The following is a 72,089-nucleotide window of genomic DNA, read 5'->3' as shown; positions in this document are numbered from 1 at the left end:
TCCCGCTGTTAATATTATTATTTTCACTACATCCCCTGTTAATACTATTACGTTCACTATTTCTTCGGTTACTGTTGTTAGTATAACTACTCATGCTATTTTTACGGTTAACCTGTTAGTTTTATCAAACTCATATATTTAAATAAATTAATATTTTCTTAAAATCGAATTGTTAGTTAATTTTCATACTCTCTCCGTTATTCCTACTGTTACTTTTATTACATGTGTTGTCACTACTATTACTTTCACTTCTCCCGCCGACATTATTTTTTCTTTCACTACTCCCGCATTTATTATTGTTAATTTTGCTACTCCCGTTGCTCCTAGTATGACTTTCACTACTCTCGTTGCTATTATTGTTCCTTTTACTATTCATATGGGTGGTTACTATCATAGTAGTTGATTATCTAATTGTATTAGAATTATATATCAATACTATATATTAATTCCAGGAACCAAGGGACTTCCATGTGATTAAATAAATCTATACAAATTAATTATACTATATAGTTTAAAATTAATAGCACTGTGCGATGGACCTGAGCAAGGGACTTCAATGTAAATATTATATAGTTTTGGTTGAGATATAAATTTAGAAAACACCGGAATATGGTGATTTTCCTTAAAATAAACATGTCTCACTTATGGTATTAATTAGTATAAAGATAATTATTTTAACATAAACAAATATGATATAAGTATATTATATTTTAGAAACTATTAAAAAGTAAATAAATCAAGCTAGATTTCCAAAAAATATAATATTCCATAATTATTTCGACTTAATTAATTTAATGCATAACAGAAGTAACAACGGGGGTAGTGAAATTATCAATATTAATGTACAAGTAGTGAAAGTAACAATAATTACGACGGGAGTAGTGAAAGTAAAAGTAATAATAACAAATGTAATAAGAGTTAAAAATTCTAAGAACAAAAGGAAGTATATATGAAAAATTAGCTAAGTAATTGATTTAAGTAAAATATTAATAGCGGGAGTAGTGAATTTGTCTCATAATTTATTTCATTGTAATTTTAAGATATACTTCGTATCATAGAAAAATATATTAATGATAATTTATAAGTTATGCAACTTTAAAATAGTTTTAGTTAATTCAAAATATATTTTAATGCTAAATAGAGGTAGCCCGGGCGAAGCCGGGCACCCATACTAGTTTAAATAAATCTGAAATATTATATTAGAATGTTATTTAAGAGTAATAATTATTATTTACTATTTAAATTACAAATCTAATGAATTATGGAATATTATATTTTTTGGAAATCTGGATTGATTTAGTTACCTTTTAATAGTTTCCAAAATATAACATATACTTATTATATTATATTTGTGTATGTTAAATAATTAATATCTTTATACTAATTAATATCATAAGTAGGACCCGTTATTTTAAGGAAACTCGCCATATTCTAGTATTCTCTAAATTTATACTTTTAACCAAAACTATATAATATTTACATTGAAGTTCCTTGTTCAGGTCCATCACACAACGCTAGTGATTAAAAACTATATATTATAATTAATTTGTATAAATTTATTTAATTATATAGAAGTCCCTTTATTTCTGAAATTAATATATAGTATTGATTTCTCAATAAAACAACGGTAGAGTCAAGATAAAAGAAAAGTCATACTATATGGCCAATATGAATCTCGTCCTCTCACTATCTGTCTATCTAAGTTTCAATAAAAAATTTTCATTCGTACTACTACAAGAGTACTAGATGATGGCATTCGGATTTATTGACCGACTTATTTAATATAGCACCTGAAATAAATCACCTCCTTTACGGTGGGAATAATACAAAAAAAAGCTCACATACACAATATGAGTTACTTTTTTTCATACATAACAACCAATTACAACGTGACATAAAATAACAAGAACTATTTATGTTCTTTGTATATAAATCATGGACACAGGACACCAAACCGGAAGAACTATCGAGTATAAATGAATTACATGTGTTAGGGATAAAAATGGAATTTTATCATCCGTGACATGGCAGTGTTTTACTGGCAAAAAGGACAACAATCAAGGGACAACGTGGCACGCTATAGTTGGTAGAGGGGAGGAGAGAGGGATAGCTGAGGTGGCGCATTCAAGACCACAAGATCAAAGTAAAAACAAACACAAGTTGGGCCAAGGTGAAAACCCACGTACAAAAGGAAGGAGATATTGGGCTTGGACTTTTTCAACAACTGCTGCCTATCTTCATGGTAAGTAGATCCGAGATTCCAGTGAGCGGATGATGTAGGGAGAAGTCCAGCAACCCTAGACCCAATTCTAGCAGCTATATAAGGATAAGAAGACCATCACACAAAGGGCATTCAACAATTATCTCAAGCAACACTTTACTCCTAAACATCCCACCTACGATTGGCAATATCTCTCTTGCAACATAACACTTGTGTAACACCCCCATACTCCGAGTGCCTTACCAGGACCACTCAGGTATGGAGACATCACCATCTCGGTTGCCCGAGGTATGATAATCAAATAGACAAAACAGAAACAACATTTATTATAAGTACTTTAATGAATAAATACAATCCTTGAAACCGAGCTGAAAGTACGATACATTATTCCAAACTATCTGTTCTCAACTGAAATATAAATAAATACTAAACTACAAAGCGGAAGACTCTATCGTCATGTCGTGGCCATCCCAAACTATCTCGACTCATCTCTTTACCTGTTCAATATCTCGCTCACCATCCCCGAATGGATCACCGCAGTTTCACAAAACAACACCGGTCAAGATTAATCACACAATCAAAATAGATAACAACAATAAGACAAACAGACAAATTGAATCACACACACACAAACACCACCAACTCCCATCATCTCAATACCGATCGTCCACCGGACCGCCCGCGCTGGGGGACCGCAGCCGTTCCCACCTAAGCCCCGCTCATCGTACGAGCGATAACCCCGTCCATTAATGTGCACATCCCCTTTCGTGGCGGGTTCCACGAAGGGCGAAACTAGGGCGTGAGATCACTCCCGCAAGTGACCCCACTCAGCCGAGAACGCATCTCGAGAACCATCACAAACACAACCACAATCACAATCACAATTACAATTACAATCATCATATCAATCAACTAACTACAAAGACATCACCAATATCCCATTATGGGACTAATACCGAGTAGGAAATCCTACCTGGAAAGCACAACACGCAGACGGTATCTACAAATTGCCTCAAAACGCCTCTTCTATGAACTCTCCTCCTACCATACAACACATAGATACTACTATTCAATTACTATTCATAAAAACCCCCAATTCCTAAATTAGGGTTTCACTAATCTTAACAAAACATTATATAAATTACATTAAAAGCTTACCCTCGACGCAAGGAATCCAACGACACAAACTATGATGCAAACCGACCGTCCGAACTCCGGAATTGTCAAGAACGCGATTAGGAAGAAGACAAGTTGCTTTCTCTCTTAAACAGGTTTTAGGTTTTGTAAAAAGTGATTTAGAACAAAGACGAATTGGTTTAAATACCTTAATCGCGTAATTAACAAAACCCGAGAAAACTCCCCGTAAAACGGGACACTCGATCGAGTACCCAAGGTACTCGATCGAGTATTCTACTCGATCGAGTGCCCCGGCCTACTCGATCGAGTGCCCAACAGTCGGAAACTATTTTATTCTGCAACATACCCTTACTCGACAGAGTAAGGGCTACTCGATAGAGTACCCCCAAGACCATAAATACGGAGTATTACAGTCTTCCCTCCTTAAAAGGAACTTCGTCCCCGAAGTTCAAACCGCTACCAAACAAAGGTACTCCCATAAGCTTCCCGACTCGAAGGTCAAAATAAACACAACGTAAAACATGCTACTAACCCAACTTATCCCGACAAACATACCGACACAACATATACAAGGGGTGTAAAAACTCTTAAAAACTCTCGCGATCGTCTCCTACCCCCCTAAAAGAAACAAGGTTACGTCCCCGTAACCATACATACCTGATCAAAAAGGAAAGGGTAACGCTCTTTCATGATATCCTCCGCCTCCCATGTAGCTTCCTCAGTCTCATGGTTAGACCAAAGGATCTTAAGCAAAACTGTCTCACCACTCCTGGTCTTTCTAACTTTTCGGTCTAGGATCTGCTTAGGCACCTCGAGGTACGATAAAGACTCATCCAGCTCTAAGCTCTCTGCCTCCAACACATGTGACGGGTCACTCACATACTTCCGTACCTGCGATACATGAAACACATTATGCACTCTCTCCAAAGCAGCTGGTAAAGCCAAACGATAAGCCACTTCCCCAACTCGCTCTACGATCTCATAAGGCCCTATAAACTTCTGACTTAGCTTGCCTTTCTTCCCAAATCTCATGACTCCACGCATAGGAGACACTTTCGAAGAACTGGTCCCCAACCCGAAACTCTATGTCCCGACGATGTAGATCTGCATAACTCTTCGTCGATCCCGAGCCGCTCTCATCCGTTCCCCGATCATCTTAACTGTTCCACCATCTCATGTACCATCTCTCGGTCCTAGAACCTTTGCCTCAAAGACTATCGTCCCAACAGATCGGACTCCTACATCTCCTTCCATACAAAGCCTCAAACGGTGCCATACCAATACTAGTGTGATAGCTGTTGTTGTAAGAAAACTCTATTAAGTCCAACCTCTCGCTCCCAGCCTACCACCAAAATCCATCACACAAGCTCGCAACATATCCTCAAGAGTCTTGATTGTTCTCTCATCCGCCCATCTGTCGCAGGATGAAATGTCGTACTCATCTTCAAAGTCGTTCCCAACGATTCCCGCAACTCCTTCCAAAACCTTGATATAAACCTCGCATCTCTGTCAGACACTATGTCCTTAGGGACTCCATGTAACTTAAGCACGTTCTTTCGATAGGCCATAGCCAGTTGTGCCTTAGTCCATGTATCTTTCATTGGAACAAAGTGAGCTGACTTGGTCAACCGATCCACTATCACCCAAATCATATTGTTACCTTGTTGACTCTTAGGTAAACCCACAATGAAATCCATGGAAATGGATTCCCACTTCCACTCAGGCACCTCCAAAGACTGAATCTTACCTTGTGGTCTTCTCTGTTCCCCTTTAACTCTCGGGCATGTCAAACAACGGACACAAACTCACTGTCTCTTTCTTCATCCTGTGCCACCAAAACGTTTTCTTCAAATCTTTGTAAAGCTTGTCTCCACCGGATGAACCGAATATGGTGTGCAATGCGCTTGTCATGATTGTCTTTTTCAACTCCTCGTCATTAGGAACACACCACCTACCATCAAACCTCAAGCTACCATCTGTATGAATGGAAAATCGGGACACTGTCCCTTTCTCTACTTCAGCTCTCCACTCCACTATCTTAGGATCCAAAGCCTACTTATCCCGAATGCCATCATAAAACTCAAGCTGTACTGTCATATCACTCATGGTATCTCCTTTCTGCATCATATGAATCCCAAAGCTCGCTACCTCATCCCTCAGCCTCATCAAAGATAGAGCTGTACACAAGGAATGTACACTCTTTCTACTCAAAGCATCAGCAACAACGTTGGCCTTTCCTTCATGGTAGATGATTTCCATGTCGTAATCACCAATCAGCTCCATCCACCTCCTCTGTCTCATGTTCAACTCCTTCTGCGTGAAGATGTACTTGAGACTCTTGTGATCAGAAAATACCTTAAAGATTGCTCCATAAAGGTAGTGCCTCCAAATCTTGAGAGCAAACACCACTGCACCCAACTCCAGGTCATGAGTAGGGTAGTTCTCCTCATAAGGCTTCAACTGCCTAGAAGCATAGGCGATCACTTTACCATTCTGCATCAACACACATCCCAACCCATTCTTCGAGGCATCTGTATAGACCTCGAAATTCTCGCTCCCTTCAGGTAATGCCAAGACAGAGCGTGGTCAAACGCTCCTTTAAGGTTTGGAACGCCTTCTCACAACTCTCATCCCAACGAAACCTGTTCTCTTTCCTCATCAACGCTGTCATCGGTCTAGCTATCTTGGAGAAATCCTTCACAAACCGCTTTGTAGTATCCAGCTAAACCCAAGAAACTCCTTACCTCAAGAACATTCTTCGGTGCTTCCCACTTTGTCACCGCCTCAATCTTCGCCGGATCCACTGACTACCCCATCTTTAGAGATTACATGCCCCTAAAAGCAACTTTCTCCAACAGAACTCACACTTGGACAGCTTAGCGTACAACTCATGATCTCTCAACGCCCCGCAACACGATCCTCGATGCTCCTCATGCTCCTCCTTAGTCTTAGAGTAGACTAGGATGTCATCGATAAACACTACTACGAACCGATCCAAGAACGTCTCAAGATCCTATTCATCAAATCCATAAACACCGCCGGCGCATTGGACAACCCAAATGGCATCACCACATACTCATAATGGCCATACCTCGACGTGAAAGTCTGTCTTCGGTATGTCCACATCTCTAATCTTCACCGATGGTATCCCGACCTCAAATCAATCTTAGAAAAGACTGTTGCACCACTCAACTGATCAAACAGGTCATCTATCCTTGGCAAAGGATACTTGTTCTTTATCGTTACACGGTTCAGCTCCCGGTAATCTATGCATAACCTCAAAGTTCCATCCTTCTTCTTCACGAAAAGAACTGGTGCTCCCCAAGGCGATACACTTGGTCTAATGTATCCCTTCTCTATCAAATCATCCAACTGCTTCCTAAGCTCCTCCATCTCCTTAGGACCCATACGGTACGGTGCCTTAGAGATTGGCCCCGTCCCCGGCTTCAACTCAACGGTGAAATCTATCTCCCTCTTCGGTGGCAACCCGGAATCTCTCTCGGAAAGACATCGCATACTCTCCCACCATGGTATCTCCTCAATCGCTAGGGCTCTCTATCCGGTCATCTCTCACATGGCACAAAATCAGAGGACATCCCTTCCTCAGATACGACTTCAAAGTGACAAATAATGCAATCAACTTAACTTTGGGTTTGACTAGAAACCCACGATAAGACACACTTACACCCTTAGGACCTCTAAGGGACACTCTCTTTTGATGACAGTCTATCTTAGCCTTATACTTTCCTAACCAATCCATCCCAACTATCATCTCAAAACCATTAAAAGGAAACTCTAGCAAGTCTACAGGGAAATCGACTTGCCCAACTATCAAAGATACATCTCTAAACAACCTCCCACACGATACAGACTCACCCGAAGGTATGAAAACTTGCTCCCTAACAGACTCATATACTCTCAAACCCAACTGTTTTACATGACTCGAAGACACAAACGATTGAGAAGCCCCCGAACCAAACAAAACAAACGTAGGAATACCATTAACAAGGAATGTACCGGTGATAACGTGCGCATCCTCCTCAGCTGCCTTCTTGTCCATCATGAACAACTTGCCACTGGTCTTCTGCCCATCTCCCTGGACAGTACTAGCTGATGCAGTCGGCTTAGCACCCGACCCTTGATTGTTGTTGTTGTTCATCGGTGTCTTCTGATAAGAATTACCGCCGTTGCGGTTGCCTCCACTCGATAGCTCGACCTCCCGGTTTGGCCATGATCCACCGGGTCCGTTGCTCGCAAAGCTCGTGCAGTCTCCGAAAAGATCCCGGTGCGCTCGTGCACTCATGTCTCTTGTGGCCTACGCCACCACAACCAAAGCAGTCACTCCCCAACTATTACTCACACTCCCACGACCTCGCCCAAAGGAAGTTCCAAAGACTAAACCCAGAAACTGTAAGAAAATCCCTTAGATTGATTGTGGTTGCCTTTCTTGAAATTAGATTGGCCACCACCCTCGCTCTCCGACTTCCTCTTCTCTCCACCCGACCTCTCCCGAGCCATCTCCACTAGCCTCTCTCGGCTCTCCCACCCTCTCATATGCTTCCTTCACATCGTAAGGACTCCCACGGGTAACTTATCCATAATCTTCGTGGTTAGCCCTCTCTCAAACCTCAAAGCCAGATTCTCCTCACTCAAACCCATGTCCTCAAAGATATCTGGATTTCTCATTGAACCGCCTGTAGTACTCACCCACGGACATCTCACCGTCATCTTAAACTTGTCGAACTCCTCCCTCAACTTACTCCTCACATGTTCGAATACGAACTCCTTCCTCACAAACCCTCTACGAAACTCCTCCCAAGGTATAGCAGGTAACCCCCGGTTGGTATATATCTCCTTGGCACTCACTTTTACGGAATCCCACCACTTGCCACCGCCTCCCTCGGATAGAATGCAGCCTGATCCACTCTCATCTCATCGGGACAGCGAACTAAATCCAAAGATGTTCTCCATCTCCCTCACCCAACTATCAAGGTGGTTAGGCTCCTCAACTCCCTTGTACTCCTTCGGGTTAAACCTCGCGATATAGAGACTGACTTTAGCATGGTCAACCTCCTTCTCCTTACTCTTATCCTTGTCCTCATTCACTCTCTTCTTGGTCTCTCAAGAAGAGCGCCCCGGTGCTCTAACATCTTGACGATGTCATCCGTGGTCATAAGCTCAGCTCTCGCGTACAAAGCATTTCTCTTGGGCGGCATCTTGAAGCTATATAAGAAAGGGATAAACATAAACACGCGTACTAAACCTCAAAACACGAACACGCGCTGCATAGGACCTACTCGATCGAGTATCCAAACCCACTCGATCGAGTAACGGGCTACTCGATCGAGTGCCCCCATGTACTCGATCGAGCACCCAAACTCCGAACCAAACGGACCTTCGATCTCTAACCCACTCGATCGAGTATCTAGGCTACTCGATCGAGTGATTTCTACTCGATCGAGTACCCCTAGTTACTCGATCGAGTGCCCCAAAACTCGATTCTGGACTCAGAATCACCAAAAACCTACCCGATCGAGTCAGCCTCACTCGATCAAGTACCCCCAATACGTAAGAGATACCCGCATATTACGTCACATACTAAGATGCTAAATTTATAAATCATATTATATCATCATAAACATGTTACGCATCCTTCTACTAACTACGAAATCATTTCATTACGCTATTAAAAGCCACATCGTAAATCATTCAACTTGTTATCACCCATTAACATGTTCAACATATAATCATTCTCTTTCACATGCTCAACCTCCTATTTCAACACCAAACAATCAACACACTTCATCACTTTGTTGCACAAGTTAAACAATCACACAGACGACTCAACAAACACGTTCCCATGTGACCGGTTCAAAGTTGTAGGGCGACCCCCGCGACTTTAGGACGTCTCCCAAGCCTTTGCACTAGCTCCTACAACTTTTACCCCGGGTTCATTTTAATTGACTCCCTATGTTCATTAAGTTCATTGGTTACAGGTTTCAGGATCGTCGCTCTGATACCATTTGTAACACCCTCATACTCCGAGTGCCTTACCAGGACCACTCAGGTATGGAGACATCACCATCTCGGTTGCCCGAGGTATGATAATCAAATAGACAAAACAGAAACAACATTTATTATAAGTACTTTAATGAATAAATACAATCCTTGAAACCGAAATTTGAAAGTACGATACATTATTCCAAACTATCATTTCTCAATCGAAATATAAATAAATACTAAACTACGGCGGAAGACTCTATCGTCATGTCGTGGCCATCCCAGCCTATCCCAAAGACTCATCTCTTTACTGTTCAATATCGCTCTCCATCCCCGAATGGATCACCGCAGTTTCACAAAACAACACGGGGTCGTACTAATCACACAATCAAAATAGATAACAACAATAAGACAAACAGACAAAGTGAACTGTCACACACACACAAACACCACCAACTCCCATCATCTCAATATCGACCGTCCTTTGGACCCACCGCCAGCTGGGGGACCGCAGCCTGTTCCCACCTAAGCCCCGCTCATCGTACGAGCGATAACCCCGTCCATTAATGTGCACATCCCCTTTCGTGGCGGGTTCCACGAAGGGCGAAACTAGGGCGTGAGATCACTCCCGCAAGTGACCCCACTCAACCGAGAACGCATCTCGAGAACCATCACAAACACAACCACAATCACAATCACAATTACAATTACAATCATCATATCAATCAACTAACTACAAAGACATCACCAATATCCCATTATGGGACTAATACCGAGTAGGAAATCCTACCTGGAAAGCACAACACGCAGACGGTATCTACATTTTGTCTCAAAACGCCTCTTCTATGAACTCTCCTCCTACCATACAACACATAGATACTACTATTCAATTACTATTCATAAAAACCCCCAATTCCTAAATTAGGGTTTCACTAATCTTAACAAAACATTATATAAATTACATTAAAAGCTTACCCTCGACGCAAGGAATCCAACGACACAAACTATGATGCAAACCGACCGTCTGAACTCCGGGAATTGTCAAGAACGCGATTAGGAAGAAGACAAGTTGCTTTCTCTCTTAAACAGGTTTTAGGTTTTGTAAAAAGTGATTTAGAACAAAGACGAATTGGTTTAAATACCTTAATCGCGTAATTAACAAAACCCGAGAAAACTCCCCCGTAAAACCGGACACTCGATCGAGTACCCAAGGTACTCGATCGAGTACCCCCCCTACTCGATCGAGTGCCCCAGCTACTCGATCGAGTGCCCAACAGGTCAGAAACTATTTTATTCTGCAACATACCCTTACTCGACAGAGTAAGGGCTACTCGATAGAGTACCCCCAAGACCATAAATACGGAGTATTACAACTTGTATTTCCTTACTTGCTTATTAAACCTCGACGATAGTGCAAATTTGGTGGGATTCCGACTCCCCCCGCGGTTGTTCCCACACCGGGTTTTCCGCGTCACCAAAAATCCTCCGCGTCATTCTTTTCATTCGTCTTTGTTTCGTTATTCCTATCGTTACATTTAAACCATAATTGGCATTAGATTAATCACTATCATCCACGTAATTAATTCATAACCGGTAAAAATTTACCAAAACAGTTTGGCGCCCACCGTGGGGCATAATGATCATTTTCTATAGCCAAGCCTCACCAAACCGAACCAGCCGTTACAATGTCTGGAACCAGCCGAGTAATCCTTCCAAGAGACGTGAGTATGTCACCCTATCCTCTGCAGCAGACTTACTCGCATCCGCGGATCTGTCGGTGCATCCTCAAAGATCCACCAGACGATCCCCACAAGATGTCGCCCGAGCCATACCCCGGCCTTCGTAAGCCACCACAGATTCGAAGGCGGCGCAGTGCACCCGGTCGATCCAAATCAGCAGGGAAGGCGGCCCCAAGAGAGAGGAGGCGATAAAGATCCGAAGCCCGACCAGAAAGCTCAGCGCGAAGTTCTCCGCGCAGGATCTCTAGCACTCGATCCGATGCAGGTGATGATTCAAGGGATGGACACTCTGCGTCGGGCCGTTGAGGATCTGAGGAAGGACAACCAGAACCTGATGGCTCAGATCGTTACAACAGTCCAATCCAAACCAGCATCAGCACCAGAGGCTCCAGCCAGAACCAGCAGTGGAGGATTGGGTCGACTAATCCCGTCGGAACTAGTTACTGTGTCGGATCTTGCGGGGGTAACACCAGCCGAACCAATCGAGCCAAGAGGATTGGGATGTCGTCATTCGATAATCCACCCGTCTGCAGCAGACAACAGTAACGCTTTGTTTAGCACCCTTCTCGGATCCGACCTTCCACCCTTTTCGGGTACCCCGCACACCGACACCAGGATGGCAATCAACATGTCCCCCAATGCAGCAATTCCATCCCCCGCAACCGGTTTACCAAAGTGGAGCCTGGATCGGAGGATTACAAGCAGAGACACCAGGATGGCAGCCTGGATCCATAATCGTGCAACACCAAGAACTGGTCACCCAAAGACCAGGCCAACTTTCTCGGAGCACCCTGGCTAGGAGGTACATCTCGCCGGTTCTTTTTCACTGTTTCTAACCCTCTTGCAGAGCGGGTAATTATTTGGAGCAAAGAATACCAGGAGTTGAGGGAACTAATGTATAGGATACCGGGCGTAGTCCGTTTGGAGAAAGCGACCAAAGATAGCTACGTGACTCACCTTTCGTGGATGATATAGCTCTAATCGGTGTTCCTAAAGGATGTGTGCCGCCAGCTATGACGCTCTACGACGGAACCACAGACCCACTTGACCATATCAACCACTACAAGCAGAAAATGATGGTGATAACCGCAACTGGATCTCTAAAGGAAGTTTGTATGTGCAAAGGTTTCGGGTCAACACTGTCAGGAGCAGCCCTGCAGTGGTTCGTTGGTATACCTAACAAAAGCATATCCAGCTTCTCCGACCTAGTCAATGCCTTCAACCAGCAGTTCGCCAGCAGCAGAAAGCCGGAGAAGCAGACCAGTGACCTCTACCGGATAGTACAAGGGTTTGAGGAATCTACCCGCGATTACCTGAACCGATTCAACAAAGAGAAGGTGTCAATTCCGAAGTGTGATATAGCAACCGCTATACAAGCCTTCCGCCGAGGGCTGCACCAGGATTCACAACTATACAAGGAACTAACCATGCATCCATGCACTGCCTTTGAGGAGGTGCAATCGAAGGCGATTGTTGTCATGAGGCTGGAAGAAGACTCTGCACCTGTAAGGGGCACCTATGATTCAGACCCAGTATCCAGGAAGGCTCCAGTAGAGAAGAAGAGCGAAAGATCCAAACCCTACAGCAGGAGCGTGAATAAAGTTTCTGGAAATTCTGAAGGAAAGTCCGAAGCAGACCTGCCTCCGAAAGTAAGTAAGTATGGTTTCACTACCAATCTTGCAGGACTATTCAAAGCCTTGAAGGAGCTGGGACGCAGAGTCAGATGGCCAAAACTTCCAGAAGGAAACCCCAGCAGCAGAGACACAGGCAAAAAGTGTGAGTTCCACGGCAGCAACACTCACAACACCGATGAATGCCACGCCCTCAGAAAGGAAGTCAAATTTCACTATGACCAAGGAAACCTGGATCATCTCCTACCCAGAAAAACAACCAGAGTAAATTCTGCGGATCAGGTTCTGCCCTCCCCTCCTCCTCATTGCTCTAGAACTGTGAATGTCATTACAGGTGGATCGGAGCTGTGTGGGCTGACCTACTCAGCAGCCAAGAGGCACGCAACTAGGACTAAGGGAGACTGAAGAGTCTATTGATCCAAAATACTCAAGAGGGGGGGGGTGAATTGAGGATTTAAAACTTTTGAAAGCTTTTTCGATTATGTATGTATAATTAATTATTTAAAGTTTATTGATTAAACTTTAACTAATTAACTAATTAACGAATTAAAAACAAAACAAATAAACGAAAGAAAGAGAGACACACGGATTTTTGAAGTGGTTCAGTTTCACAAGTCGAAACCTACGTCCACTATTCTCGATTAATAAATTTAGTACCTTTCTCCGGATTACAAATTTACTAACCCAACTCGTACAACTAACTCTAGCTGTAACTCAATGAGTACCGTTAAATACTCGAGTGACTAACTTACGCTAATAAGAAAGCACTAATGATTCTAACAAAGGTTCACGTTAATGAACAAGTTCAGAAATCAACTAAGCACTATTATCTTATAACGATAAATGAAGAACAAGTATGCGAGTTTGTAGAACACGACCTTTCGAAATTTGCAAATCGGTTTTCGCTAAAAACACACGGTTTGCACTTTTAAAATATGAAAACAATTTTATGCTTAAGGTCTCTATTTTAGATGTTGCAAATGACAAAGTATTTATAGGCAAAGAGAAGGAGAGCTACACGGTTTCAAGGAAACCCTAATAGCCGAATAATAGGATATAATTATAAATTATATCTTCTTATTATCTCTTACCTAAAAGCCATAGAAGATAATAAAGAATATTCTAAAAGATAGAATATAATCTTTCTAATATTATCTTTACTATAAATTCTAAGATTATGATAAGATTTCCTAAAACAAGAAAATCTTTTACCATAAACAAATATATAAGTAAGATATACAAGATATGTAAAGATTATTTTATAGAATAAAATCTTTACCTAATCTCTTAGGCAACACGGCATAACACGGCTCATGGGCTCGTGAATCCATGCAAACCCTAATCTTATTATATAATTAGAATTTAGGTTTTAGGAGAGGTCAGATGAAAACCCTAATTGATAGTAAAGTCCAACTCATAAGTTGACCTAAAACCCATCAACTAACGCCAACCATAAAACCGGATTCCTCACTAAACCGGGCTTTATAAAATAAACACTTTCATTAAAACATATAAAATAAACTTTAAGAAATTACAAAACAATTTTCGAACCATTTAAAAGTCGTGTATAAAAACTCGCATTTCAATGTTATAGTAGAAGAGCTATAACATTGAACTCTTTTACTAGTAATGTTATAGCTGCAAAGCTATAACTTTACTAATTAAGAAACTCATACTTGATTACCATTACGAGATAATCACCTATACTACTCTAATCTTCAAGGAGATCTTCGAGTATAGGCTACATCATCATCCAAGCTTGATTTAATCTTCTAGACGAACTCCGTCTTTTCATAATACTTGAATGAATCTTTGAATTGTTTGATCTTTAATAGAGACTTGAACTTCTCATGTAATCGTCACAATCCTCTTGGTTGCTCGTAATAGGTTAATGCTAAAACACTTAACAAACAATTACACGCAACAAGTATATAATATATAAGGCACGTTGACATCATCAAAACATAAACATATAAACCATATGGTCCAACAAATTCCCCCTTTTTGATGATGGCAAGTCTCCTAAAATTATGACTAATGAAAAAGTTCCCCCTTAATATAATACCATTATCTTGATAATAAAGATTAACGCAAGATCAAACAATTATATTCAAAACCAAAGCTTTAAGGACTTTAAGAGACAATTGGTCTTGACAAGGAGCAAGCGTAGGTAGATGCGAAATCATGGTTATTTCTTCCCCCTCTTGACATCATCGAAAAGACGAGAACAGACATAAAACGACTAGAATGATATCAACCGAGGCAAGAAATATATATTAATCAAAGCACATATTATAGTATAAGAACGATTTCAACATAAGCAAGCTCTAAATATAGAGTGTGTAATACAAACCAAGATGAATAGAGATTTTGTAGGAGAGAAGAAAATTAGTCACTCACCTAACTACGACCTACAAAAGCATGCATGCAATCTAACATGATAGATATCTCTAGTAACCGTACATATACACTCCAACCAATCGAGGTCCAAAACACATGCCGAGGACTTACATATGAATGTGAGGTGAGGTAATTGGGTAAGAAGGGGCAAAATAATTTGGATATGTGAAGGTAAAAGCCAAGCTAGCACCGAACACAACCAAAAGTAACCAAATTCCACTTTCCAACCCAACATGATGGATGATACACCATGCCAAGTATGGCACACACTTACTCACATCATCAAGTACTTCTCCTCAAGTAATATGGAATGATAAGAATAGGAGTAATAAGAGATTTTTGTCTTTCCATTTTTTATAGTATCATTTTTCTTTTTTTTTTGTATTTTTCTCCTTTTTTTTTTTTTTTTTTTTTTTTTTTCTTTTTTTTTTTTTTTTTTTTTTTTTTTTTTTTTTTTTTTTTTTTTTTGTGTTTCATTCCTTTTTTTTTTTTTTCTTCTTCCTTCCAATATCCATCACAAAAGCAACAAAGTTAACCACAACAAGACTTCCAAATATACCAACAAGACTAGCTTGACAAGGGTAGGCTATATGGAATGTAGTAGAATAAATAGGTCAAAACAGGACAAATTTGGCTAATGTGAGGTTAATAGGTAAAACGTAAAGGAAGGGTCGCCTCTCCACATGTGTCACCACCACAAACCCGAGTGTATACAGGTAATAAGAGACAAATTTCATGCTTATGCAATTTGATGTTACATGCCATGTAAGGAGTACTACTCACATCCTAAATGAAACCAATCATGAATGTCATTGGTTTATGAATCTCTAAACCTTAGAATGTATATGTGATGAACAAGAGTTATGGTTTGTATACAACACAAAATATAACAGACTAGCAAATGGAATATTCTCATAAGATAATAAAATACTATATAAGAATGTACTTGCAACGGAAAATACGAACACAGTCATATAATCTCATCTTAACTAGTCAGTCATACGGTTAGGAAATAATTATGATAGTTTAGGTGCCACCGATTAAACCAATTTCCAACCGTAAAGTCTCAAAACGTCCTCTAGCTAATGATTTTGTCAAAATGTCTGCCCATTGTTTTTCAGTACTACAAAATTCAAGTTTTATATTCCCCTTCTCAACATGGTCTCTAATAAAATGGTGTCTTATTTCAATGTGTTTGGTACGAGAATGTTGTGCGGGATTTTTAGAGATTATTATCGCACTAGTATTATCACATAAAATAGGAATACATCCTACGTCAACACCATAATCACGTAATTGTTGCTTAAGCCATAAAAGTTGAGTACATACCAGTCCTGCATGAAGAATATATTCGGCTTCAGCAGTTGAGAGAGCAACCGAATTTTGTTTCTTCGAACCCCACGTGATGATACACGGTCCGACAAATGTGGCGACACCCGACGTGCTTTTCCTATCTAGAGAACATCCCGCGTAGTCGGCATCGGAATAACCGATTAGATCAAAACTGCACTCCATTGGATACCATAGGTGTAAGTTGGCCGTTCCAATTAAGTAACGTAAAATTCGTTTTACCGCCGTCATATGCGATTCTTTGAGAGATGATTGATATCTCGCACAAACGCATACGCTAAACATAATATCGGGTCTACTTGCGGTCAAATATAACAGTGACCCAATCATCCCACGGTAAGTAGTCTCATCAACTGATTTACCGTTTTCATCCAATGTCAATTTCTTGTTCTCGACCATTGGAGTAGGCATAGCATGTGAATTTTCCATTCCAAATTTCCGAATCAACTCCTTAATGTATTTCTGTTGATGGATTTTAATGCCTTCATCTGTTTGTTGTATTTGCAGACCTAGGAAGAATTTCAATTCTCCCATCATACTCATCTCGAACTCGGAAGTCATCAATTCAGAAAAGTATTTGCATAGGCTTCGGTTGGTCGATCCAAAGATGATATCATCGACATATATTTGAACAACCAAAAGGTCAGAATCCTCAGTTTTTAGAAAAAGGGTTTTGTCGACGGATCCTCTACTGAATCCACTGTCAAGTAGAAACTTGGATAATCTGTCGTACCAAGCCCTAGGTGCTTGCTTCAATCCATATAAGGCTTTATCTAATTTGAACACATGATCCTCAAATTTGATATTCTTAAAACCAGGGGGTTGTTCAACGAAGACTTCCTCTTGCAAATATCCATTCAAAAATGCCGTCTTGACGTCCATCTGGAAGAGCTTCATTCCTTTGTGTGCGGCGAATGCTATCAGAAGTCTAATAGCTTCAAGACGTGCAACAGGTGCGAAAGTCTCGTCATAATCTATTCCTTCTTGTTGATTATATCCTTGGACCACCAATCTTGCTTTGTTTCTGACAATGACTCCGGCATCATCCAATTTATTCCGGAAGACCCACCGTGTTCCAATAACTGTCCGATCTTTTGGTCTAGGAACTAAATGCCAAACCTTGTTTCTTTCGAACTGTTGTAACTCTTCTTGCATAGCTACAATCCAATCCGATTCAGCAAGAGCTTCATTGATATTCTTTGGTTCGATCATGGATAGGAAAGAGTAGAAAGAGCAGAAATTGTTCAAGGAACGTCTTGTCTGAACACCCTTCTTAATATTCCCAAGAATATTGTCCATGGGGTGTGAATTCTTGTATTTCCACTTCGTTGAAGTGCTTGGTTCACCATCGTTATTTGAGCTTGTCCCGACTTCATTTGGTTCGGAATTAGGGGAAGTTCCCCCTGAATCCAATTCGGGTGTTGTGTTTGAGTCGATTATAACCTCGGACTCTACACCTTGATTTGGATTCAATGTTATAGTAACATCATCTATAACATTGGTTTGGGAGTTCTTATTTTGAGTGGATGTTATAGTATCATCAACTATAACTTTGTCCTTCTCCTTTTTGTCTTTGGAGGAACGATCAAGTTCATCGTTTATTCCCTCAATATCATTATCCTCTAATTCCAAATCCGGGGGATCGTCTCTAGAGAGACGAAAGTCGGGCTCATCCAAATCTTCTTCCTCATCCTGTAATGGCTTATCGAACACGTTGTCCTCATCAAAAATAACGTGTACACTTTCTTCAATACAAAGAGTCCTTTTATTGAAGACCTTATAAGCCTTGCTATGATCTGAGTATCCTATGAAAATCGCCTCATCACTCCTAGGGTCGAACTTACTTAAGCAGTTTTTACCGTTATTATGTACAAAACATTTACTCCCAAAACAACGTAGATGAGAGATATTGGGTTTTCGACCTCTAAGGAGTTCGTAGGGGGTTTTCTTAAGAATAGGTCGGATCATAGCACGATTATGGATGTAGCAAGAAGTACTAATGGCTTCAGCCCAAAAGTTACGAGGTAAACCACTACACAAGAGCATTGTACGTGCCATATCTTCTAAGGTTCTATTCATACGTTCAACGACACCGTTTTGTTGAGGAGTTCTTGGTGCAGAAAAGTTATGCCCTACACCATTAACTCGACAATATTCTATAAAGGTTTGGTTATCAAATTCAGTGCCATGATCCGTACGAATAGACACTAGTTTAGTCTTATATTTGTTTTGAACAAGTTTCATAAGACAATCAAATTCCTCAAAAGTCTCATCTTTTGAGTGAAGAAAGATAGGCCATACATACCTTGAGTAGTCATCTACAAGAACAAAGACGTACCTGGATCCTCCTCTACTCCTTACCTTCATAGGTCCACATAAATCCATGTGTACTAATTCCAAGGCTTGATCTGTGCTTACTACTCTTTTTGGCTTGAACGATGATCGTACTTGTTTACATCTTGCACACGTGTCACACATCTTTTCTTGGTCAAACTTGATCTTAGGTAACCCTTCTACCAAGTCCCATTTCTTGAGTTTGTTCAAGGTTAGAGAGCTAATGTGACCAAAACGCTTATGCCATAAACAAGGATCATCTAATATAACTTTCATGCACGAAAAAGAGTTAGTAGGTACAGCATTTAAATCCACCATGTAAACGTTCCTTTTTCTGTGGCCTTCAAGAATAACATTGCTAGTTCCTTCAATAATAATGCGGCAACTATCAGTATGAAAAACTACTTTGTTACCTTTGTCGCATAGTTGAGATATACTTAGCAAGTTATGCTTTAGACCATCCACAAGATAAACATCACTGATTGCGTGATCCTTAGAAATTCCAATTTTGCCAACGCCAACAACCTTTCCCTTTTTGTTATCCCCGAACGTCACTTTTCCTCCATTGAAGGGCTTGAGTGAAAGAAATAGATTCTTGTCTCCGGTCATGTGTCTTGAACATCCACTGTCAAGATACCATTGGTTGTTTTCTTTCACTACTTCCTCTTCATCGTCATCCTCGTCTGATTCTCCAAGAAAGCAATAGTTTGAATGAGAATTTGTGCTTTCATCGTCACTGTCGGAGATTAGGTCAAGACTGACACTGCTGAGACAAAGGTTTGCTACTTCGTCGTCTTTAGATTCCTCGTCATCTTCTGAGTCAAGGTCTCCCCAACACGAAGCCATCATAACTTGCTTGAATTCTCTCTTTGTCTTTTCACGTTTCGTCTTGTCCTTTATTTTCTCCCATGTTGGACAATCTTTGATCATATGACCAGATTCTCCACACTTAAAGCAACTTCTATTTGCAAAGGACGACTTTGAGTCATTAACCTTCTTGTTGAATGACTTGCTGTTGTTGTTGTAGGATGATTTTGTTTGTTTATTTCGAAATATTTTATTTTTGAAACGTCGTGCAAACAAAACGGTTTCATCCTCTAATTCAGAGTCAACCTCCTCACTATTTAAGGCCATACTATTATTACGACTTGGTTCAGCGTCATCTTTGTTAAGAGTAATTTCATGGGCCATGAGAGCACCAATGAGTTCTTGATAAGACAGGGTTTCAAGATCTCGTGATTCCTCCATTGCGGTGACTTTAGCACGCCACTTTTTAGTAAGGCTCCTAAGAACCTTTCTAGCAATGTCCTCGATCATGAGAATTTCCTACCTAGGTTTTTAGTTCGTTTATGATGCTTGAAAACCTTGCGGACATACTATCTAAGGACTCATTAGGCTCCATGATGAATAGCTCATATTTTTGCATAAGCAAATCAATTCGGTGCTTCCTAACAATGGAAGTACCTTCATAAGCTAATTCGAGCCCGTCCCATATCTCCTTGGCCGTGGAACATGAAGAGAACCGATCAAACTCAGTGGAAGTCATTCCGTTTTGCAGAAGACTTATTGCTTTGGAGTTTTTCTCGGCTTTCTTGTAGTCGGACTCGACATAGTCCTCTTCTTTCTTTTCATAGGTAGTGCCTTCCTCGGATGCCACAAGAATTTTGTGTGGTCCGTTTTGAATAATCCTCCAGCACTCCCAATCGTGTCCTTTCACATAGTGAGTCATCATGTTTTTCCACAATCCATAATTCTTCCCATCAAAGACGGGACATTTGAGATATTTGGAATCCATTTATCACGTGATAGGCGTGAATATAAAACAATAAGATAAATGAAAAACAAGATAGATCAGCCTCTTTGCGGTTAGGCAATCAAGAGCACGAGGCTCTGATACCAATTGAAGAGTCTATTGATCCAAAATACTCAAGAGGGGGGTGAATTGAGGATTTAAAACTTTTGAAAGCTTTTTCGATTATGTATGTATAATTAATTATTTAAAGTTTATTGATTAAACTTTAACTAATTAACTAATTAACGAATTAAAAACAAAACAAATAAACGAAAGAAAGAGAGACACACGGATTTTTGAAGTGGTTCAGTTTCACAAGTCGAAACCTACGTCCACTATTCTCGATTAATAAATTTAGTACCTTTCTCCGGATTACAAATTTACTAACCCAACTCGTACAACTAACTCTAGCTGTAACTCAATGAGTACCGTTAAATACTCGAGTGACTAACTTACGCTAATAAGAAAGCACTAATGATTCTAACAAAGGTTCACGTTAATGAACAAGTTCAGAAATCAACTAAGCACTATTATCTTATAACGATAAATGAAGAACAAGTATGCGAGTTTGTAGAACACGACCTTTCGAAATTTGCAAATCGGTTTTCGCTAAAAACACACGGTTTGCACTTTTAAAATATGAAAACAATTTTATGCTTAAGGTCTCTATTTTAGATGTTGCAAATGACAAAGTATTTATAGGCAAAGAGAAGGAGAGCTACACGGTTTCAAGGAAACCCTAATAGCCGAATAATAGGATATAATTATAAATTATATCTTCTTATTATCTCTTACCTAAAAGCCATAGAAGATAATAAAGAATATTCTAAAAGATAGAATATAATCTTTCTAATATTATCTTTACTATAAATTCTAAGATTATGATAAGATTTCCTAAAACAAGAAAATCTTTTACCATAAACAAATATATAAGTAAGATATACAAGATATGTAAAGATTATTTTATAGAATAAAATCTTTACCTAATCTCTTAGGCAACACGGCATAACACGGCTCATGGGCTCGTGAATCCATGCAAACCCTAATCTTATTATATAATTAGAATTTAGGTTTTAGGAGAGGTCAGATGAAAACCCTAATTGATAGTAAAGTCCAACTCATAAGTTTACCTAAAACCCATCAACTAACGCCAACCATAAAACCGGATTCCTCACTAAACCGGGCTTTATAAAATAAACACTTTCATTAAAACATATAAAATAAACTTTAAGAAATTACAAAACAATTTTCGAACCATTTAAAAGTCGTGTATAAAAACTCGCATTTCAATGTTATAGTAGAAGAGCTATAACATTGAACTCTTTTACTAGTAATGTTATAGCTGCAAAGCTATAACTTTACTAATTAAGAAACTCATACTTGATTACCATTACGAGATAATCACCTATACTACTCTAATCTTCAAGGAGATCTTCGAGTATAGGCTACATCATCATCCAAGCTTGATTTAATCTTCTAGACGAACTCCGTCTTTTCATAATACTTGAATGAATCTTTGAATTGTTTGATCTTTAATAGAGACTTGAACTTCTCATGTAATCGTCACAATCCTCTTGGTTGCTCGTAATAGGTTAATGCTAAAACACTTAACAAACAATTACACGCAACAAGTATATAATATATAAGGCACGTTGACATCATCAAAACATAAACATATAAACCATATGGTCCAACAGAGACAGACCAGAGAGCTCCTGCAGGGTTAACCACCAGAATCTGCTGTCAGTCACCTTCGACGAAACAGACGCGGGATCTGCTCCTGAACAGCACCACGATGCCTTAATCATCACGCTCCCCATAGGAAATTGCAAGGTGAAAAAAATCCTGGTGGATACCGGAAGCTCCGTTAACTTGATCATGATGGAAACACTCAAAGGAACGGGATTCACCGAGAAAGATCTGGCAAAGAAGGCAATTCCCTTAGTTGGTTTCAGTGGCGAAACAAAGCACTCCCTAGGAGAAATCATCATCCCAACCTACGCCGGAGGTGTAAACAAACAGGTAAGGTATTTGGTTATTGATGGGCCCTCTACTTACAATGTAATCCTTGGCAGGCACTGGATCCAAGACATGAAAGCAATTCCCTCAACATACCACCAATGCCTGAAGTTTCCAACACCTTGGGGGGTGCAAGAAATACGTGGGGATCAGGAAGAAGCTAAGGATTGCTACAAGGTGGCTCTAAAGCCGACAACAGCTTCACCCGCATAGCAATTACAGAGCCAGCGCATCCAGGATGAGTACATTGAGCCTCGGCAGGCAGAACTAGACGAAGTCATCCTGGACTCGCTGCACCCAGAACGAACTATTCTCATTGGATCTGAGTGTAGAGGTAAGATTCGTGAAGAACTCGTTCGGTTGTTGAGAGCTAAAATAGATTGCTTTGCTTGGTCACATGATGATATGGTAGGGATAGATCCAAGTGTGATAACTCACAAGCTAAGTGTGGATCCAAGCCATAAACCTGTGCAGCAGAAAAGAAGAAAATTTGCTTCTGAAAGAAACCGGGTCATAAATCAAGAAGTAGATAACCTGCTTGCTGCAGGAAAGATTCGTGAAGTAAAATACCCGGAGTGGTTGTCTAATGTGGTAGTGGTCCCAAAAAAGAATGGCAAGTGGAGGGTCTGCGTCGATTTCACGGATTTAAACAAAGCTTGCCCAAAGGATCCATTCCCTCTACCACACATAGACGCCATGGTGGATGCAACTGCAGGCCACGAGATGTTGACATTTCTGGATGCCTGGAGCGGATATAACCAGATAAAAATGCACCCCAGTGACCAGGAAAAGACAGCATTCAGATCCGAGAGAGGTATTTATTGTTATAATGTCATGCCTTTTGGACTGAAAAATGCAGGATCTACCTATCAGAGGCTGGTAAACATGATGTTTAAAGAGCAAATAGGCCAAACTATGGAAGTATACATAGACGATATGGTCGTTAAATCGAAGCAGGCTTCACAGCACCATCAGCACCTGGCAGAAACTTTCAATACCCTCAGGAAATACCAAATGAAGTTGAATCCCACAAAGTGTACCTTTGGAGTATCCAGTGGGAAGTTTCTGGGGTATATGGTGACCCAGAGGGGGATAGAGGCCAGCACCGAGCAAATAAGAGCAATTCTGCAGCTGGAATTGCCGCAGAAACCAAAAGACGTCCAAATACCGATCGGAAGAGTGGCGCCTTAAACAGATTCATATCCAGATCCTCGGACAGATGCAGGCTATTCTACGATATACTCAGAAAAAGCCAAAGATTTGAATGGACGGACGACCACGAGAAAGCATTTCAGGAGCTGAAACGTTATCTCAGCACCCCACCTCTCCTGTCGAAACCAGAGCCAGGAGAACCACTTTTCCTGTATCTATCAGTCACAGAAGCAGCAGTCAGTGCAGTGCTAGTACGAGAGCAGAAAGGATCACAAAGATCCAAAGATACTACATCGTAAGTCTCGCTCCGGCAGAGACCAGGTACACATCGCTAGAAAAACTTGTCCTTGCACTAGTTACTGCATCCTATAAATTGCGTCCCTACTTCGAGTCTCATGCTATTTCTGTGATAACTAATTACCCTCTTAAAACTATCATGAGAAAACCAGAATTGTCAGGAAGAATGGCTAAATGGTCCGTGCATTTGAGCGGGTACGATTTGAAGTTTGAACCCCGTACGGCCATAAAGTCTCGTGCCGCGGACTTTGTGTCCGACTTGCATCAAAGACTCCGGACCCGGGCCGAAGGACATCCTGAATCTGGAAGAAGACAAAGGAGAGCAAGTATGGGAGCTACATGTGGACGGAGCCTCCAACGCCAAAGGAGCAGGAGTAGGGCTGGTCCTCAAATCACCCCAGGGAGACCTCATAGTCCAAGCCGTACGATGTGAATTCAAAGCCACAAACAACGAAGCAGAATATGAGGCACTAATCCTGGGTCTAAAGCTGGCTCTGGATCTGAAAATCAAACACCTTCAGGTCTGCAGTGATTCTAAGCTTATAGTTAACCATGTTAATGACTGCTATGAGGCCAGGGATCCCAGGATGATGGCATATCTAGATGTAGCAAAGGAGGTGAAAATCAAATTTGTCACATTCAATATCAAGCAAATCCCCAGGGAGCAGAATGCAGAAGCAGACGCACTAGCCACCCTGGGGGCAACCTTCAAGGCAGGAACTATCTCCACGATACCAATTGTCCACGTGCTAGAGCCAGCAACACTAAAATCTCAACAGGAAGCAGAAAAAGTGTGCAGCACCAGCAATGAAGAAAATACTCCAGATTGGAGGAAACCCTACCTAGACTGGTTGCAGAATGACGTCCCACCAGCAGATAAAAAGGGGAGCTTTAAAATGAGAGCATCCAGATTCATACTAATTGATGATGTTCTTTTCAGGAAATCCCTCGCTGGACCCTACCTCAGATGCCTAGATCGGGAAGAGTCTCAGGCTGTTTTGCATGCTCTCCACAGTGGAGAATGTGGAAACCATGCAGGGGGCAGGAGCCTGTCCAACAAGGCATTGAGGCAGGGATACTTCTGGCCCACAATGCGCAAAGATGCCATGGAATTCGCAAAAAGATGCGACGCTTGCCAGAGGCACGCCCATGTTAGCCACCAGCCAGCAGAGCCTCTGCACCAGGTTATCTCACCATGGCCCTTCATGAAGTGGGGGATGGATATCGTGGGACCACTACCCAGAGCACCAGGAAACAAAGTCTACATGCTCGCCATGACGGATTACTTTTCCAAATGGATAGAAGCAGAATCATTCTCCCAGGTTACAGAAACCCAGGTGATATCTTTCATTAAACGCAATATCATATGCAGGTTAGGCATCCCATCTGAGATTATATGTGATAATGGGTCTCAATTCATTGGAAATAAGACAGAAGCTTTTTGTTCTAGGTGGAATATCTCGTTGCAGAAATCTACTCCTAGGAACCCCCAGTCCAATGGACAAGCGGAATCCAGCAATAAGATTATCATTGAAAACTTGAAAAAGAAACTAGAGGAGATTGGGGGCAAATGGGCATAAGAGCTACCTCGGTTCTCGGGGTCGAGAACCACACCAAAGGTTGCAACGGGCAAACCCCTTCACCCTAGTGTTCGGAGCAGAAGCAGTCATCCCATCCGAAGTTAGGGTCCCAACCCACAGATATGGATGCATCACAGAAGACCGGAACCAGGTGGAAATGGCAAGCAGCGTGGACACGATAGATGAACTCGGAACCAGCGCCCAGATCAGGATGGCCTCCTACCGACAGACTGTGGCTAGAAGCTACAACAAGAACGTAAAAGTAAGAACTCTGCAGGTAGGAGATCTGGTCCTGAGGAAAGTCTTCCAGAACACCAAGAACCAGCAAGCAGGGAAATTCGCCTACAACTGGGAAGGGCTATACCAAGTAGAAAGCGCCGTTGGAAATGGAGCCTACCGACTCATGACTATGGACGGGCAAATGGTTCCCAGATCCTGGAATATCACCCACTTGAAAAAATATTTTACTTAAGTCACCAGCATGGTCAACAACTGGGTACTCACCTACGTGAGATACTGATCCACCCAGGTTCTAGATATTGCCTTACATATTTTCTGGCTCTGAATATTTTTCTGTCTCTGAGTATCTTTATGTCTCCAAATATTTTTCTGGCCCCAAGATATTTTCCTGCTTCTAAAATATTTTTCTATTCCTAAATGTTTTTCTGGGTCTGAATATCTCCTGATTCTTAATGTTTTCTGGCTCTAAAACGTTATTTTTGAATTCAACATTTCTGGTTCTAATAGCCTTGCTCGTATTTTAATTCTAACAAGTTTTAAGTTGTAAAACCACCTTGAATAAATTAAATTTTTTCAAATAAGCCAAGTAAATAAGATGCAAACTAATCTGGCAGAGCCTGTATTCATTACAGAAGGCGTGTGTCCATGGCTAAGCACGTACAACCGGGACAACCAGCCTCTCGCGATGCATTAGCACCCACGCAAGCCTGGCTCCTCTGGACGAGTGGGCATACTAGACCCCTTAGCCAAAGAATCTAACAAACGATGGCCAAACAAACGACGTGCATGCACAAATCAAAGCACCAGAAACGGTACGACACAAAGAGATAACCATTAGAAAATACTTAAGTTTCAAAAGCAAAGTATGTCTGGCACCAGAGCCAGACCAAAAGTACATAAACCATTCAAAATAAAGATGTCATGCCCCGTAGGGCCAAAAACTAACTAAGCAAAAGTCTTTCAGATGCAGGGAAAAAACTAATCTATGTCAATATGCTCCACAGCTTCAGAAGCAGCTGCCTGAGTATCAGGAGCAGGAGAATTCACCTCTTCCTCAACATCCTGATCCTCAGCAGAAGCAGCACCAGGTTCCACCAAGCCAGCCAGCACATCTAGATTCAGACCATCCGGGAAAGCAGCAGCAAGCTTCCCCTCTTCAGCTCCTAAGTCCCAGGCCAAGTGCTCTCCCTTCTGAAACATCTTTATGCATTTGATCTTCGTTTCCAGAGCAGCGTAGGATAAAGCATTCATCAGAGTCCCTTTCAACTCCCACACATCCGAAGCCTTCTCCTCCTGGATCTGAGCAACACGAGAATCAGCATCTGAGGCACGTTTCTCAGCATCTGTAACACGTTTTTCCACTACAGAAATATGACCCTCAGCTTCTGAGGCACGCTTTTCAGCATCGGCAGCCTTCTTCTCAAAGATCGCAATCTTCCCTCAAAGACTAAATCCGCCCTTCAAAGAATAGAGAGATCGTTACGCAAACTCTGCTTCTGAGTGGCCTCCTCCAACAGCAAACTCTGGGACTTGTTCAGATCAGCCTGAGTCTTAAGCCTGTCCTCATTGGCTTCTTTCGCCAGCTTCTGGAGTTTTGCATTTTCTGCTACCGGGAGAGACACTTTCTCCCGCAGATACAGAGCCATCTAGAAAGACTGGAGCACCAGAACCAGTTGTTAAAAAAAAAAAAAAAAAAAAAAAAAAAAAAAAAAAAAAAAAACGAAATGGCAGCGGCCAGTGGTCGTTTACCTCAAAAGAATGCTCAGTTGCACGGTCCACCGAGTCAAGCAAAGGTTTGCTATCCAACGCAGACCTAGGAGCTGGGAGAAGCATCTGGTTCATTAAATCCAAGTTACTCGCAGACCTAGCCCTTCCAAAATCATTTGGAAGTGTGAAGACAATAACCCCAGAAGCAGGAGCAGATTTAGAACCCGAGGCAGCCGGGAATGGGGAACTCCCTGAATGGGGGCACTTAAGAAGGGGCACTCGAAGCGGGGAAGGGTTTCGAGACGTTGGGGACCGGGCCGAAGCGGACTTGGCGGAATGAAGCGAGGAATAGGCTTAGGGACCGGGAGACCTCCAGAAGCAGTTGACCCATGCCTAGGTAGTGGAGGCCTCACAGCTAAGGGAGTAGCTTCGAAAGGAGTCTGCTCCTTAGCCCGGCTAGCAGCAGCAGACCTTCTCTTGGGATGAGGTCCAGAGCCAGGGGCAGGGGTAGACTTCCTTTTCTCAGTAGGCTTGGGGGCAGCCGCAACCTGCTCCTTTTCCTTCTGAGCCAGAACATCATCCAGGGAAATTATATATTTTGCGGAACCTGGAAGCAGCAAAAATCAAGTCAGAACCAGATATATGAAATATCCAGAAACAGAACCTAGTTAAAAAAGGAAGAACAACGCACTAGTCGACATTGAATATTTCTCTTCAGCAGCTGTTTTCTTCGCCACAGCAGTAGAATCCTGAACCAGATTGGGAAAAGTCCTATTTTCTGGAGGTGGACTAAAGAGCTTAGAAAGAGAGGCGGTTCCGTCAGGAGACAAAGGCAAAGGGCACAGACCTGCACAAAAAACCAAGTAAGGAAAGATAAGCATCAAAGGCAAATACACAGGAATAAGGGCATGCAAATACCATCTGTTGATCGCCAGGCACTGACAATATAGTCAGTAGGAGCAGGAAGAGTGTCGGTTTTCACGAAAATAAAGCGGGAAAACCACTTGTTGTCGTCCGGCTTCACGGGAAAGATGATGCAATTCTTTTCCCCATCTCGAACCCGAATGGTCACTTGACTACGGGTGAGGGACCTTACCGAAAACAAGTGTGCAAGGTCCGGAAGGCCAATCCCATAACCAAAACGGTTATTCATGGCATCAATTGCAAGCAAGGTCCGCCAAGTATATGGAGCCGCTTGGCAGATAGCCAAATGATTCAAGTTCAGAAACTCTTGAATCAAGGGAGGAAAAGGAAACCTCAAACCCAGACGGAAAGCATATTCATATAAACATATCCACCCCTCCCTCACTGAGTCGGCTTTTTGGCCAGGGGTCGGGATGTGAAACACCACATCGTCAGAGAAACCAAAGGTTTTCTTGATATAATCAAGATCCTCGGAAGTAAAGTCGGAATTACAAGAATGTTTGTCGGAAAGGACGCCGCCGGAGAGAAAGTCGTCAGACGGCATCACTGGATCCGAGGCCGAGGTCGAAGAAACAGATTTTTGTGACATGGTGTGCAAAGAAATGAAAAGAAATAAGTAGGAGACGAAGTACCTGTGGAGTAGCGGCCGGTAGAGAAGAGGATTTATGAGAGAAGAAGATGAAGGTGATTGATAGTGATGGAAAGGTGAGAAAATAGAGGGAGGGGAGATACCGAGGGAGTTATATAAAAAGGAGAGTTTGAGGGCAAGTGGGGAGTTAATTGGCGGTTGAGAGACATTAAGTGGAGGAAGTTGAAGAAACCAAGGTAACTGCTAAAACTTCGTCAGTTTTCCGCATCGCAACAGAAATTCCCGCCTAAAAATATTTGAGACGGAAATTTGGGGGCAATTGTTAGGGATAAAAATGGAATTTTATCATCCGTGACATGGCAGTGTTTTACTGGCAAAAAGGACAACAATCAAGGGACAACGTGGCACGCTATAGTTGGTAGAGGGGAGGAGAGAGGGATAGCTGAGGTGGCGCATTCAAGACCACAAGATCAAAGTAAAAACAAACACAAGTTGGGCCAAGGTGAAAACCCACGTACAAAAGGAAGGAGATATTGGGCTTGGACTTTTTCAACAACTGTTGCCTATCTTCATGGTAACAGTCCGAGATTCCAGGAGCAGATGTAGGGAGAAGTCCAGCAACCCTAGACCCAATTCTAGCAGCTATATAAGGATAAGAAGACCATCACACAAAGGGCATTCAACAATTATCTCAAGCAACACTTTACTCCTAAACATCCCACCTACGATTGGCAATATCTCTCTTGCAACATAACACTTGTATTTCCTTACCTGCTTATTAAACCTCGACGATAGTGCAAATTTGGTGGGATTCCGACTCCCCCCGCGGTTGTTCCCACACCGGGTTTTCCGCGTCACCAAAAATCCTCCGCGTCATTCTTTTCATTCGTCTTTGTTTCGTTATTCCTATCGTTACATTTAAACCATAATTGGCATTAGATTAATCACTATCATCCACGTAATTAATTCATAACCGGTAAAAATTTACCAAAACAACATGTCGCCTTATTTTACATTTGTTTATTATTTTCGGTTTATTAATGGTACATCAATTAAACTCGTACGATCGATCACACATTGGCTTAAAACATCAATCCGCCATTTTCCTAAGGACAATAACAATGTTGAAAATGTCACTGGGATAGGTACCCAATTTCAAGTGCTTCAAAATAACTTGATAGATGGCATCGTACAATTCATCCCAAATATCATCTCCAAAATGATAGGAAATCAAAGCTTCAGAGATAGATCTTGCAACTTTAGCTAGGAATTCAGCTCCTGATGTAAAGTCTTTCACTTGATTTTGAACTTCATCGTACGTAACTTCCAAATGTTCGATTGCAAATGATCCTTGTTTTAATACAAATTCATGAATTTCTTCTTTGCATGGGAAGTACACTGGCAGGTTGAATGAGTCAAGTTTTTCCTGCTTAATTACTCCCTGATTTCCATGTGTAAAGTTACCGTGCGTTAGGAGGTTATTTCACAAAATACACAACCGTCTTACATGTAATCAAAAAAATATGACCGTTTTTTGATAAATAGTCACCACTCTTTAATAAACCGTAACTACTATTTACCAAAAAATGGTGATCACATTTTACCAAAAAACATGGGAAAAACGGTCCCAAAAAGATTTGTTTCACAAAATAATATATACGGACTATGTCAATGTGTAGATAATAATCTGGAATTATGATAGATAATTAATTACGTAATGGTCAACAATTGACAATATTTTTTTAAGAGCAGTTTTTGACAATATTTCAGGCAAAGCGGTGCAAGCTTATCAAGTGACGTAATACACATACTTTCAAGTAGTGACGTAATAGGGGTAATACACTTACTTTCATAAATTTTATAAACGTAATATTTTTTTAAAAAAAAAAAAAGTTGTAAGTAACTAGACTATACAACCAGAATAACTGATTGTATAATTTTTGAACTTTATAATACATTATTTGAGCTTAAATAATGTACATTATATAAGCTTTAATTTATTGGAAAGAATATGAACTCCTTTATATAAATAAATATTAAACTCAAAAATTAATAATGAAACTTAAATATAATATATATAAGCTCAATTAGATTTTAATGTTGATATCAAATTTTAAAAGCTCGAAAAAAATACATATAAGCTCAGTTAAATTTATTAAGGTTGTACAAGTGGTTGTATAATCCTCTATATATATAATGTTATTGAGTATTTGTTATATGTGAAATTTTTGAAATTCATAAATGTAAAGGAATTATCCATTTAGAGAGGTTAGATATGCAATTTTGCCTTTAGATTAAAATCATTTATGAAGTACCTATTATTTATTTAAAGGTATTGATAATTTACTCATGATGGAACAAGTAATAAATCTCAAATTTGGATCCATCCGTAGATCATATCTAATTTGATAAAATTTGTTATTGAAATTTTTGTGGAAGAAAATTTATAGTAGATAGATACAGATGAATAGTGTTAAATAAGAAATGAGGGAGATGGAACAGTATGAAAATGTGGGAGTATTTAGAAATAATATGGACGAAAATGAGAGATATACCTTGTAAACAAGACGAGCTAATGCTTGATAAAGGAACTTGAGCAAACGGGTTTCCATGGGTTTAGTGGATGGACGACAAAGAGTAGCAAGTACCATGTAACCATTGGGTACGACTTCATTAGAACGACAGTTGAGAAAGTTAGTAAAGTCTTGTTGAAATTGATCATAGTATGCTTTTAGTGCTTCTGGTTGACTCGTTTCCGACGCAACTATCTTTCCTTTATTCATTTGTGTCCCCTTTTCATCACTAAGACCCTTTGGTACCTTCAATATCACGGCACACCACACCACTTTATTAGATAATACTGTAACTAACATTAATTTTATTGTTAGCAAATACAATGTTAATTTCGTATCTGAAATTACTTTTGATTAAGGTCTGTAAGAGATTAATTATAGAGAAGAACCTGAGAGAGCCAATGAATGGCATAATTGGAAAGAACAAGTTGCAAAGAATTACAAGGGAAAAGTCTTCCATGGAAGGAGCCAGGAGCACCCATCACAAAGCAAGAGGGTTTACCATTTTGTATCTTTCCCACTTCTCTAAATAGTAAGTTGAAATCATTTGATGGAAGATCGCTCATAAATATTTGTACTTGTGGCACTTCCTCATCATCAAATTTCAACTCGGAACATATCTTGTTCACCGTTTTTAATAGCGTTGAGATCACTGAAATTGGAGTCGGACCGACTCCACACCCTAAATCGGCCACGTTTAGGACTTTGCATGGTTTCATATCGTAAAGCACAGATCTTACCGAAGCCTCAAGTAGTGGTTTGATCACACAAGAGAATGCTCGATTCTGTGTACATACATACATACATACATACATATAACTCATATGTTATGCACTTCATTAAATACGATAGTCTTACAGTACTATATCACGTTAATCGGAATATATAATGGTCATTACTACTCTTATTTAAATTTGTAGATGAATAATTTTGATTATAGAAAATAAGAAATGTTACCTGAGAGTTGGAGTTGTGAGCATAGCTAAACTCTCCATCACCAATGGTCATGTGAAGGATATTCTTTGTCTCCATCACAACTATTTTGTCTTAATTCTAGCTTGAGTAGTCAAAAAAATAAAAATTATAGTAGTTTGTTATACTTGTTGTACATTGCCCTTGAAACCATTCTTATTTATAGTGGTGGAGTTTCTCCTTTAGTCAAAATTAGAGTTCCATTGATTTTTCTAGGCTTAATTATCTTTTTTCTGATTTGTCTACATATTTTGGTTATTTTAAAATTAATTGTGATGAATTGTGTTAAAAGAAACTAATTGGTCTTATTATCGACATCATTCAAATAATCGTCATGTTTTAGGGTTAAGTAATTCATGTTTGAAGATAATATAGTTTGAAAAGTTGTTTGATTGGCCAACTTTAATTTGACAAGTATTTCCCTATAGCTCCATCACAAATCATATGGTTGGTCACATAATTAATTTTGGATTGATATCATGCTATTAACTCCATAAATTTGCGTAGATTAAAGAAATGATAGAAGAGTCAAAATAATGGAGACGTTTTGTTGTAAACTATCTCAATTAATAACTAGATACAACTATAGAGGAGGGAGTACTCAATTAGTAAGTACAACTATTAGCAAATAATATGCCATAATCAAGACAATGCACTAACTTTCATCCGCATAATTAGGTATTCAATTAACTACCGCCTAATAATTACGAAATAACTAACATTTGACCAATTATTTTGGATCATAAAAACATATACTTCAAATTTCCTACATACAAGTTTTTTTTCTTTTTTTTTTTTTTTTTTTTTTTTTTTTTTTGGTACATATGAGGGGCTAAGGCCCAAATTTCCTACATACAAGTGAGATTGTGCAGTCTCTACGTGCTATTTTTACAAACTTGGTGCGAGCGACACACCTTTGCTAACCACTGACAAAAGAGGTTCATTTTATAAGGATGAATTACATTTTTATCATAAAATTGATTTACTTTGTAATATCATAATAGTGGTACGTACCTATAACATGTGTTCAAACCAGCTCAGCATTAATCATAAAATTGATTTACTTTGTAATATTATAATAGTGGTACATACTTATAACCTGGATTCAAACCAGCTCTTAATAAAGTCTTTATGACTCCTTTTATACTAAATAAAAACAATAGAGGAAGAAAAGTCAATTATCAAGTAGTCATTTAGTGCTAGAGTGCTAGATAGCACGGACACTCCTCCTAATCGGCTTTTTCGTGTCGGACATCCATGTCGAACACGACATTCGTCGGACACGCGTCAAAACATGTCGGACACCTCTAAAGCCGTGTCTAACTTTCATCTTTTATTTGGGCACGTGTCCGATACGTGTCCATGGTATTTTGAGCCGTGTCCATGGTATTTGGACACACCTTCAAACGGAATCAAGTTGAATTTAAGTTAAATAGCTTGGATTGTTATATGGTTAAATTTGGTGGGGAAACAAGTTGAATTGAGGCCAAATGATATTCTTTAGACGAGTAACGAGATTTCGAAACAGACTGATTATAAGTTGGATTTTGGTTTTGTAAATGAGAATGAGTTATAATTAACCTCAAATTTTACCTTCACTTATTTAAATTTAATATCATATACTTTTTCAATCAAAAATAAAATCACACATATATAACTATAAAATATGTATTTTATTAAATTTAAATAACGTGTCCCGTGTCCTAAATTTGATGGGATGCCGTGTCACGTATCCGTGTCATGTCTGTGTCTGTGTCCGTGTCCGTGTCAGTTTTGGTGCTACCTAGCTAGAGTGTAAAATTAAAGAAATACGTGAGATATAAGGAGTATATTTATGATCGAATTATTTATTTCTTATTATGGAAAGGTGTTTGTGTGGAAACAAGTACAGTATCTTAAGGTAGCTTGGAGGTACAAGTTTTTTCAAAGATACTAATTGTATATAAAAAAACTAATCACAAGATCAACTAAAATCTTCACAAGAGTATTTGTCGATGCTAAATTACAAACTAAGTGATAGATGGTAGATTACCTCCATGATCACATAGGCTCGCCATGCTAAATCTAATGCTAATGCAAATTAATCTAATCTAAGAGTAAGAATCTAATTAGATCAAAGGATAGACTAATTAAGATGTTGTTTGAGTTGTATGTTTTTACTCGAGAAAATGCCTCCTTTATATAGGCTTCTTCACCAGCTCCTTGTAACTAGTCCTTCGTGGGGAACGGTTAAATAACCACTTGTGTTATCTGAAAACTGCACCCGAGCGCTTGAAGACTTCCCATGGTCGAACGTTCTCTTCCTGGGCTCTTGATCTTCTTCTGGAAGGATTACTTTATATGAGCCCAAATACTTATTATTCCTTAAACAATTAATCAAACAAATCTATAAAATAATAAATTTAGTTCCCTAACTAAATTGAGCGCTAAGAAACATAAATTAAATTAAATGATCCTTCAAAGTATTTCAAAAATTCAATTATCCCAGCTAAACAAAACCTAATGTTCTTTCATATATAGCATATAGATTCCATTTACCAACAGGATCACCTCACTTGAAGCCCACCAGTTCCAAAAGTTGTCTATATCAATTCCTTTTTCTTTATTACTCCCTTTTATTCACTATATTCTTCCCCTTTCCTTTTTGCACAAGAAATAAGAAAGTGAATTTGGACCACACAAAACACACACTACCCCATATGCAATTTAATTTGGACCACACAAATCAACCCAAAAAAGGAAATAGGGAAGTTAACCCAAATAGGAAAATAGGGAAGAATATAGTGAATAGGAGGGAGTACTACGGAAGAAAGATGAATTTATAAAGGAGTTAAAATACAGAGTACATTAGAAGCACGAGTTAGAGAAAAGTCGAGTAATGGCCGCAGTAACATTACAATTTACAATGTATTAACTATTAACAGCCAAAATGATGATTTGTCGCTGCAGTAGCGGTCACATTTCTTCTCTTACGCAGCCTTGATATATAATCTGGCCACTTATATTGATTTACGTACACTTTTATGTATAATAATCAAATTGATTAAATTTCTTCACTAATCAATCTATCCTGCAAGGAAAACCGGACTAGTGTAATATAATACGGTAATACCTACCGTTTGTCTACCGTTTATTTCAGACCAGACGATAATTTCTTTATCCTGAATGATGTTATACCAAAGAATATAACCTCATAGTAAACCCACTAAATTTGGGTCAAAATCAATAAAATGGAACAAAGATATTATTATAGTAAGTCTCCCTTAAGATAATATTATCCGTCTTAACTTAAGACAGGTCAAGTGCTGAATTACATATCACTTATGTATATAAAAATGAATAGGAAAAGCAATATATTTTTGAGTTATATATACAAGTGATATGAACTTAAAACGTCTTAAGCTTAAGACAGATAATATCGTCTTAAATTAGAATTTGTCAAGACATTAACATTGTACATTATTTATTTCGATTCAAATCCTTGATACTGTTGTGCTGAATTCTACGTCAAAAAGTATATTTTATACGGAGTACTCTTTAGTCTAACGTTGAGTGTTGACTGTAAAATAATTGAATCGTGTACTTGGACTTTCAAGTCATGCATGGATCTGTATAAATCATATCTGAGATGATCAAGTATATATCCATAGGCATTAATAGCTAACAATAATGACGAATATGTCTTTAGCGTATTAATTACGAATTTTAGATAGAGCTACTTCAATAATAGTCACAGGTTAATATTTTGTTCTCTTATGAGTACCAAAAGAAAAAAAAAAAAATTTGTTCTCTTACGTTGTATTATTGCCGTTATGCTTTTTATTTTTTAACACAAAAGAAAATTTGTAAATAATAGTCAATAAAATCCATTCGTAAATAATAGTCAATAAAATCCTTTTGAATTTTCTGAGACAATATGTAGTTTAAAATTTTAAAATTGATAGATATTCTATATACGTGTAATAATATAAAAATAAAGAGTATTTAGTTGGTTGGTCATAAATAATTACAAGTACCAATCTTTCTGATATAACCTTATATAAGTTGTGAACGTTGTTATATTCTTACACCCAACTTTTGACGCCGAAATGCTTTTGCCTATTAAACGAACATAAGATTGGAAAAATGGAAGTAGATTTTTCTTGGCCAAGCTACCAAATTGGTAAAAAAAAAAGAGAGTTTTGGACAAATTAGTAAAAAAGTACCATTGCCCCTAATAAATAGACCCGAAAAATGGCCCAAATCCAAAATGGTTCGACCCGACCAGATATATATTATTTACCATTAAAATATTACGAAAAAATATTTAATATTATTTTTTTTTATTTTGGCCTAAATATCACTTAATCAAGTTTTTTTTTTTTTTTTTTTTTTTTTTTTTTTTTTTTGTCCAATATGCTATTTTTTTTTTACCACTTATCCAACATGTTACTTTCTTTTACCAATTTGTCTAATAGTCTCTACTTTTTTTTTATCACTTTGGTAGTTTGGCCGATTTTTCTTTAAGCAAATGAATTTTTTGGGAATTATAGTGCATTATCTTGTTTTGTTTAGTGGAAGGATAATTACCGTTAAGAGATACTCAGGGCCGTCTTGGGGATTTAGGGTGCCCTGTGCGAAATTTAAAAATGGGGCCCGTATAATTGTTCATAGATGGAAAATTTTAAGTTTTATATAAATGTAAATGTAAATTTGAACATATTGTGAAACATAACCTAAATTTTACAAGTAAAGTTAATTTAGAATATCTAATGAAATATAGAGTAATAAATTAAACCCACGTAAGAATATAAAATTATTAGTTACTCCCTCCATTCAACTCCACAAGGCCATTATGATTTATCACGTTTGCCAACGCGGCTTTTACTCGTTAAATATCTTTAGTTACGTATTTGCAAAAATTATAAAAGTTAGATACTTTTAATGTACTCTTAAAGACAAACCAAATAAGATCTCTCACATGAATATATTTTCACTTATGTATCGAGAGAAAATTGAAGTTGAATGTCCGCTTGTAAATAGCGTGCAAAAGAGATAATGACCTTGTGAAGTTGAATGGAGGGAGTATTTAGTTACGTGAACCAAAGTGAGAGGCATCACCCAATATTTTGAGTTCTTTTTAAGTGAAATTTTACTTCATAAAAATTATTTTAAATTAGATTGAACTTTCAAGAGTTAAAAATATTATCCTATAATAGTCTAATACCCTATATACATTATATAAGCTCTCATATGCTAAAAACCTAGAAATAGAGTATGGAAATAAAAGGATTTATGTGGGCCCAACTATTAAATGCAACAAAATAAAAGACGGAATGCTACCAGGCGTAAGAATCGAACACTGGACTTCTGAAATGGAAGGCAAAAGACAAACCACTGACACACTTTGCTTTTGGTACTACAATCATGCGCTACATTTACGTGACTCATTATTAGTGTTTTTGGGCAAAAATTTTGGAGGCCCTGTGCAGCCGCACATGGTGCACGGGCTAAAAGACGGGTCTGGAGATACTCCCTTCTATTCAAAATAACTCTTCCTCTTTCCTTTTTCATCTATTCATATAACTCTCTCATTTCCTTATTTAGTAAAGTTTTATTCTTATTTTAACCACCTCACCCCACAGCAATACCCCACAATACTCATACTTTGTCTTATTTTAATCACCTTACTCCACAAGTCCACAACAATACTTATTTTAATCATATTACCCCACAATAATATCTTTCTGCTCTCTAATTACCTTACACCACCACATTACTTTACAATAAAATAACCCTCCCCTTAATTTGCGTGTCCTTTTGAAAGGGGAGAGTTATTATGAATAAGAGGGAGTATTATTTTGCTACAAAACTCGAAAATCCTAGTGAATAGATTAGGAAAGAGGGGTTATTTGTTCCGTAGATTTCTCTTAAGAACTTGTTTTTACCACCCTTTCACATAGAGTGAATGGAAATCCTTCAATTAAGAATGATTGTGAGAGGGTGACACCCAATTTGGACGTCACTCGGTGACGCCCTATCACTATTCTAAAAATAATAAGGATCATTTTCCTATTCTTCATACATGGTATTTTGGAATATTAGAAACTTAACTCTTAATCAAATATTAGACATCCCCTATCTAATAAAAGAATAGGTGAACTCTATTATTTTCCCACAAAAAAGCATATTCTCAAAAAAGGAAACTAATGATAATTATGTTGACTAACTAAGGAAACTAACAATTACAATTCAATTCATCTATTATATATATTTTCATTATAATTAATCTTTTCATCAAATTATATTATTTTTACTAAACTCTAAACTATATTATTTTATTTTAATTAAAATAAAATAAAATTGATATAAAACTATATAAATTGCTAAATCTTTTATTGATCATATTATTGGATGATGAGTTATTACTTTCGTGACAAAAAAATGATCATTGTTATTACTTTCGTGACAAAAAAGAAATTGAAAAGAATAATATAAATTGAAACTCATTAGTTTTATGATATAAAAATGTTTTCATTAAAATATATTTCAACTCGTTACTCAATTATTTTAACTAATTTTCAGTTCTAACTTTTATTTATCAAAGCAAAATAGAATGATGACAAATGTAAAAAATTATAAGGTATCTATATCCCCCTACTACTAAGAGAATAAAAATTCTCTTAGTTTTCCCTCCAAAATGCATTTGTCTTAATAAGGAAACAATTAAAACTTTTTTTTAATGAACTACTATATGTTTCTTAAAATATAATTTTATTATAATTATAATTATACTCTAATATTTTAATTAAATTCAAAATTATGATTTTTTTCATTATAATAAAATAAATTGGTATTAAATTATAAACTATAATTTGCTATATTTTTCATAATGCAATAATTATTACTTTAGAAGGTAACTTAACACATCCCTCTTCTACTAAAAGAATAAGAGGTCTCTCAATTTTTCCCGCTGAAGTGAAATATTTTATATTGGTCCTCACTCCTCACACTATATCATACAAGTATTAAATATATATACCATAAATAGGAGATACTATTACTAATTTTTAATTTGTAACATTAATGAGATATTTTGATTTACAATACATGTGGGTCGTGGGATCACATTAATAATGAGGATGATATGAGAAAAATATTATCCACATTTTTTTTCATAGTTCTATTTCCCCTTTTTTTTGTTGCTACAAAGGTATTCTACAAGTTGACTATCTCATTTTGCAAATTCTCTAATTTTATTATATAATTAAGTCATTACATGAGGTTATTCTTCCGGTAAATATAATTGATGGGGCATATTCTGCACCGCTGACCAAGTCAACACACTGAGCAAGGTCAAAGATATCCACAGCAAGTCAACGACTTAGATCGCTTGCCTAGCCGATGCGTCTGACCCATCGGCTCGCTAGCAGTGGTCTCGGCATGGCAACCCGCCAGCCGGGGCACATATCCGCGTACTCACATCCAAGACCCTCGGCCGGCCTGCCGTAGGTCCATCGGCCGAGGGTAGAACGGTCTTTCCACCTGATAGCCACTTGGCCACTTGGCCACTACGTGACAAAAGGTGAAAGCCTATAAATACTCCTCAACCTTCATTGAGGAAAGGATCTCACAACTTAACCTAAATACACTATTCATCTGGTAATATCTTCCTTATCTCTCTACAATACATACCTAGCCAAGTAACACAACTTAAATCCTTTAAGTTTACTGACTTGGGCGTCGGAGTGAGTACGCTTGGCACAAAGCCAAGCCCTCAGTTCGTTCATTGTTGCAGGAGAAGCCGAGAGGAACGATAAAGACAAAAAGGGTCCAACTCAAGACATTATTCTACAAGCCACGGGTGGTAACGATACTTGCTCTGGAATTACACCCGGAACAATTGGCGCCGTCTGTGGGGAAAGACACTAGAAGCTAGTCACATTCATTCCCAAAAAAAAAAAAAAAAAAAAAAAAAAAAAACCAACAAAAACCCACCCAAAAAGCTAAGAAAATGTCGAAACAACAAGATGCAGTCGTAACCGACGAAACTGCATTTTACCAAGATGATACTTTCAACAATTCTGGAGTCATACAGCCCTCCACCGGCGGTGCAATCCAGCCGGAGTTCGGGATGCCATCAATACCCGACACGCCGCTGCCAGCCAACCAGGTCACCGTCATGGGACATGTGGTTGACGTAGCAAAACTGAAAATGCTCCTAGACCTAATTAGTAGTACGCCTGCTCACACTGTCACATCGACAAGAGCAAAGTGAAAGCGTCCGGGAGACCAGGGCCCAAAATGTGACTCCGAGAAACTTGAACGGAGCACTAGGAGAAGCCGACCCAGCCCAAGTCCGGGGAGCCCAAAGTGGGCGCGGTAGACCTAAGTCCTTCCCGCACTCGTGGGAGGACAGCGTCCCCGCCACACGAACGAGGCTCACCCCGAAGAAGGAGCGGAGGAGTCCGACTCGGCGAGTTGGAGAAGAAGTCCGAGCCGAAGAAGGAGCCCCTCCCGCTACGGGGGGAGGAGCCAGGTTAGGGACGCAAGGAGCCGATCGCCGCGTGTCGTTCGACACGTGGTCAGGCAGCCCCTTAACGCCTACGTCTTAGAAGTCCCGGTGCCAAATAAGCTCAAGCTGCCACCCCTGTCATACAAGGGGGATGGTGACCCAGTCGACCACGCTGAGGCCTTCGAGTCTTACATGTCGGTATGGGAGCAGCCCGACGAGGTCTGGTGCCGAATTTTCCCAACAACTTTGCATGGGATGGCTCAGAGCTGGTATAAAGGGCTTCCTGATGGCTCGGTGTACTATTACGCCGACCTGAAGGGCGCCTTCCTAGCCCAGTACTCCTGCAATAAGAGAAGGGCCGTAGAGACGTCTGACCTCCTGACTATCAGGCAAGAGGGGGGCGAGTCTCTCCGGAGCTACGTGAAGAGGTTCGATGGAAAGGTCCAGCAGATTCGAGAAATTAATCCCGAGTGGCGGCCTTCGCATCGATGAAGGGCCTCCCAAGGGGAGCCTTAAAAACGAGCTCATCAAGAGCGGAGGCTGGGCCCGGACGCCGCGAAAGTTGGCCGACCAAGCCATCAAGGTGGAAGACTACCACAAGACTCGGGAAGATCCCCGCGAAGCCGAGCAACCGGAAAAAGAAGAGTCACAGCGGGGGTCGGGACGAAGGACGCCGCGACAACAACGGCACGCGGTCCGACAAAAGAGACGCCGTGAGAATACAGATCACGATCGGACGATCCGACCGGAAGCAAGACTCGGCAGGTGCCGGTGGAATTCAGAACGTACCACCAGAGGCGGTATAGTGAAAAAACCCCTCTCGTCGTATCGGCCGCCGAAGTCTTCGCCCGAGCAAAACGAGGGCCGAAGTGGGAGAGACCCCCAAGCCAAAAAGTGACGGTGACACGAGCCGATCGTGAGTACCACGGCCACACGGCCATTTAACCAACGACTTCCGCCACCTGAAGAATGCTATAGAGGAGCTGATCCGGAAGGGAAGCCTCGGCAAGTACGTTGCAAAAGGCCAAAAGACTGACGCCAGCGGTTCAGATAGGAAGTCCGTCTTCGAGCGGATAGGCGTGATTCATGTTGTCATCGGGGGCAACGAGAACGGAGGGTCCGCTCATGGGCACAAGCGGCACCTAAACGAGCTATATCAGGCCATCAACTTTGTGCCCAACTCAAGGATCCCCTCTGCAAGCATCCCCGATATAACTATCGGAAGAAAGGACTACGAAGGGGTCATCGCCCCTCACAGCGACCCGCTTGTAGTCAATTTGGACATATCCAACCACCTGGTCAAGAGGTGCCTGATTGACACAGGTGCATACACGAACATCATGTTTAGAGAGTGCTTTCTCGGCCTCGGCCTGAGGATCAAGGACTTAAGCCCCTGCACCAACCCCTATACGACTTCCGGGGCCGGGCTGGTACCGCTGGGATCGATTAAACTCCCGGTGACGTTCGGCGAGAAGAACGCGGCTAAAAACATCCTAGCTGAGTTCGTCGTCATCGACGGCTCGTCTGCCTACAACGTTCTCATAGGCCGAGTCACCCTGAGCGAGGCCGACGCAGTGATGATGATGTCTATCAGGGCCCTAACACCGATGTATGTCTCGGACCGGGGGGAAGCGCATAAGCTCGTCTCCAAAGACGAGAAGGATGAGGTGGTCAACGTCCAGATAGCTGCCCGAGGCTGCAACATGCAATCCCTCAAAGAGGCGAAGAAGTCCGAAAAAGGAAAAAGCCCGTCCTTACAGCAGGGAGGCGACCTCATGGATACGGCTAGTGGCTGATTGGGGGGGGATGTGCCTGTGATGAGCCGTTAGGGCATTGGTAATCTTGTAAAATTTATGTAGCTACGGAGGTGTCCAAGATAGCTGTGGACACCCCAACGCATGTTTTTACCTAGTGAAAAGCCATCCACGCCTTCCATCAAAACGAAATTTTCCCCTCAGTCATTTATCAAGAAATAGACGCCGGCTCACACTGTCATACCGACAAGAGCGGCGGTCTATATCAAGAAACGGACGCCGGCTCACACTGTCATACCGACAAGAGCGGCGGTCTATATCGAGAAACAGACGCCGGCTCACACTGTCATACCGACAAGAGCGGCAGTCTCCATCAAGAGTCTAGCGCCGTCGCAGTCACCCCAAGTAGTAGACGCCACGGCAGTCACCCCAAGAGGTTTGATGCCGTCGCAGTCACTCCAAGTGGTAGACGCCACGTAACACGCTATCGAGAAACGGACGCCGGCTCACACTGTCATACCGACAAGAGCGGCGGTCTATATCGAGAAACAGACGCCGGCTCACACTGTCATACCGACAAGAGCGGCAGTCTCCATCAAGAAACTAGCGCCGTCGCAGTCACCCCAAGTAGTAGACGCCACGGCAGTCACCCCAAGAGGTTTGATGCCGTCGCAGTCACTCCAAGTGGTAGACGCCACGTAACACGCTATCGAGAAACGGACGCCGGCTCACACTGTCATACCGACAAGAGCGGCGGTCTATATCGAGAAACAGACGCCGGCTCACACTGTCATACCGACAAGAGCGGCAGTCTCCATCAAGAGTCTAGCGCCGTCGCATCACCCCAAGTAGTAGACGCCACGGCGATCACCCCAAGAGGTTTGATGCCGTCGCAGTCACTCCAAGTGGTAGACGCCACGTAACACGCTATCGAGAAATGTACGCCGCTCACACTGTCATACCGACAAGAGCGGCAGTCTCCATCAAGAGTCTAGCGCCGTCGCAGTCACCCCAAGTAGTAGACGTCACGGCAGTCACCCCAAGAGGTTTGATGCCGTCGCAGTCACTCCAAGTGGTAGACGCCACGTAACACGCTATCGAGAAACAGACGCCGGCTCACACTGTCATACCGACAAGAGCGGCAGTCTCCATCAAGAGTCTAGCGCCGTCGCAGTCACCCCAAGTAGTAGACGCCACGGCAGTCACCCCAAGAGGTTTGATGCCGTCACAGTCACTCCAAGTGGTAGACGCCACGTAACACGCTATCGAGAAACAGACGCCGGCTCACACTGTCAACCCGACAAGAGCGGCAGTCACCCTCGTAAGGCGGATACCACGACAGTAGCGGTCATCGCACACTACACTCGCAAAAACAGACGAAGTGTCTGGGAAGCGTTGAAACATAGGTGAGATACGCACTCTAAAACGGCCCCGGCCAAGCCAATCCAAAAAAAAAGGAGGGGACTCAATTAGGAATACAGGAAGACAACTCTGACGAAGATGAGACAAAGACCTCGGCCACGCCGAGGGCGAGGGAAACGAATTATTATTAGAAGTTACAAAATTACAAGTGAAAAGAATACAGACGACGGCCGTCCCCATAGGGACACGCCGAAACACAACCTACCAAGGTTGTACAAAAAGAAGACAAAAACTACCACTATGTTCATGTATCAAGAGACAGCGGGGAGGAAAGGCTGAGTAATTGGCCCCGGACGGTGCAAGATCTCGTCAGTAAACTTGTTCTCATCAAGCAAAGACGTGGTAGCATGTGAGGAGTCGAAACAGGTCTGTCAGTAAACTTGTCCTCATCAAGCCGCATCTTCTTCAAAGAGTAACCCAGCAGCTTTTCTAGCGGCCTCGGCCTTGGCCTCGGCATCCTCATTTTGCCCTCATCCTTTCGGCTTCTTCTTTAGCTACCCTAGCCTTCTCAGCAAGAGCTGCCTTTTCCGCGGCCGCCTCCCTCTCCATCTTCGCCTTCACCGCCTCCTTGGCCTCCTCCACCGCGGCTTTCTCCTTAGCCTCGAGCTTGTCATCAAGCAACGCGTCGAACCTGCCCCACGGGAAGGAACCATCAAGAGGGAAAAGCTCCCCGATAACTTCCCTAGCAGCATCTTCGGCCAAATCCCGGAACTTGGCGCACAGTTTGGGAAGCATGTCGGTTTAAAGCATCTCGATGTCCGCCTCTTTCGCTTGATGACGGCATCTCGCCCCGAACCACCTCCGCCCGAGCCTTAAACAGGTCCCGGGACTCGTTCTCTCGCTTAAGGTAGAGGTCGGCGCGCCCCGAGCGAGCTCGCATTTCCTCCTCAGATTCCAGCGGCCGGCGGCCGCGGCCTCGGCTTTAGCCCTCTCAAGAAGGACCTCCTTTTCGGCGTCCTCCCTAAGTTTTCTCTGCCAAGAGCGCCTTCTCGCCTTCTTCCCTAAGCCTCCGCTCATTGAGGAGACCCGGCTTCGCCGATGCGACCCACCGCTTAGTGGCATTACGCTCATGAATGCCCGAGCCACGACCTTCTCTTGCTCCCGAGACGAGCGGCGGTAGCCACGTTCCACCTCGCCGCCTCCCTAATAAGCTTCGTACCCTCCTCTATAAGCTCGGAGACGGAAGCCTTCTGGGATGAGGGGACGGTGGTGGCACCGCCACCAGCTCGCGGGCCGGGAGACGAAAGCCTTCGGGATGAAGGGTTGACGGTGGTGCCTTGACCACCAACCGTGCGAGAGGACCCCACCGCCCGCCGCCTAACGTGAGCAATAGCCGATCGGGCCGGTCTGCAGAAATTCAATTAAAACATCAGTATCAACATTGACTTATCAGAAACACCTAATGGTTCGGCTAAATTTAGGCCACAAGCCAGATAGGTACCATGTTTGGGCTTCTTGACCGGAGGAGGCACTTCCTTGCCCGCGGCAGAAGCTGTTCTTTTCCTCTTACGGATAAGGGGAGATCCCTCTGCGTCAGAATCCCCCTCATCGGGAATCTCAACAATCTCCATCTTCTTAAGGGAGGGGATGGGAGTTGAAACCGGTGTCGACGCCGTTGCCACCAAGGGCCTTGTTTTCCGCGTCCGACGCACCACGCCGCTCACAACCCTCGCCTGCGCCTCCTCTTTGCTCAAGACCTTCAGCCGCTGTTCCATGAGATCGTTCGGCGACATCCTGCGGTCATGGGCTAGAGCCTTGGGATGCAAGTCAGCAACGGTTTTATCTTTGTGCAGCCCCATTCTCCGAAGAAGATCCTCAGATAGGTCCGGTCCAAAGTGGTCTGCAAAAGAAACAAAGCAAGAGTCAGGTAGAAGAAGTGAATCAAAGTCCGAAAATAAAGAAACATTGAGAGCGGCGGTGGGCCTCACACCGACCCCACTCACCCCGTGCTAGGGCCGGTATGAGGCCGACATAGCAAAGCGGCTCATCCTGAAGAATGATCTGCGTCGGGGGAATCCATCTTTTCGGCATCCCACTTTTGTCCACCTCAAAGAGCCTCATTGCCAGCCTCTCATCCTCCTTAAGAAGGACCCTGCTAGCATCCATTTTAAGATGCCTCCGAGTGACCCATCTGTCATGCTCCGCCCTAGTCTCACACCGCAAATTAACCCGATCTTTGGAAGGAGCGGGCAAAGCGGATAGTCCTCCAAGCACTTTAACATACACCCACCGACTTTGCAGTCCTTGCAAGAAGAGGGTTTGTCGCAGAGACATAACCCCGCTCCGTTTGTATATCTTGTACCATCCAACACGGCCAGAAAGTGACGGTTTGAGATGATGAAGCCGGCGGAATAAATCCACCGTCGGAGCCTCTCCCTTAAAAAGACATAGCCAGACAAAACCAATTATGGTCCTCATGGCCAGCGGGTGCAGTTGGGCAACAGCAACGTTCATAGCTCTGATTATGGCCACAACGTACTCATTCAGCGGAAACCGGAGCCCGTACTCCAAGTGCCGCAGGTAAACGCCAGTACAGCCCGACGGAGGGCAGCATACGGCCTGACCCTCCTCAGGGATAACAATTTCGTACCCCCTACCAAAGAAAAAATGATCCTCGAGAAGTTTCCCGCCGGAACAACGGGCAAGCTTACGGGACCAAGCACGATCAAGGTGGATCTTACAGACATAACCGTGATCCATGACGTACTGTCTCCCCTCACTAGGACGAGACCTTTCCGCATCATCACCAAAATCATCACCAAGATCACCAAAAGAGTCAGAATCCTCCCATTCCTCCAGAATTTGAGGATCAACTTCAGGAGAAGGAGACCTAGGGCCCCCCGACGCAGGTTTACTAGGTCCAGCATCAGCAAAAGACATGACTCACAACAAATTATTAGCAAGGAAAATAAAGAGTTTGCTTGTTTACCTTAAAGAAAAACACTCGCCGGATCAAATACTCCGAAGATTAAGAAGAAGAAAACCCTTGAAAGTTTGGAGAGATGAAGATTTTAGAGAAAAATTTTCGAAAATAAAATGGAGGCCAAAATCACGGAATAACTACCCTATTTATAGAGAAAAGCCCATGAAGAAGGACCAATCAGGGCACAGCCCATGAAGCGTCAACCAATCAGCGAACACACACGTGTCGAGCATGCAACCGCGGAATGTCAATCGTCGCAACAGTTGAATGTCAATCAATGCAACAGTGACCAAACGTCTTCAACACGCCTATTCACATCTCTTCGACTGTTCATCTCCCTCAAACAAATTCCTAGGTATCTAGTCTCCGCCGGCTACCGATCAACCAAGACAGGAAGCACCGGCCGGGGGCAATCAAATTCAACCGGCGCTCTCAGCCCTGGTCTCGGCCAGCGTCTTGTTCTTTTCCACATCGGATACCCTTCACGCATCCATGTGGAGGGGGGATATGGTATATGGTACGGCCTAACAAGAGCCACGCCGATACACAAGAAGACACCGATACAGAAAAATTCGCGAAATTTACTTAGTGCAGAATATATGCTCAGCATACATCGGAGCCCATACCACGGCATAGACTACGCTGGGGGCAAATTGATGGGGCATATTCTGCACCGCTGACCAAGTCAACACACTGAGCAAGGTCAAAGATATCCACAAAGAAGTCAACGACTTAGATCGCTTAGCCGATGCAGCCCATCGGCTCGCTAGCTGTGGTCTCGGCATGGCAACCCGCCAGCCGGGGCACATATCCGCGTACTCACATCCAAGACCCTCGGCCGGCCTGCCGTAGGTCCATCGGCCGAGGGTAGAACGGTCTTTCCACCTGATAGCCACTTGGCCACTTGGCCACTACGTGACAAAAGGTGAAAGCTTATAAATACTCCTCAACCTTCATTGAGGAAAGGATCTCACAACTTAACCTAAATACACTATTCATCTGGTAATATCTTCCTTATCTCTCTACAATACATACCTAGCCAAGTAACACAACTTAAATCCTTTAAGTTTACTGACTTGGGCGTCGGAGTGAGTACGCTTGGCACAAAGCCAAGCCCTCAGTTCGTTCATTGTTGCAGGAGAAGCCGAGAGGAACGATAAAGACAAAAAGGGTCCAACTCAAGACATTATTCTACAAGCCACGGGTGGTAACGATACTTGCTCTGGAATTACACCCGGAACAATAATTGTATAATAATATTATTTTTAATAATTAAGTAATAATTTATATAATTAGTTTCAGTTAAATATCAATCTTATTTGGTGTGAAAACTATCAAATTTTCTCTCTTATACCGTTTACCAAGCTATAATATGTAATGTCTTTGTAGATTATTATCTAAAAAATCGCGCATTTGCGCGGGTTCTACACTAATTATATAAGTAATTATCTAAAAATATTAAATTTTAAGTACCGTACATGCACGGGGTCTAAACTAGTTAGGTACGGAGTACTACATAAATTCAAAATTTTGGATCAAAATCAATGGCCTGTTGCGGGAGTTATGCACTTATGCCCAAGTCGGTCAAGCAACTTACTCGTTTTATTGTAAGCTAAGCTTGGTGTAGTTGGTGATGGTCGCTTTATGAGGCAAAGGCAACGTCTTAAATACTAGCCTCTCTTTAGAAATTACATGGACCATTTTACATAAATACACCATGACTATTACAAGTTTCACGTGAACAAGAATTTTTTGCTTAATTAGCGTTATTAAGCAAACTAATTAGGTAATTAGTGTTGAGTTGAAACTATTTACGTTTATGGTGTCCACGTCATCACTTTTTTTTTTTTGCAGATTTTTCAACAAAGCCGCTAATGTTCTTAGCGGCTTTCCTTCTTTTTTTACTAGTCATTGAATTTCCACAATCCAGTGTACTGGACTCAAGAAATTGCGAGGATAACAGGCAAAGCCGCTGAAGTCTTTAGCGGCTTTGTCAACTTTTTTTTAAAAAAAAAATTTTACACCATAAGCCGCTAAGAAGTATAGCGGCTTTGATGCTTATATAAAAAAAAAAAACACGGGAATCTTCATTCATTCCATTGAACAAAAATAATCCCCAATTGCTCTTCAAACCCGGAACCCTAATGTGCGAAAAACCCAATTTCTCACCCAAAATCCACCAAATTTCTTTCAATCAATTCATCTCCATCAACCTAATTCATCCTATATTCATCTAAAGGTAATAATTCAACCCTAATTTACTAATTTCGTGCATACTTAAGTAATTCTTCCCCCAATTTAGTAATTATTTTGTGCTTAGTTTTGTAATTGTTTTTAGCTTAGTTTGTTACTTTGATAGTTCAAATTAGTAGCTTGGTTGATATAGTTTGTATTTAGTTTGATTATTTACAATGGAGATAAATAATTATCCATTGACTTGTTGGTGGAATGGTGAAGTAGAGGTAAATGGTGAAGATATTAGCTATAAGGGTGGTTGTGAAAGCTTTGTTATTGTTAATAGTACTATTAGTCTTAATGAGCTCAAGAGTGAAATATATGAGTCTTTAGAGGTGGATAAAACAAAATATGAGATTAATATCAAAATGAAATTCCCAAGTGTAAGAGGTTATAAAGTAGTATCCTTGAGTAATGATCGTAGTTTGAAAGCTATGTGGGCAAGTGTGTGTCAATCGAAAGCGGCATCGATGGATTTGTTTATTGAGTTGATGCCTCTTGAAATAACACAAACTACTACACAACCCTCTAATTTGTCATTCACAAATATGCTTAGTCAAGTTGAGGATCCAAATTGGTTTTTGTCTTTGTCATCTAATAATGTTGATGAAGCGCCCATTGATGGTAATATTTTTGGAGATGAAATTGAAAATGTGATTGAAGAGGAGGATGCAATGTTGTTGTTGAGTGATGATGATGATATGATAGACCTTGTTTCTCAACCATGTACTAACACCCAATTCATCAAGGTTCATGGTTTAGATGTTGATTATGTAAGTAGTTGGTATAAGTCAAGTGTGGCGCCATTTAAGAGTGGAGAGGAATTTATTGTTGGGCAAGAATTTGCAAGCAAAGAGATTTTGCGACAAGTTGTCACATCCTACAACGTTCTTAGAAACCAAGTTTATAAAATTACCGAATCAAGACCTCACACCGTGACTTATAAGTGTAATAGACAACCCTTAGCTTGTAGTTGGTATTTGAGAGCGAGTAAAAAAAACATTTCCATGGATGTTTTCACAATTGTGTCATACAAAGGTCCACATGAAGCGTCTTGTGTGGTTCGGAAACCATCTCTTGATCATCCAAATTTAAGGGGGGAGTTTATTAGCAATGCTATTAAGCATCTTGTGAAAGAAGATTGGGGGGCTAAGGTGAGTTTGTTAAGGGCATCCATAACAAAGGAATTCAACTTCAAGATTTCTTATTCGAAGACTTGGGTGGCTAAACAAAGAGCGATGGCGGAACTTTATGGAGACTGGGAGGAGTCTTATGCTTTTCTTCCTCGTTACCTAGATGCTTTAAAAGAGGCAAATCCGGGAACCGCTGTCCATTTTGTCAATAAGCCAACTAATGATCCCAACATCCAACTACTTGATAAAGTGTTTTGGTCATTTGGTCCCTCAATCAAAGGCTTCCCTCATTGTAGGCCCATTATTACCATAGATGGCACTCATCTATATGGCAAATATAAAGGGGTTATGTTGATTGCAATGGGAGTTGATGCAAATGACCAACTCTTTCCATTAGCATTTGCCATTGTTGAGAAGGAGGACTATGAGAATTGGAGTTGGTTTTTGGCTTGCATAAGACATTATGTGACACGGCGTAGAGGTCTTTGTGTCTTGTCCGACCGTCATCCGGGTATCTTAAAATCAATGAATGAAGTGGGGAGTGGTTGGGAAGAGCCATATGCTTTTCTTAGGTATTGTATTCGACATCATGCATCCAACATTAACTCGATGTTCAAAAATTCAGATTTGAAATCAGCTTTCACCGACACCGCTATGCAACACCAAATTAGAAAATTTGACTTAGGTATGGAGAAAATTGGTACGATCAATGCAAATGCTAGAGCTTTGTTAGAGAGTATCCCTCCAAGTAAGTGGTGTCTTGCTCATGATGGTGGTAAAAGATATGGTTTGAAGACAACAAATATGTGTGAATGTTTCAATGGTGTGCTAAAGGGGGTAAGATTTCTCCCAATTCAAGCCCTTGTAAAAGCCACTTTTACACGAGTTAACAAATATTTCGTTGATAGAAGAAAAATGACAAAGGATAGATTGCTAGGTGGTTTTAAATGGTCGGATAAAGTAACTAAGACACTTGATGAAATTGAAGAAATTGCCGCCCATCATGAAGTTAGTGAACACGATTTTGAGCAAGGCCTTTATCAAGTGACTACAAGTCAAGGTCATAGGCTTGGAAATCGTGGTGGAAGAAGTCACACGGTTCGATTGACGGAAAGGACTTGTACTTGTAATAAGTGGCAAAACTTTCATTATCCTTGTTCACATGTAATGGCGGTATGTCGTGCTTTTTCAATCGACGTGGATCAATATGTTGACCCATTATACTCTTCCGGGGAATATCATGGTTGTTATCGTGCAATCTTTCAACCTATTCCCGATGAGGGTTATTGGAAGACATGGACGGAGAAGAAATTATTTCCTAATGATTCTTGGATAAGAGGAAAGGGAAGACCGGTATCTAAAAGAATTCGCAATGAAATGGATGAGGTTTCGAGGTCTCCCGTTACTTGTAGTTTGTGCAATGCAGAGGGCCATAACAAGCGATCATGTGCAAGAAATAAATCTAGGGGGTAATTTTTGAAGTTATTTTTTCATTGTTTAACATTGAACTATTAAAAACTATGTTATTTTTTCTTGAAGTTTGACAATGTTAATATTTTTTGGATGTGTTTAGGTCAAATGGAGCCGGGTCCAGTAGATGATAGCATTCTGAAATTGCAAGAGAACCATAGAAGCTCGGTTATTTGGGAAGGAGAGGTAATTAACGGTTCTTTAAATTTAGTTTTATGTTTAAATAAATCCAGTGTTTACTTGTTGAACTTATTTTAAAACATATATGTTTATTTTTTTTTGAAGGATCTCCCGCCGCTAAAATGTAGAAATCATCTATATTCCAAATCTAAATTCACCGTAGACCCAGCTGTTGAGAATTTCATTAGTGGAACCCAGTTTCATGGTATTCATAGGTTAGCTTATGTTGTAGCTCGTCCTGATATGATAACCGCATTAGTTGAGCGTTGGAGACAAGAAACTCACACCTTTCATTTAACGGTCGGAGAAGCCACCATCACTTTGCAAGATGTTAATGTGTTGTTGGGTCTAAAGGTTGGGGGATTACCTATAACTGGTAAATCTGATTACTTTTGGCCTGAGTTATTGGAGCATCACTTAGGTATTAGACCACCACCTACTGCATTTAAGGGGAAAACTTTGAAACTTTCTTGGTTAAGGGCACATTTTCAAGGCCTACCACAAGATGCAACCCAGCAACATCTTCATGCACATGTGAAAGCTTATTTGTTATATTTGATCGGTACCGTGCTTTTTCCTGATAAAAGTGGCAATAGAGTACAATTAATTTACTTCCCTCTTTTGACAAATTTGGAAAGATTGAATGAATATAGTTGGGGAAGTGGAACACTTGCTTATTTGTATAGAAACTTGTGTACGGCATGTACAAGAGGAGCTATAGAAATTGGTGGTTGTCTTGTTCTAATGCAACTTTGGGCTTGGGAACGTATATCTATTGGTCGACCTACCATCATGAAATCAACTGTAGAGGAGCAAGCCGGGGTCGAATACCCTCTTGGTTCGCAAGTGGTGGAGGGTGTTGACCCACTTGGTTGTAGGTGGCTAAGAATACACCGGGCTTATAGGGATCACTTGATTGGTTTAATTCAATGTAGGCATGCTCTTGATACAATGACCGATACCATGTTCACTTGGGAACCCTACCCTACGGAGGTCCTTTCCCTTCTTCCCGCCATTTGTACCGAAGACCCTACTGAGTGGATTGTAAATGCACCACTCATTTGCTTTGAAGCCGTTGAGTGGCATTTTCCTAATAGGGTCGTTAGGCAATTTGGTTGGCATCCGACCATTCCCCCTATGTGTAAAACATCTAAAAAGTTGCATAAAATTGATCGTCGGGGAACTGCCAATGATTATGAGGACTTGCATAAAGAAAGCATTGTGAAGTGGAATAACCGCAAGAGTAGATTGACCCCGAGAGGTGTCCCTTACAATGGTTACCTTGACTACAATGATGCATACCTACAATGGTATCGTGCCATCACTCGTCTAGTAGTTAGTAACCTCAGTACCGAAACACAATCCAAAGACTTGTATGAGAAGAAACACAATTTCTATCCGAATGCGGCAGACAACATGCTACTTGTAAGTATTTCTTCAATTTTAACTTTAGCATTCTTTTAATTTTAGCAAGAAGAGACACAATTTCAATTTGTTTAGTATTAGTTTAATTTTAGCAAGAATTGTACTTGTTAAATTTTGCAGGCGGAGGGTCATCTATACAACTATAGGCATGCTACTACTATGCTTGGCAACATGCCGGAGGATGTTCCACTATCACATTTAGGCATGTTGCGAGAGATGCAGACAATGTCACTCGAATGCTTGCAACGCACGGGACACGGGAATCTAGTCCCACCCATTGAAACCGATCATCCAAGCCCTCAACGCCAACCTCCTCCTAGATATCATTTACGTCACTTGGAGCATAGGCTTACCCCTATCCGTGAGGAGGAGACACCTACCGGTTCAAGTTCAAGACCAAAGAAGACTCGCTCAAGATTAGGCTAATGTGCCAAGTAGTTTAGTTGGTTTAGTTTCTATGAATTTTAGTTGGTTAAGTTTGTATGAACATTAGTTGGTTTAGCTTGTATGAACCTTAGTTGGTTTATTTTGTATGAACTTTAGTTGGTTATCAATGAAATGATCCCCAATTTCCGGATTTCAATCCAATGTTTGGAGTGTATGTTTGGGCATTGTGTGATGGTGTGAATGTATGTGTGATGGTGTGAAGGAGTGAATGTTTGTGCAGGTAAACATGTATGTATGCAGGTGTGAAGGAGTGTGATGGTGTGAAAGACTAGGCAAGATGGTTTTTTTTTTCAAATCCGCACCTTAAGCCGCTAAGAACTACAGCGGCTTAGGTGGTTTGTTTTTTTTTTTTATACAAATTACACATAGCCGCTAAGAACTTCAGCGGCTTAGGCTGTATTTTTTGCATTTCCTGAGTCCAGTAGCTACTGGATTGTGCAAGTTTTTTTTTTCCCAAATTCACATACATAGCCGCTAAGAACCTCAGCGGCTTAGGTGTTTGCTTTTTTTTTTTTTGCTAATTACACAAAGCCGCTATACTTCTTAGCGGTTTATGGTGTAAAATTTTTTTTTTAAAAAAAGTTGACAAAGCCGCTAAAGACTTCAGCGGCTTTGCCTGTTATCCTCGCAATTTCTTGAGTCCAGTACACTGGATTGTGGAAATTCAATGACTAGTAAAAAAAGAAAGAAAGCCGCTAAGAAGATTAGCGGCTTTGTTGAAAAATCTGCAAAAAAAAATAAGTGATGACGTGGACACCATAAACGTAAATAGTTTCAACTCAACACTAATTACCTAATTAGTTTGCTTAATAACGCTAATTAAGCAAAAAATTCCGTGAACAAAGCATCAAAAAATTCAATGGACAAGGCTAGAAGCTTAAGAGTACGCCTAGTTCAAATTCATTTCAGATAATTAAAATATTATTCAGAACTCATCAAACATATACTTCCTCTGTCCCGGTCATTTGTTGTCCTTTTCCATATTAGGGTGTTTCAGTCATTTGTTGTCCTTTCTATTTTAAGAATGAACTTCATAAGCAATTTGATCATTCACATTCAATTTGTTCCACTTGTCATTTAGTAATTGGCTCATTCCTCTTTCTTTGGTCTTTGTGCCCAAACCAAATGACAACAATTGACCGGGACGGAGGGAGTATCACTTTATCAAGCATTTACTCAGAATTCAGTTACCTGAAATTTATCAGTAAGTTATTTTACTCACATAAGCTAGCTTATTCACTTGTATACAGTGGCGTACCCAAAATCGATAAAATGGGGGACAATTTTAGTGTTATATTTCTATTTTGTATGGAGTCTAAAAGACACCTAAAATTTTCAAGTCAAGCAAATGTAACAATAAAATACGTTTATTGTCCGGAAAACTGTGGAGTCTTCCTATATGTGAGAATTGAACGTCATTACTTGATAAATAAAGAACGAAATATAAAAACTCCTCATGTTATTTTACCAATTTATTTTACTCCTCATAGATCCTTCTTGTACTTATAAAATGAACTTTTTTTCCTCTAGTGGATGCAGCCTAGAGCCCTACACCAATTTTCATGGTTTTAACATCGTACTCCTCCATATAATTTCATTCATTTTTAAATAGGGGTACAACTGAAAACTTACTAGAAAAGGAATGGAAATTATTGAATAAATTGAAAGTTTGAAAGAATCCAATAATAGGAGAGAGGCAAAGTTTGACTGAAGGGAGGAGTCATTTAATTTAGGGCCACGCCCCCAAGATACGACTAAAGCCGCAAGACAAAACTGAAGTTGGCTATACAATAATATTACAATTTCAGTAAAACTTCATACTCTTCACGTATGGGTCGAAAATTAATACGACCAAGTTACCATCCTTGATCACTCTCTGTTGACTGAGTAACCAATTCCACGTGAAAAGTCAATAATGCTATTCGTTTGAAGACGTAACACTTGGCGTGAATTAGGCATTCAAATCTCTACCTTATATACGTAATTGTTCGTACAAGTTGTTACATAATGTTAATTTTATTCTTATCTTAAGATGGTCATATATATCTTTAAGATAAAACTTGTTAAGTACTACGCTACGGAGTATTTTTTATACAAAAATGCATGCTAGTTTTATTGCTCTTGGAAAGAGTGATAAATTACCTACATACACTGCTCTTTGAATTATAGTAGGTTGAGATAATTTTCTTGTTCTGCAAATAATGAGAGTTAATTATTTAGGGGCGAAACCGCATAATTATATGGTTAAACTTTTTACTTACTAATTTCGGAAAGGGGGGAGTAATATTGCGATAAATTTTAAAGAGATGAGGGATTATGAAAATGGGATAGACTATTAGTCTATTACTGAGGGAGAGATTACAAACTGGGATATATTATTTATTACTGATGGAGAAATTACAATTTACAAAGTACTCCCTCTGTCTTCATTTTGGGGTGTAATATTGAATAGTTGTCTCAAAGATAAATGTAAGGATTTAGTTGCAACAAACCAAAAAAAAAAAACATAAATAATCTGATAAATTGGAGGAAATGCGATAAATTCCTTTAGGAGCCCCTCCTTTTGAGTCGGAGGGAGTATTTTTATGGTGAGCAATGTTGTTAGGATCGGGATTCTACTTTGAATCGATGGGGAGGGTAGGATCGAATCGGTAGAATCGGATCGTAGAATCGTACGATTCTACAAATTCACTAAATATAGTTTTTTATTTGGTAAAAATATATAATTGAGGATTAAAACACTTATTTATACCCAAAATATTGATAATTAATGAGTTTAGTATCATTTCATGAACATAACTCTACAAATTAGATAAAATTTGGATTTTACGATGTCATTATATAAAAATATATTTTAATATGCTTACTATGGAGTCGGATCGTAGGATCGTAAGATAGTAGAATCGTATTATGATTCTATCTCTAGAAATCTTCAAATAAATAGGATCGTAAGATTCTACAAACATGATAGAATCGTAGGATACGGGATCGGTCAAACATTTTTGGATCGTAAAATCGTAGAATCATAGGATCGAATCGTGATTCTGACAACAATGAGGGTGAGTGTTACAAAAAATGATTGTACACGAAAATTGGGAGTTAGCAATACCCATCACTTGCAGGTTCCTCTGTTGACTACCTTTCAACAAATTAACAATTACCAATAATCAATCCTCTACAACAAACATAACCGTTGGTCCAATTAACACCACAAATAATCATTGATCGAGTAGAAATATGAGATCACCATTTTGGCATTTTGTTTAGGCGTACCATTAATTACTTCCCATAATCCTTTTAGTTATAATTAACCTTTCATTTCCTTGATTCAAGATTCAAGAACCAAAATCATCAACAAAACAATTCTCAGATTTGAGAGGCTGAGAGCTTATACCATCAACCAAACAAATTAAATTTGGTTATAACAAATCTATCTATATGTATAAATCATACGGAGTACTTGTGAGACCGTAAATACATATTATAGCTAAATTATTAATTCATTCGTAAACTACTTCGTATAATATAGTACTCCGATCCGTATATGAGCAACATCTAGTGACATTGTCGTCTGTGTATATAGAATAGTGCCTTTTTTCCCAGAAACAATTATATAAGACACGTTAAGAAGTAAAACAAATACTCTATGAAGTAACATTATAATACATATACATGAATAATAATGGTCCTAATAGTATCCTGCCTACTTTGTTTACGTAGGCTTAACCTGACTACGTGCACTCGATCAATGCATTTCTTTTCCCTGTACGAGTGTAGGCCTATCTCCTCTCTCGTATTTAGCTCATCAATCATAATTATTAATTATTGTAGCAGGATCGAATTATTGTAATTGTACCGCGATCAAAATTATTGTAATTGTACAACGACCGAATTATTGTACGGTAATGTTATTCACAGGCTCACAGCAGCATCAAGTATTTTCGAATGGAAGCATACAATAATCAGAAATTGGACCCATATTTGAAAGAAAAATTAAAAGTAGGGAAAGTATTAGTAATTTTCACTGTATTTTTGTATTTAGGCAAATTGTCATTGTAATTATTAACTCACATTTTGTCTCTGATTTCATCATCCAACTCCAGGCCATCATTTACCACAATTACTTCTTTAAAGAAAATGATAAGATGAAGAACAGTAACATACATAGAGCAAATTATAAGACCAACAATAATAACAGCAGCAGATTAGAGAATCATGAACAATGACATAATAAGCATACGTAAATTAAACATCATCATATAATTATCATACTCCGTTAATTAAATAAGCAGTCAATTAACTCCATAATAACTCCATAATCTAGCCTTGATTAACAAATAAAACCCTACAAATTCTTGGTCACATACTAATTTAAACTTCTTCAGCCTTGGGAATGGTGACAACAACACAAGAATCATGAACAATGACATAAGCCTGATGAAACAGCCCACCATTTTCCGGAAGCTTAACCAACTTACTGAACTTCTTCCCTGAGCACGTGATCTTCCCGGAGATGCTCAGCTTCATCACGTGACCCTCACATTGAACCACCGTGGCATTGACGAGATCACCCTTCTTCAGCAATGGAACCGAAACCCGAAGCACATACGCCGACTCAGACTCCGTCCAGTCAACTGACTCTCCGTCGTCTCCATCGCCGGTGAAGTATGATAAGGGTGATTTTAGAACTGATGGTACGGAAAATGTGGACCCCATTGAATATTTGGTTTTCTGGTTTTGTTTGTTTGTGGAATAGTGCTTCTGGTGGAGTGTACAGTGTACTGCTGCAGTGTGTGTGTGTGGGGTAAATCAGGTGAGGTGGTTGTACTATTTGTACTCGCTATTAATAATAGGATAGTGATAGGGCGCCACCGGGTGACGCACAAATTGGGTGCCACCCTCTCACAACCCTTTTTAATTGAAGGGGTCCCCACTCACCCCATGTGAGAGGGTGGCGCCCAAATTGGGTGTCACCGGGTGGCGCCCTTTCATTTTCCTTAATAATATCAAGGAATCAAGGAGGTTTGCCTTGGGAAACAAGGTAAGCTGAAAGAATTTGCGTTATTTTATGGGCTTTGGGTTGTAACAATGTTATTTTCGCTGGAATGGCCCAAGTATTCTGATTCTACTGCATCTTTGGTTGTAACACGACCCTTTTATTAAGAGGTCGTTTGGCTCACAATGGAAATTTCCGATAATTTTAGATTATATTTTATGTGAATTTGCAAAAATAGTTTGATTGCATGTACGGTGTACCCATGTAGAATTGGGTTGGACAGCTATTCATAAAGTTCTTTTCCAGCTTGGGATTATCTATAGTGTAACAATTTTGTTGGGCCGCTCACAATCTCCGTCATTGTAATAAAATAGGGATGCTAATAGTTGATACAAATGCCTAATTTAATTAATACCGTCATCAGAATCATATCAATAATTCTATTTTAAATTACCGATATATTTATATACTCTTTCCGTCTCGGTCATTTGTTTTTCATTTCTATTTTGAAGTGTCTCATTAATTCATTTGTTTACCTTTATACATTTCAGGAAGATTTTGTATGAGTAATTTGAACCCTAATGAGACTAATGTTCACTTGTCATTCACTAAGTACAACTATAAATGGTCAATATGGTCTCCTACTCTTTCCTTAGCCTTTCTGCCAAAAGTAAATGTAGAATAATGACCGGGATTGAAGGAGTAACTAATTTTAATTTGGTTTCTTCTAAGATTATTGTGGAATTTATGTTGAAGTAATGCAAGTGCTAACAATGTTGTTGTCTAGATTCATTGCATTATAGAGAAGTCTTTTATTGCCTCGTAATAGAATCTTTTCTTTCCATTAATTATATGATTATAGCCATAACTCCATGTTTATGGTGGTGATTATGCCACTAACTTTGCGATTATAGTGCTAATTAATCACTTTGACCATTTGGCTTTCCTCTTCAACCACTTTATATAAATATGAGAAGTTTGTAATCATTTGACCTTTGATGAAGTACCTAAAATGCAACATTTTAGAATTGCACTATGTTGGATATCTAGAAAGATATTGGATCGAACACAATGTAATGATTGACGACAAGGTGAGATCTATGCTGAGTAAATTTTTGACCTTTTATGGTGATCTTGTTTTAAGTCTATTGAGAAGACTATTATACCTTGTTTGTTGTGTAATCATACTACTTGTGCTCTTAATCTTGCAATATAAGATGAAGGGTAATTGTAGAACTATTATTAGCTATTACCCATTTGTTAGAGCATTATTTTTTTTTTGCTATTGTTTATCTTTAGCATAATGCTAATATCAACTTGATATTGCTGAAATTGATGTGTATAATGAATTATAGATGTCCACATTTTATGCATATTTGAGGAAGTTGATTGATAAAGAAATGTTCAAAAATTATTTATATGTGAGTGGTATGTGTGGAGATAGACTTGATGAAATCATCTAAGTGAGTGTGAAAAGTTGGCCTCTTTCTATGAAAGGGTAGGCTATCTCTCTACACCATTCATCAGAATTCCAAGATTCATCTGGCCATGAATTTGTTGAATTATATCGCGGAAGTCGTTTAGAACTTAAGGTGAAATATGTGATTGGAATTTACCCTTGAGTCTACGAGTTCAAGATTCGTTCACTCTCTAGATGATGAAAGAATTATTTCATTTCACTAACGTGTTAGTTCAAGTCGAAAGACACTAATACTAAAGTATTGATCCTTATTAATATGCTAAGAATCTTTGTCTTATCCTTTTGCATTAGTGGGGGATTGTTGGAGTTAATGCAAAGGCTAACAATGTTGTCTAGATTCATTGCATTATAAAGAAGCCTTCCATTACCTCGTAAGAGAATCTTCCACTAATTGCATTATTATAGCCATTAACTCCGTATTTATGGTGGTGGTTATGCCACTAAGTTGGTGAATATGGTGTTAATTAATAACTTTGACCTTTTGACTTTCATCTTTAACCACTACAAATATGAGAAGTTTATAGTCATTGACATACACGTCTTCCATAATCTTATACTACTTCTCAACGATTATTTTGAGCATAACATATGAGTTTCAACTCGTAATGGTTGAGTACACAACTTTTAAGAGTGTTGTGCAACCTTGGAGGACGACGCCCATATCGATTTGTATTGTAGTCGGGCTATTTCGTTTTTCATTAGGTGTCTCTCATACCATGACACGATAAACATTTCTTCTGTAAATATATCTTCGTCCCTATAGTGACCCTATATTTCCACTTTTTTTTTTTTTTTTTTTTTTTTGGAAATGTAAGCCTCTCATTAAATCATTAAAATGTCCCATACATCTATTACATACTCAAACTTTGCATCTTTGAATGTACAAAACTTCACAATTCGTCAATTCATTGATGCACTTTACTACTCTTAATTTCTACTTGACCTAGTCTCATTTTAACATCACATTTCACCTGTTGTACTAAGTTTGCTGGTCTTAGTACATATCCATCAATCTAGCACAAATTTTGCCTATTCCATATTTGATACATAAGATTAGCAAGAATGACCGCTACCTTCCTTTTGCAAGCATAATGCAATCTCCATTTAACCCACCATTTGATGCAATCCTATTCAAGAATGCTGATCCTGCCCTAACTTCAGGCACTGTCTGCTATATTCAAACCCCAAAAAACAAATGAACATGATTCTCCTCCTTGATCCCACATAACTCACAGCTGTTGACAGGTATAATCTGCATCCTAACCAAACGATCCTGGGTTAATAACCTCTGTTCTACCACTAGCCAACACAGAAAAGTGTGCTTAGGACAAATCCACTTGTTAAGCATACATGGTCACAACTGAACTTGCTCAATTGCAGGTTTGATCCACTGATATCCCGTCTGAACTGTGTAATGCTCTTTGTAATACCTCAATATTTGATCTGTTGGGCACTCTATCGAGTAGGACTTACTCTGTCGAGTAAGTCATTGACGGATTCTGGAATACATTCTGCTTTGAATGTACTCGATCCAGTAGGGGCAACTCGATCGAGTAGGTGGTACTCGATCGAGTACGTTAGTTACTCGATCGAGTAAGTCATATTTTACAGATTTTCGGCCGGGTTTGATAGTAAACGCGGAGAGCTATTAAAGTTTCTTTCGATAGTTCTTGTCACTTTTACTTTTACTTTTCTAAACCTTTCACAAAAGAAAACAAAACGACGTTCAATCCTCTCCTCTCTTTGCTATCAAATCAAGGCTAGGGTTGTCGGATTTCTGATATCGTCATACCTTTGTGATCGTCATCGTTTGGGTAAGATTTCTATATTGTTTTTATGTCAAGTAGTTAATGTTGGTTAAACCCTAATTTGGTGATTTGGGAGTTTTGGGAGTAATTGTTGTAGTAGATTGTAATTATATGATTGTTGATTATAGGAGGTATCTCGTAGAGGAAGCTTTTTGATCTACTGCATTTGATTGTTGGTGACTCCGTCGCAGGTAGGGTTTCCCTACTCAGTTGACTGCTTAAATAGTATAAGATGACATGATTGTTTTGTTGGCATGATTACTGTTATCGCTGCTTGGATTTGGCATGTTTATATTGGTATTGTGAGTTGGTTGCTTGTTGTATCTGTGGTTCACGAGGTGCGTCCTCGGCTGAGTGGAGTCATTTTCGAGAATGGATTCACGCCCTTGATTCGCCCCTTGTTGTTCCCGTCACAAAAGGAGATGTGCACATTAATGGACATGGGTTATTCGCTCTATGGTTTTGAGCGGGGCTTAGGTGGTACGGTTGTGCTCCCCACTGGCGATGTGGATATCTATTGCGATGGGTATTCTGGCAGAGCTACACACTTTAGTGTGTAGTCAGGTGACTGGGGATGAGCTGGATTGGAGGAATCTGTTTGTGTACTTGGATGTTGTTGTTTACTTATCTTGTTTATTCAGTAACTGACCCCGTTTAAATGTTTTGAAAACTGTAGTGATCCATTCGGGGATGGTGAGCAATTGATTAGCAGGTATTTCTTTGGAGTACGAGCGAGATCTAGCTGGGGATGGAGTCATCACTAGTCTGAGTCTTTTTGTCTTCCGCTGATTGTTATGACAATTTTTATTTCTGTTTGGATTTCAGTTTGAGACAATTGTATTTCATATTTCAGTTTTGATTTAAGTTGTACGCACATTAACTTTCAAACTTAAAGTATATTTCTTTATGGTCTCCTTTGATTACTATACCTCGGGTAACCGAGATGGTAGCATCTCCGTGTGCCAGGGTGGTCTTGGTAAGGCACATTGGTGTATGGGGGTGTTACACTCTTCTCCATTCAGTAGCTTATCTTTATAAATATTTTTAACCTGGAATATCTTTCTCCAGGCCCATCTAGTACCAATGTTAGGTTCATATTCTGTCCATTGAGCAAACTTGATATAAACTGCACGAACCCACCTCACCCACAGATGATCAGCCTTGTTTGCCACCCAGCAAACATATTTCCCAATAGCTGCAATGCTCCAAGCATGAAGATGTCTCAATGCAAGCCCACCTTGCTTCTTGGGTCTGGAAATCCTTTCCCAAGCAACCAAAGAAGGGCTTTCCTTCTCCTCATTGCCATGGCAAAGATAAGTTCTATAAATTTTCTCTATTGTTTCTATCACAACTTTTGGTAGGATAAAAATATGAGCTCAATAGCCGTGGAGAGTACTGAGAACAACCTTTATGAAGACTACTCTCCCTGCATAAGACAATTTTCTTGATCCAAGTCCCCTTATCCTATCAACTACATTCTCAACTAAACAATTACAATCCATAATTGATAGTCTCTTAGGAGACACATTCACTCCCAAGTACTTAAAAGGAACATTTTCCCTTTCATTCTTGTGGATTTTTCAACAGACCTTATCCACTCATCATCAGTTCCATTAGATTTACCTCTATTATTCACCAAACCTGATGCTCTAGAGAAATATTCAAAGGAGTTCAGCATCAGGTCAATAGACGCTTTCTCTCCTTTTCAAAACATTATGAGATCATCAGAAAAACATAAATGAGAAAGATTAATCCTCTTACATAGTGGATGAAATCTAAATCTCTTTTGTTGCTGCACCACCATTAACAGTCTACTTAGATAATCTAGACACAAAGTGAAGAGTAAGGGGGAGAAGGAGTTACCTTGCCTTAGCCCCCTTTGCCCCTTAAAGAATCCAAAAGTCTCTCCATTTAGTGAAATGGAATAAGAGGGTATTGTCACACACTGCATCAAAACCTTTATGATTTGTTCAGGAAAACCAGTGGCAGTTAACATATCATTCACAAAGGTCCATTCTATTGAGTCATAACTTTTTGAAAATCTAGTTTCATCACTACTCTTGGTGAACAACTCTTCCTCTTGTATAACTTGATTAAATAATTGGCATATTAGAATATTACCCACAATATCTCTTCCTTTAATAAAACCACTCTGAGATGGTAATAATATCAGGGAGAATGTTACTCAATCTTACACATATCACCTTTGATAAGCATTTGTAAATTGTGTTGCAACAAGAAATGGGCCTGAATTGCATCACATTTTCAGGTCGCTCAACCTTGGTATCAAAGAAAGGATGGTATTATTGCATTGCTTCAACACCTTGCCAGACTAAAACACACTCTTTACTGCACTTACAACATCAGCTCCTACAATATTCCAGTTATCCTTGAAAAACTGGCTACTGTACCCATCAGGTCTGGGAGCTTTTGTTCCAGGGATTGCAAACATAGACTCCTTTATCTCCTCATCAGTGATGGATGCATTAAGGATGTTACAATGCTCATGTGTTAAAACAATTTCCTGTCTTCAATACTCCTTTATGCAAGGGCTTCACAGGTTTAGAAGTCCCCAACAAATTAATATAGTAATTTTCAAAAGCTTGCTGAATCTCCTCAGGTTTAGTACACAGATTATTTGTCATGTCCCTGACTTGATAAATTCTATTTCTAGCTCTTCTCTTCTTTATTGCAGCATGAAGGAAACCAGTATTCTCATCCCTATGCTTCATCCAATCACATTTAGCTTTTTGTCTAATGAATTGATCCCTGGCTTTGATCAAATCCCTTAATTCATGAGCACAAGCCCTCTCATTGTCATTCCATTCTTTGTTCAAACGATCAGAGATAAGCAAAGTTTGATAATGCAGAAGGGATAATTCTGTGACATGTGTAAGATTCTCTATATCCCCGAAGTGTTCCCTATTGAGTTATTTCAATCCTTGCTTTAGCCCTTTTAATTTACTCACTATTTTAAATATAGGAGTGCCTTATACCTGCCTATGCCAACTGATACGAACATTTTATATAATCTTTTTTGGCCTCATGTATGCATTTCTATGTAATTCTCGTAGTTTTATATTGCAAAATGCCCCGAATAGGCTACTTTGGTTTGGTTTGCCTTAATTGCAGGAAGAGACCATAAAGTTGTGAAATCGTACCTTTTTCAGTCCCCTTAGCATGCATTTATGGAGATAGAAGTTTTGAAGCAGAATTGTTATGCCTCGGGAAGCGTAAAAGGAGTCTCAGAAGCTAACCAATGAAGAAAACGAGCTGATTCAGTGGCTGGTACTCGTTCGAAGGCCCTTTCTGTTCGATCGAGTGAGTATGGTGGTCCATGGTACTCGATCGAGTCCATGCTGAAGTCGATCGAAAGGTGGCTTTTGGTAGTTACTCGATCGAACATGTCTTCTGTTCGATCGAGAGTTTTGGCTAGAGATTTGCTCGATTGAGGTGATTGAAGTTACTCGATCGAGTGGATTTCTATCTGAGCGCGGGATTTTATTTCATGTAAACTTATCTAGCATTTTAAGTATTTTTAGGTTAATAAAAATGTCTTCTCTATTTAAAGAGAAGACGGGATTAGGTTTAATGATCTTTGAATCACTCAGAAAACTTAATTACTTTGAGCAGACTCTTTTCTCTCCCTTTGCAACGTTGCTTTGTTCATTCGCCGGATTCTAAACTTTTTAATCTTTCTCTACTCTTTATACTTAAATTAATTTCATCTTTTACATTCTTAATTACTAGCCCCTTGGTTACTGTTTTAGTTATTGTTATAATTTAGTTTATGTTAATTCATCCCTATTACCTTTATATCATGTCTCTTGTTGATTCATTAATTTTTGTTATTAGTTTTGTTATGAACATGAGTAACTAATTCCTTTTATGTTAGGATTAGGGGAGCCATGGTAGTGAATAAATGATGCTGTAAATAGAATAGATGGTTTGATTGTGAGAACTGTTTTATAACAATATAATTGTAATCATTTAGTTGAGTGCACGCTTCTAAATCAGTTAATTTGGTTAAATTCAGACCTCGATCGAGAGTTTGGAATGAACAGGCCTGTTATGAACAGTAAGACTACACTAATGAGGGCGGGAGCTAAGTTAGTTGTGTTTTAGGGCAGAAAGTGGACCGAGAGGACCTTTCCTACACCCTTCTCACATTAGACTGTCTAACCTGTTTATGACTGAATTGGCTAATTACCATGGTGAACCGACATCCTAGCATTTCTCTCCTTATTTGATCTCATTCTTTATTTCCTCTTATTGCTTTTATTGCTCTTTTCTCTTTGCCTTAATCTTTTAGTAGTTTAGAAACAAATTCAAACACCCCAGTTGTTACAGTGACGGACTAAGTAGACAAGTAGATATAATAGCCTCCCTGTGGAGTACGATACCCGACTTACCTCTACTATATTCATTAGTTGAGCTGGTTGGTTTATTTTTGATAGGATTGCGACACTCGTGTCAAAATTTGGCGCCGTTGCCGGGGAGGCAATTAGTCTATTTATTTGTTTATTTCGAGTCTGTCTTGGTGTCAAGGGATTTTTAATTCCTTGAGACAGTTCTTATTTATTTCCTCTAGTTTTGCTTATGCCCAGGTCTAACAGGTCAGAATTAGTACCAGCTGATCCTGAACCAGAGCGGACTTTTCGCTATAGACAGAGCTTATTGAAAAAAAATCGTCAAAAGGAAGCCTTGAGTACTTTTGACCCTGATCTTGAACATTTTATATTTGCAGAAGACCAGTCTTTTGAAGAAGACACTTCTATTTCTGCAGCCAAATCTGTGAAGATGCCTAATATCGCGAGTCATTCTGAGCCTACAGCTGAGTCTATTCCAAAAGGTTTCAACCTTGCAATAGAAGACATGTTCGATCGAGTAACCTCCAAAAGCCACCTTTCGATCGAGTTTAGCAGCGACTCAATCGAGTACCATGGACCACCATACTCACTCGATCGAACAGAAAGGGCCTTCGATCGAATACCAGCCACTGAATCAGCTCGTTTTCTTCATTGGTTAGCTTCCGAGACTCCTTCACGCTTCCCGAGGCATAGAAATTCCGCTTCAAAACTTCCATCTCCATAAATGCATGCTTAGGGGACTGAAAAAGGTACGATTTCACTACTTTCTGGTCTGTTCCTGCAATTAAGGCAAACCAAACCAAAGTAGCCTATTCGGGGAATTTTGCAATATAAAACTACGAGAATTACATAGAAATGCGTGCATAAGAGGCCAAAAAGGACTATATAAAATGCATGTATCAAATCTGGTCGAGAGAAATATGTATCGTGGAGTAGCCGGTGAGTTCCGCGAAAGCACATGGACGTCTTTACAGATTATTGTTCTACCATTCTCGCTACTAAGGGAGTGACTCAAGATAAGATTAAGGAAGCCCTTTTCCCTTTTTCTCTGATCGATGGAGCCTGAGAGTGGCTTACTGATCTAGATAGAGTTGCAGCTGGGATTACAAACTGGGAGACCCTGGCCCTTGCTTTTTATAAAAGGTACTTTTCTCCGCAGAGAACAAACCAATTGAGAGGGAAGATTACGAGTTTCAAGCAAACTCCAGACGAGAATCTATATGAGGCGTGGGGTCGGTTTAAAAAGCTGGTTCGGTCCGTCCCTCATCACGGTTTTAATCAGTGATTTTTGTGCAACCAGTTCTATAATGGGTTGTATGATGACCACCGTGCTATATTAGATGCTGTAGCCAACAGTCAATTCCAGAAGAATATTGATGATGACAAAGGTTGGGGAATCATTGAAGAGATGGCCACCCATTGTGCTGAATATGGGAATCCTAGAGGTGACATTAGGACGGTTTCTAGTATTGACAGTGCACTTGTAGCTCAGCTGGAAGCCATAAATGCCAAATTTGATAAACTTGAGTTGCAGGCTACGGGGGATCAATAGACGGTTCACTTGTTGACTTGACAAGAGACCGTCTCATGTGAAAGATGTGGTGGTAATGACGGTCACATTGCTGTAGATTGTCTAGCTGAGAAGGAGCAGGTTTTTGCCTTTCAACAATATAGGCAAGGGGGCTCCTATTATAATAACCAAAGATGCGTCCATCCTAACTTGAGATGGATGAGTCAAAATGTTTTAAATCCATCTCCTCCACCGCAGCAGCAACAACCTTATGTACCACCTCACAAAGCTCAACAAGGTTTTCAGAAGCCTCCATCTTTTCCGCCACCGCAAGAAGGCGCCTCTTCTAGTGGCATAAGTGATATAGCTAAGTTGAAGTCGATGATACAATCATTGACCATCCAATTGAAAAAAAGTGACCAACAAAAGGATGCCTCTATCAAGTCACTGGAATCTCAAATAGCTCAACTCACTACCAATCAAGCGTCGAGGCAACCGGTTCATTTACCGTCCCAACCTGATAAGAAACATCATGAGACGGTAAATTTAATTAATCTGAGGAATGGTCTGTCTTATAAGGGACCCAAAATGCCGACTGAAAGTCATAAATCAGACCTGGAAATTGAAGTTGTTGCGCATGAACAGTCGTCCTTTGACGAAAATCTGCTGAACCCAAGGAAAGTCCTCGATCGACTGGTGACTGGTGGTCGATCGAGGGAAATTGTTGATAAAGCTCTCGATTAAGGAGTTGATTGTGCTCGATCGAGCATTGTTGAAAAGGGAGCCTTCGATCGAGTAGCTGAGAATGCTCGATCGAGCAAAGTTCATGATAAAGTTATTCGATCGAAAGGAACTGATGCTTGATTGAGTACAAATGAAGCTGATTATGAGAATTCTTTGGCAAAAAGGAACGAAGGACTAGCTATTCCCATTACGGTCCCATTTCCGCGGCGATTACAGAACAAGAAGATTGATCACCAATTCGGTAATTTTGCTGAAATATTAAAAAGTCTTCATGTTAATGTTCCCTTCGCCGAGTTTCTAACCCAGGTACCCTCTTATATGAAATTTATGAAAGAAGTTTTAACATGTAAGAGGCATATCAATGATCATGAGACGGTGGCTTTAACCGAAGCGGGCACTGCCCTAATTCAAAATAAGATTCCACCTAAATTATCTGACCCGGGTAGCTTCTCTATTCCATGTCATATAGGGACCCATTTAATCGATAATGCATTATGTGATTTGGGAGCTAGTGTGAGTGTCTTACCGTTGTCTCTCGCTAAAAGACTTGGTTTGACCAAATTTCATTGTACTAATATGATCGTGTAGATGGCCGACCGTACTTTATCACGACCCTTAGGTATCTTAGAGGACATACCTGTTAGGATCGGGAAGTTTTTTATTCCCGTTGATTTTGTAGTCTTGGAATCCCCGAAGACTCTTACACTTCTATTATTTTAGGACGACCATTTCTATTTATCGCTCGCTCAGTAATTGATGTTGGGGGGAAGACTCTAACCTTTCAGGTTGGCGTTGAAGAGTTGACTTTTTATCAGTCCAGCATTCGCAGGGCTCCTATGCAAGTCTAACCATGCAATGCACTACCCTCTAATGACCCTGACACGGATCCTCCAATAGATAATATTGAATCATGCATTGCGATTTTAACACCTCCGCCTCAGACTGAGAGCAATACGGAGGACCATTCTATCGTTTCTATTGTTACAGGTATAAGCGGAATGGACATTGGAGATCCCGGTGATAAAGGTACAGTGAAATTTATGCTCACTAATGGAGAATATGCCAAATATAAAGACCATGAACGGGAAAAGAAGGATAAGGGAAAGAAGAAGGTGAAAGCGTATGTGGACGCGGATTACTCTTCTTCAATTAGTTCAAGTTCATGGAGATCAAAAAGGACGGTGCGTGATGCTGAAGGGACCTCCTCCAGTCAGAAGCCCTCTTTTGGGCTATTGAAGTATTTTGGAAGATGAAACGGGCAGCTGTCCCATTGTAAAATTATTTGTAATTTGGATTTCGTTAGACACTTTAATTGCTTGTAGACAATAGCTTAGTTTAGTTAGTTCTAAATAGCGTAAGACCTAATATAGACTGCTGCTGTGAATTTGATATTTTCGGGAAGTATTTTATGTGTTTTTATGCAGGTTTGGGGAAGCTATCTGACCATTGGGATGCGTGCCAAAGGAAAAGCCCTCGATCAAACCTTTTTTGTGTTCGATCGAGCAAATTGTCCATAAAAAAACCCTCGATCGAGTGAATCGCTGTACTCGATTGAAATGTCATATTTGAGGGGTTCTCGATCGAGTTGTCCTGTACTCAATCGAGTAGAATTGAGAAGCTAAAGTCCTTGATCGAACAACCCAATGTTCTCGATCGAGTAAAATTCAAGGAAAAGAAGGGAGAATTCGATCGAGCACTTACAAAGCTCTCGATCGAGCAGAATGTCGAGGAAAGCTCTCGATTGAGTGGTTGCATATCACTCGATCGAGTAACAACCGCTGATTATAGAATGAGGGAGTATTCCTTTTCCCTATTCTATTTCATTATTCAATCTTTCTTCTTCTCCCTTTGCGCGATAAACCCCAATCCCCAACCTCAAATTACCATTTTTCTTCCCCTTTTTACCAAATTAATTACTCAAATTCATTCCTTGTAATCAATTAAGTCAATCTCCCTTATTTGCCCCTTGAAATTTCGTCTAATTTGCGGATTTTCTGAGGGATTAGGGTTCGATAAATTGAATTTTATTCGATTAATTGGTGTTTATTTGTTGATTTTAATTGCAATTTTTGTTGGGTAATCGTCACAAGTAAGTTCTTTCCCCTAATCTTTATTGTTTAGTTCCATTTTTGTGCTTGCTTTTCGACATTAGGGTTTCGGGATTTCGAATTGGAGGAAAAATCGATTGTGTTAATTGCTTGCCTTTTGATTATAGAACTTATCTCGTAATTTTTAGTGATGTGACACATATTTGAGCATATTTAGTCCCCGAATTAGCCTCGTTCCTATGCTTTATAGTACATAATTGGGTCATTTACTATCTTTTGTTTCCCATTTTGCATATTCTTTGAGGTTTTGTTTCCTTGGTAGGAAAGGAGTTCTAACCTTGCATTTACACGGCGAAATGGAGCTAAATTGATCGCATCTAATGACCAAGCATCAAAGAGAAGACGATACTAGAAGGCCTATGTAGATAATAAAGTGAAATTGGCAATGATGAAAGGATCCTTGCATCCCCGGTGATGCGTGTCTTTTATATGATGTTTTACATCCCATTTTACACGCATTTCAGAGCTCATTCATGTAGTTTATGCTACATTTCTCCCTATTTCCGTCTACTTCCGTATTTTTGTACATTATTGCAGAAATGTGAAGAATCCAGCGGAAATCGAGCTAAATCCGTCCCCGAGTATCCTGCATTGCATTTGGCGTGAAGTATTCGCTTAAGGAACGAGCTTGGTGCGCAGTTCAAGGCCCAAAAGACAAATCCACGAGATTATAGAAGTCAAGTAGCAGCGCAAGCAGTCGATCGACCACTACCTTCAGTCGATCGACCAACCTGCGGGTTCCAGAAGCTACTGTATACTGAAGATCAGTCGATCGACCGCCATGCTTAGTCGATCGACCAATCTTCTATCCCAGACGAGAATTAAAAGACCGAGGAAGCGCAAGCCCATTATGTTTAGGTTTTGATAATAAGTGTTACGTATGTTTGCTATATAACGTAACCTAGAACATCAGAATAATCATTCAGTTTTTAT

At 40.0% G+C, this 72,089-nt stretch overlaps 4 protein-coding genes across 7 annotated transcripts; 2 read left to right on the top strand and 2 right to left on the bottom strand.

Moving 5' to 3' along the window:
* The first annotated feature begins 12,173 nt into the window (after positions 1 to 12,173).
* On the top strand, positions 12,174 to 13,133 carry LOC141646513 (uncharacterized). The gene has a single exon (XM_074454386.1). The coding sequence runs from the start codon at positions 12,174 to 12,176 to the stop codon at positions 13,131 to 13,133; it is 960 nt and encodes a 319-aa protein (XP_074310487.1).
* Positions 13,134 to 30,047: 16,914 nt separating this feature from the next.
* On the bottom strand, positions 30,048 to 32,807 carry LOC141588609 (1,3,7-trimethyluric acid N-methyltransferase CkTcS-like). The gene is made up of 4 exons (XM_074410066.1): positions 32,643 to 32,807; positions 32,075 to 32,470; positions 31,668 to 31,931; positions 30,048 to 30,553 (listed from the first exon to the last, which is right to left on the bottom strand). Exons 1-4 carry the CDS (start codon positions 32,715 to 32,717, stop codon positions 30,203 to 30,205), a joined length of 1,086 nt encoding a protein of 361 aa, XP_074266167.1. The 5' UTR covers positions 32,718 to 32,807; the 3' UTR covers positions 30,048 to 30,202.
* Positions 32,808 to 49,292: 16,485 nt separating this feature from the next.
* On the top strand, positions 49,293 to 54,263 carry LOC141605331 (serine/threonine-protein phosphatase 7 long form homolog). Of its 4 annotated transcripts, none has more exons than XM_074424060.1 (4): positions 49,304 to 49,489; positions 52,192 to 52,274; positions 52,374 to 53,693; positions 53,814 to 54,263. In XM_074424060.1, exons 2-4 carry the CDS (start codon positions 52,197 to 52,199, stop codon positions 54,117 to 54,119), a joined length of 1,704 nt encoding a protein of 567 aa, XP_074280161.1. In that variant the 5' UTR covers positions 49,304 to 49,489; positions 52,192 to 52,196; the 3' UTR covers positions 54,120 to 54,263. The 4 variants fall into 4 exon arrangements, 2 of the variants coding, with proteins under 2 accessions (XP_074280161.1, XP_074280156.1); XM_074424055.1 differs by lacking the exon at positions 49,304 to 49,489 and adding an exon at positions 51,902 to 52,087; XR_012526327.1 differs by lacking the exon at positions 52,374 to 53,693 and having other exon boundaries at positions 49,293 to 52,087; positions 53,814 to 53,881.
* A 4,248-nt stretch (positions 54,264 to 58,511) lies between these two features.
* On the bottom strand, positions 58,512 to 58,856 carry LOC141646508 (uncharacterized). The gene has a single exon (XM_074454380.1). The coding sequence runs from the start codon at positions 58,854 to 58,856 to the stop codon at positions 58,512 to 58,514; it is 345 nt and encodes a 114-aa protein (XP_074310481.1).
* Positions 58,857 to 72,089: the final 13,233 nt, after the last annotated feature.

This window comes from Silene latifolia, chromosome 1 (assembly GCF_048544455.1).
Source record: "Silene latifolia isolate original U9 population chromosome 1, ASM4854445v1, whole genome shotgun sequence".
Lineage (NCBI taxonomy): Eukaryota > Viridiplantae > Streptophyta > Magnoliopsida > Caryophyllales > Caryophyllaceae > Silene > Silene latifolia.
Note: the sequence above shows the minus strand (reverse complement) of the source record. Positions and strands in the feature narration are given on the sequence as shown.

Coding starts and splice junctions, on each gene's coding strand:
- LOC141588609 (XM_074410066.1), bottom strand. CDS start 32,717: ATGGAGACAAAGAATATCCTTCACATGACCATTGGTGATGGAGAGTTT. Junction 32,471..32,642: donor CTCACAACTCCAACTCTCAG/GTAACATTTCTT, acceptor GTATGTACACAG/AATCGAGCATTCTCTTGTGT. Junction 30,554..31,667: donor TAGCTCGTCTTGTTTACAAG/GTATATCTCTCA, acceptor CATGGAAATCAG/GGAGTAATTAAGCAGGAAAA.
- LOC141646508 (XM_074454380.1), bottom strand. CDS start 58,856: ATGGGGTCCACATTTTCCGTACCATCAGTTCTAAAATCACCCTTATCA.
- LOC141646513 (XM_074454386.1), top strand. CDS start 12,174: ATGGTGATAACCGCAACTGGATCTCTAAAGGAAGTTTGTATGTGCAAA.
- LOC141605331 (XM_074424055.1), top strand. CDS start 51,991: ATGAAATGGATGAGGTTTCGAGGTCTCCCGTTACTTGTAGTTTGTGCA. Junction 52,088..52,191: donor GCAAGAAATAAATCTAGGGG/GTAATTTTTGAA, acceptor GGATGTGTTTAG/GTCAAATGGAGCCGGGTCCA. Junction 52,275..52,373: donor CGGTTATTTGGGAAGGAGAG/GTAATTAACGGT, acceptor TTTTTTTTGAAG/GATCTCCCGCCGCTAAAATG.